Source organism: Lichenostomus cassidix, chromosome 5, assembly GCF_008360975.1.
Source record: "Lichenostomus cassidix isolate B80296 chromosome 5, HeHo_3.0, whole genome shotgun sequence".
NCBI classification, from domain to species: Eukaryota; Metazoa; Chordata; class Aves; order Passeriformes; family Meliphagidae; genus Lichenostomus; species Lichenostomus cassidix.
The window spans coordinates 27,782,650-27,854,738 of record NC_139486.1 but is presented as its reverse complement, the minus strand read 5'-3'; the positions used below and the strand labels follow the sequence as shown (position 1 = coordinate 27,854,738).

The window sequence follows — 72,089 nt, the reverse complement described above, 5'->3', positions numbered from 1 at the left end:
ATTTTGGTGATAATGGTCAACAGACAGAAATTAGACAAAGTTTCTAGAGGCAGGAAATTTCTTGTACTGGGTTAACTATGTCAGCTGGAGAAACAAAATCAAATCAGCTTTTGAGCATGCCAGCTCTTCTCCTGGTCTTCTTAAAACATACTACATTTCAAGCATATTGCTTCAGAATCTCATTAACTGTTGGAGTAAGCAAGCAGCCTCTTTCTTCCAGGGTCTAGAAACTAGTTCTCATGTTTTACATAAATTTCAAAGTGAGAACTGAATATCAAAATTTCTATTTTCCTTTAGTGAACCACCACAGAAAAGTACAAAATCAGATTGGAAAAGAACTTCAGTGATATTTCATCTGCTTTAATTTTGTTCACTCACAACATGTGCTTCACTGCTTCAATAAAGAGTAAGCAGAAGTGCCACTACATGCATGTGCACATGCACATGTATACACCCACAGACATTTTCACCATTTATGGTGAGAATATACATTGCTCTCAGGCTAAATGAAAAGCAGGATGTCCCTTGCCTTCAAAATATAAGGGATATAATGAAAGTGCTTTTAGGATAATGAACTGTCCTGTACCAGAAAATACAGTTCTTTCTTTTAGATGCATTACCTTCCATGCCAGTATCTAATGAAGAAAATTGTTTGAGTGGATGGAAGTCAAATTGTAAGGATAAGAGGTCTTTTATGTGTCTACCTGGGAAAGAAATTCTCCGTTATGGATTTTTAATCACTCTATGATCATATGACTATAATGCATCTCTGGAAGAGTATTCTAGGGATGCATTACGTTTTAAATGTTCCATCCAAAATGTTATGTGAATGGCTTTTTTTTTTTTTCCTCAATATTAAATTCCTCTTTGTCTGATTGGAAATAAATAGACAGCATAGAACTCTCAATAACTGATTTGATTACTAAGCTTTTCATCATGTAAGCGGTAATAAATTGTTCCTTGTGACAGAAAGCGCATCATATATTTCCTGTGAATTTGCTGGAAAATGCAAATTCACCCTTACCTCAGCTATGTCCTCTTTGCAAATCAGACACTGCACCTGATAGTTTGTAACTTTCTTCAGAGTTAGAAGTATGTGACAGTTATATTCAGAGCTGCCTAAAATTTGTGAACTTGAAGTTATAGTTACCAAAAAATATAGACTGGATTTAAAAAATGCAAATTTTTATGAAATTATTTTGTTCAGAGAGAAAACCTACTGTTATAAATTTAAATTTAAAAGGTTCATTCCAATATTTACACAATGAAAAACTTTGATGTTGTTCAGACATGCTTGACAAAGTCTGCATGCAGTATTCAATTTCATTTCAAATATGCAATACGTGAGAAAGATGCAGTCTGCTGCTGTGAATGTAGTCCTTGGTTTGACCTGGAGTTCCCTCTAAAACATCATCATCACTATCACTTATACCAATTTGTCCTTTGTTCATATGAAAGCATACCATTGGAAGTTTCTTTCTGAGATTTTTGGAAGGCTATAGCTATGTGAACTGCCATCTCCCCTGTTGGAAAAGGAGCAGTTTGTTTGGAGTATGATCTCTTTTCCCAATGTCCTAGGTTGCAATATTGATGTAGTTAAGTATTCTATTACCACCAGCTGTGGGCCATTAGCTGCTATCACCCACTCCGGATGACAGGCAATGAGCCATCCGTTAGCTATTATCACTTACTAATGACCCACCCCGCATGACAGGCAATGGGCCATCAGGGACCCACCGTGTGACTCATGGACTTATCTCATCCCATTGTGAGATGCTCTGCCGAGGAGGGAGGAGCCAGGTGTTCCCACCTGGATATAACCTGGCCTTGGAAATGCCTGAGCTAGCCCTGTCTACTGGGTTCCCTGAGAGGACCAGAGCTACCACTGGATCTTCAGCTGGAGACTAGACCTTCACAGGATCACCGCTTCAGCTGGACTACTTCAGTTGGACTGCTACTACCACCCTAACAGGGTGTTAGGTTGTATCTGACTTTGTCAGTGCTTTTCCTTGTATTATTTCACTTATTTTTAATTTCAATCTTGACTTGTGATCTCCCACTGGTTTGTTTTCAAACCAAGACACCCAATTTGCAAGTTGCTGAAATATTCTCAGTGTAAGAATAAAAGACCATTCCTTGAACTTCAGCAATTAAGTTTTGCTGTCATATCTGAGACAGAAATTCCAGCAGAAACATTACTGGGAACATAAATAGCAATAAAATAAATGTATGAAACAAAGTTTCCAGAATAAATATACTTCAAATTAGTTTTGAAACTAAATTATAGCCCTTAATTTATCATTTTCTTCACTCGTAATTTTTTCTGCAAGTGTTCTTGCTTGGCAAATTGTCAGATAATTTACATGTATCCAATGGATCTGAGAAGCAGTATTTTAATGATGTTTGTGTCTGGAGGACCAGACAGTTATTGCTATGAACCAACATTTTTCATTTGGCTATCAACATCTAAAACTAGTTCTATGTGCACATCTCACATCCAGTATTACCTCAAGAAAGCACGGTGATATAGAAGTCTAAAGCTGTGACATCTAAAGGGTGCAAATCAAACATGTTCAAAGTATCTTCAGTAAATAAAAAAATTTTTAAAAGATAGATTAGTGAATAATTACGTTTGCTATTCTACTCCTATTAATATCACTTTTGTTGAGAAAGGAATTTGAGTTTGCATTGCAGGGTATTTTTTCCATCTCCCTTTCCTAAGTGAAAATATCACATTTTTTTGAAAAAAGAATTCACACTTGAAAATTTTCTGTTATAAACTACATGTAATGTCACTGTTGAGCCGCTAGCAGAGAAGAAGACCGGGATTCTCAGCGTGGCAAGAAAAAAAAGAGCTTTATTGTTTTGATTCCAACTTATATAGACTTTTCAGAGGTCACCCAGATTGGTCAGTCAGAAACCTCCCCCTGGGCCTGATTGGCCAGGCCTGAACTGTCCAAATCTTGAGACACTGTTTTTAATAACATCCAAACTTTATCTTTGTTTATAAAACACAGGAGAAAAATTCTCATGGGAAAGACCTGTGCTAGCCACAATGTAAAACAAAAATATATTCTCTTAAAATTTCCAAATAAAAATTAGAACATTTCAAAAAAATTATAACATTTCTGACAAAAAATTTTGTGATAAAATTTAATCACAAACCTATTGCTCTGGCAATATGTTTTCTCAATGGATATAAGTTATAATTTCGCTATTTTTACTTCTAGGAAAGATTTTTTTAGTTCAACTAGGGCAATAGCAAAAATGGCATCTGCTTATAAATCCTGCAAAAAAACCTTATAGTACTTGGCAATACAAACTCCAAATATAAACACACTGAAATGAGCAGTTTGATTGAAGTCTCTCATTTTTCAAAATGCAACTTTTGGAAAGCAGTAGTAGTCTTCTAACCTCTGGCATGACAATTCCATGTTACCTATTAATTTCATAGAATTCTGAAGGTACATAATCCTTCCTATCGCTCATTTTCAAAGTAATTCTGTTAAGTTTCTATCTACTTTTCACTGGATTGTCAGTTTTAAGATGTGGATAACTCAATGCTTGTTTCAAGTAGGTCTTCTCTTGGTTGCTTTAAAGCATCAGTCACTTCTCTTCCATCATTGTTTAAAACATTTTCTCATTCTCTGAATATATCTTTGATATGTCAGCTCAGGGCAGTGACAGATATTTCCACAACTGTCTAATGACAGTAGATACAAGGCTTGTCTACATATGAAAGTGAAAAGATTAAGCTACTTTGAAGTGAGGCAACTTGTTCTCCATGTGTGCCTCCAGACTTCAGTGCAATTTAGTTTTTATGTATTGACTTAACACCTTGACAGTCCCTACGCAGACCTGATCTCAAGGAGGAATAACCATAAAATGTTAAACTATTATTCTGAGAAGAGAGGCACTTTATGAAGCCCTTTTCTGAAGGGATTTGGGTCTCAATGGTGCTCCTGTGTGGATTTTTTGATACCAGATAATAGATTATAAACAGATTAATTAATTAAATACCCATTGCATTCATGTCCTCACAAGAACATTAAAAAGCACCTTTTTCTATTTAGACTCTTATTCTCCCAAAACATGCAGAAAATAACCACCTTTTCAGATATTGATGTAGTTGTTAACAACCTGCTAGATTACTTTCCTAGCAAAGCATCCGAAAATGAAAGGAATGTCTCAGAACTGTATAATGGAGTAACATTAGACTCCTTCCTTTTGGCTGCTGGATTTATTGTACAGCCAGCCTTTTATTTAATTTACATGTCTGTAAAATTGTCAAAATATTTCCTTCATCCAAATCTTGGTATGTCCCAAATATTTAGTAATTAAACTTTTCAGAGCAAGGATTATTCTTCACAACAAAAATCTTAGCTTGGATCCCCACAATTTCAACAACAACAACAATGCAAATAATTAATATATACAAGAAAAGTTTGCATACCACAATCCCCTAAAATAAAAACCTAAAATTTCTACAATAAGAGTATTTAACTAAGAAAAAACAAACAAAAACAAGCAAACAAACAAAAAACCTCAACAATCAAACAAGGAAAATAATACATGGTGTGGTAATAACACAAGCACAGAACTGGATCTGGAACAATTATTTATATTTAAAGCTTCATAAATCACTGACATGTGGGAAAGCATTTGATTATTTTGCCTTCCCAGCCCCAATGGGAAGAAATAATGGAGATTACATGGATTTTAGCTGAAATTAGCTATGCATCTGTTTCTATGCAAAGTAAAACTCTATCACGTCTGGAAAGGATCAGAAACAGGATGCAGCATAAAGACAACTTCTGTTTTTGGGCTGCATAGATTGGGTTTTCAGGCTGCATAGATTGGGTTTCACTAGAGAAAGTTTTCTGCCAGACCATATCTAGGCAAGATCTAAGAACAGAAAATAATCAGTACGAAGAGGAAAAACAGTTAGAAATAGAGGCTTCAATCGCTTATAAATTAAAAGGTGAGTTTACTATTATGTTCCAAATCCTCATCGCTTTCCTGTATGGGGATAGTAGCCATTATCAACATTAGAAGATATACCTCTTGTGAATTAAGCAGAGTAGTAACAAACTATATTAAACTGAGATTCTTAGCTTTTATAGGATGGTTGGAATCAGGTAAATGGAGGGAGTGGGCAGTTATGTTCTTACAGAATTTATTTATGCTTACAGGAGGGGGGCAGTATCCTAGGGAGCTTTTCCCAGCGATGCAGTGTATGTTTTATGTGCTGATTCACAAAGGTGGACTAGGTTTGAGACAGGTTACACATTTTGGTTTCAGCAGTAGTTGAAGATCTGAAACTAAAGCTCTGCTAGAAGCAAAATTTCTGTTGATTGTTTCCAGGCTGGGTAATACAGCATTTTGTAGGAACTGAAATGCTTTCTTTTTTCCATGAGTTCTAAACAGAGGGCAAAAATGCATTATATATGCTGACAACAGAAAAGGCTGCATCTAAATGGCAAGACATTTTCACCCTACCCTGCTCCCTGTATGGCTATCTTCCCCAGCTTAAAATCAGAGGTTTATTGGTATAGACTATGACAATTTAGACATGGTCTCATTTCATCCTATTTTTTCATCAAATTCTTTCAAAGCAACTTCATAATAACACTAATGAAAGTCTTTTAAATACAAATAGTCAAAACGGGGTGGGTTTGCTGGAATATAAGCATTTGAAATTATCTGAAACAATGTGTCTTAACTGTTTTGTTTTCCAGATAGCAAAAATTTAGACATGCTCCAAAAGCTACTATCTGAAAACTACTAATCTGTATATTGTCCCTATGGTTAAGTAAAAATAATTTTGAGGAAAACAGCCTGTATTTTCTATTCTACCCTTTCCATTGGTATGCTACTCTAGTTCAAAAAATATGGTTAATAGTGGGAATTAAATGTTCCGTTACTTATACATTGATAGAGCCTACTTTTGTTGCCCTCTGTGGGCTTTGATCATTAAAGTAATGACCACAATTAATTTTCACCCAGAAGGGAAATATTTTTCTCAGTGCTGTGCTTCAAGTGCAACCTTTAGAGGTTCTGTGGGTACAGCTTGCATATTTGATAAAGTTAGCCATAGAGGGCATGCTCTTAGCTCTATGGTTTCTCCTGTGTCAAGTGTTATTGGCATAATGTCTATCAAAAAATTTTTAAATTCCTTAAGAATTAAATAATGACAGTATAGGAGACTACCTTGAACTCCTTGCCCTCTCCTCACAGTATCTCATGATACTCCATGTCAATCAAGTTCAGAGCTGGGTTAGCGGTGCCATATATTACCAACTCTGGAAAAGAGGTTCAAGGCAAACTGCTGTTTTGATTCTCTCAGCAGGGAGCAACACTTTTAATAGGCGTGTACATCTGCTGCACATAGAATCAAAATCTCCTTGGCTGGTTGCATTCATGCCCATCTGTTGGGATGGCGCGCTGCCTGCTAACAGGTCGGTCACATCATTGCCACATGGCAGAAATGCCAGGAGAGGGACAGCTTATTTGGCCAGCCTGCTTGTCAGTAAAAGTGAGCAGAGCTTCTGCAGGGCATCATTACAAATGCTAGCCATGCCACTTTGATAACTATTCAAACTTGGTGGCTGTTTAATATATTTTCATATTGTAGCACCTAACCCTCAGATATTTCCACAAGTGTCTTTCACACATGTAGCTGTCGGTCCTTTGGTGAAGATTGTCTTAATTGAAGTATACCATGAAACATTTGTACTCTTCTTTTAGCACAAAATGCTTGTAAAAACAGTAAATATTTTTTATAGTAGTTCCATACAATCAACCTCTTCCTAGTGGTGTAGATATTAAGTTGAACCTTCCAATCTGAAGCTTATTTACTGCCTTCTGACTCTGAAGAGTTCCTATCTTGACATTTACCAAATTACAGTTTTCCTTTCTGAGTAGCAGAAACAGCTATTTTGCTATATTTCTCAAAATAGCAACATTCCTCTTTGATCTCTTATTATAGAAAAATGCTGACTTTTTTCTGAGCAAAAACACAGATGATCTTATTTTGTTGACTTCATTTGAACCAAGAGTTAGATGAATAAAAAGACCCTCTACTAATAAATTTGCAAATCCTGTTATGGCATCACGTTCAAACAAAGTAGAAGCAACATCAAATTTCCCATTTGCAGGAAATTATTTATGGAATAGAATTATTTTATTTATATTTTTAATTTTTTTTTAAATTTTAATTTCTGACACTTCCTCAAAAAACTCTAGAGTGTGTGTGCAAGCAATACAGCTCATACTAAAGATGAGGTATGTATTAGTAAAAGTTGAAAATGGCAAAAATAAATTATTTACACAGATAGGAATCTTTTTATAGAGTTTTGGTGTAAAGTAATGTTCATAATAGTTTTAAACTGAAAGGAGGTAGATTTCTGTTGGATATAAGGAAGAATTTTTTTACAATGAGGGTGTTGAGACATTGGGACAAGTTGCCCAGAGAATTTTCTCAAATATTTACCTTTGTAAAGCCACACATTTGCACTGTTTGTATCTGCAGTGATATCTACTTAATTTCTGCTGAATATGAATAGTCATTCGATAAAGTATTTGTACCAAACAAGAATACTATGAGTACTGTAGTAAATGTTCATAAATAATTTAATATCTTAGATCCCCATCTTGATAATGAAATGTTCAGATATACAATCAATAGTGAAGTGCAATACTATGTGAATAAACTACATAATGCAAACCCAAAATCATATTTAGCTTACAATATACAAACTTTCAGTATGCTGAAGTCTTCTCACTGGAATATTTTTATAGAAGTTGTTTCTTGATGGAACATTTGTTTGGGTCTGGATTTTTCTCACAAATAACAGGTTTCTTTCTATTTAAAAATCAATAGAAATAAAAACAAGTAATCCCGTTTCTCAAGAAAGACATTGAACCTTGAATTGCAGTCTAGAACAGTGCTATGTTAACAGTGCTATTATACAGTATTTTAGAGATCTAATCAAACCTAGCTGACTCTTGGGTCAAGATCTGTAATCTGGATTCCCAAAAATGGATAAGTTACATCACAGTGCATCATACAAAAGACAAAGGTAGTTGTGGAGGGGCTACTCCAACAGGGAAGTGGTAGTAGACTGGAACAGACAAAAAAAATTACCATGACACCACAGCAACTTTTCAATATTATTTTTAACAGGAAGGTTTTCTTGATTTCAGACAGCACGATACGACAAAAAGATTGAACTTTTGTATAGAAACTACAGTTGAAATTTAGAATAGGATATTATATACACTTTTCTCACAGGCATACCCTTATTATTTTAATTTCTCTACTGTTAACTTTTTTTTTAATAATGAACTTTTTAAAATAATATTATGGCCTATTTGCAAACAAATTTTCTTCTACCAGAAGACAGATAAGAAGCAATTAGGAGCTCTTCTAATTGCAGAAAATTTCAGTATGGCAAGAAATCCAACTTCTCAGATGACCATGATGAGTTAAATAGAAATTTAATTTAAAACACATACTTAGCATGGTTGTATATTCTTATATTCTATTGTAAGAAGTGTTAACATTTGATTTTAAGGATCTGTTTCATTAATAGCAAATAGGTTTATAAGCTGTCCCATGAAGATACTTTGAAGTTTTTCAGAGCAAATTCTGGAAGATAAAATATAAAACCTTCGCATAATTAAAATCAGCAACAACATCACTGATGCCAATGCATATGAAAACTTAAGAGACTGTTTTCATAGTGCTGAAGGGATAGAAATGTAATGATAACAAAATAATTGAAAAGCTTACTTCTGTGTTGTTCCATTTGTTTAATAGGAAGGACATTTCTTCAGGTTTCTGTCATGAAAGACGTAGTAAAAACAGATTGTAAGCTACATGCACAAAACTAGTGAGTACAGTTGGATACCACAAGTAGGTACCTATAAGGCAGTACTGGAAAAAGAGCTTTCAAACCATGCCAGCTATAGAAAATTAAAACGCACCAACTAAGTGAACTTTATTAAAGTTTTCATTCTTGAGTGTTTTTCACAGTGAAGGTTGTTACTGCAGGCTCCGGGAGGGTGGCACAGGCTGGCTCCCGCCCGGAGTGAAGTCCCTGGTCCGTGTAATCCCACCGGATCTGGAGCAGGCAGCCCCCGGGGTCCCGCGGCTTGGCGGGGGTCTCCCAACCACAGAAATTCTATCAGGAAATGAAGTAAGATGAAGGAACAAACTGGAACTCCATCTCTGTTCTGTCAGGGAGGTTTATTTGGGGTATGGGGAAATGGGGTTCCAGAAGAAGGAGAAGGGGGTAGGTCAGCGGCTGGCCGCCCAGAGATGGATGCCCCTCTCTGACGCAGACACGGGCTTATAAGGGGAAGAGAAGGGGCGGGATTTTTCTCCCCTGAAGCCAGTCCTGGGAGATGGAGAGGGAGAATTGACAGGGGGAACACACCAATAGGTTTTCAGGTACAGCAGAGTGCATATTTTAAAACAAACCAATAGTATACAGAGCAGGGAAACAAAGGGAGCACATGGAATCCTAAAAACCTACATAGCTACAGAAGGTAACAGTAATGCAGGTTTTCAAATTCACCTTTGTAATTTTAATTACAGTAAAAGCTGAGAGAGATTTTGTTGCTAAAGGTTGTAAACCACAATGCCAAGGTTTTGTGCAAGTATAGGTAGTTTAGGGTTTTCCAGTTTTTAGGGGTTTTTTTACCCAAAACCATAAAGCACAGATGCAAATATATCATTATAAGGTAGCCCAAGACCATATAATTTTCATCTCCACATATATTTTATGTAAGGCAGTCAGTATTCACACATAAAGCATGTGACCACTATAAAATACAATAAGAAGCTCACCTGTAAATTATCATAGATAAGGTATTCTGACTTTCCAATTGGTTGTTTTACTCCACAGTTTCACCTGTAATGAAAAAGAGTAAACCAAGGATGTTTTTTCTCTATATGTTATCTATTTCTTACCCAGTAAAGAATAGTCTCCTCAAAGAATCAAAATCTCACATGGTAGTTTCAGAACAGGAAAAAATATGTGTTTAAGTATGGACAAGGAATCAATAAGAAACAAGAGAGTAACACAGCAATTTTAGTATGTTATTGTAGCAAATTGAACTTCCTGAAAGTCAGTGGATGGACATTTCTGTAAGCAAAAAAACAGAACAGAATGATGTCAAAGGACAGGTGTCACTCCCAGACAACTAGCTAAGATGAACAGAAGAAAAATAATTATTTAGCATTGTACCCATTGTCCTTTTATTCTATGATGATACTTTGAAAATATATATTAAAATCAGATAAAAGAAAGTCAGTAAGAAGCAGTTGTTACAATATTGCTGGATTTCACTTTAAAAATTTTCTTCAATTTATTTTGTATAGAATATTTTCATTAAATATTAATTAATTAAAATCCTTGTTACAATTTTAAAAAATTTTCATTCTTCTTACTACAAGATATCCAACAGTTGTCTTATCCAGTGAGTTATTCTATTAATTAATCTTAAAATTCATAATTTCTGGTGAAAAAATTTGAATTACAGGTTGTGCTGATAATTTCAACCAGTTGTCACATAAGGTCCAGAGCAGAAATAGAATATTACACAAGAAGTAAAAACCCAAGGCTAGCTCAAGTCATGAGGTCTTTCCAAATGGGATAACTAGTACTAATTAGTACAACTAAAAGTAGTGGGATTTAGTCAAAGTCCGAATTAAAAACTAATGGCATTTTGTCTAATTGTGCTGGAAGAGTCCTTACTTGAGGACCCTAGATAATGCAAATGCCACACTGACCTGTGGGAATATCCATCTGCCTGTACACATTCACTACTCACCATCAGGGAGATTTCATTTCCTTCACCAGACACCATTCCAATCCGAGCTACCATTCTCACCCCCATTCCAGACAACTTTCTCCTCCTTGCTGTATCAGGTGTACTTCTCTTATCAGCACAGCAGCCTACAGTGATTTCACTGAGTCATGCTCACTTACATCTATGCCAAATTACCTCTGAACGCCCTTTTTATAACATAGACTGAAAACAAAATAAGACTGAGCTGAGATGCATGAGTTAGCCCTTCCAGTGAAATTAAAAATTAAAACAAATTTCATTGGGAAGAAAACAGTAGTGATAAAAGGAGGTTTTAAGTGTAAACAGGAAAACAAAGTCAGCTACAGAATGAAACACCAGATTGAAAATGATCAGTGAAAATTGCCTATGGACATCAGAATTTACAGGCAGCAAGGTTTTATTCCAGCCTGGATTAGAACTTCAGTCTAACATCAGCAGTGTGACAGCATTACTGCCATGCACAAATTAGCTCAGGAAAGGTAAATCAAATACTGTTGTTAGGTAATGGAAGAAACTGACTCCTGAGATAAGAATAAAAGAGGTGTATTACTATAATTTTGCTAAGTGATTACTTACATATTGTAGGTGGATACAGGCACAGAGGATGGAAAGGAATTATTTCAAGTAGCACAACAGACCATAACTGTCTAAAGAAGTAAGAGCTTACACTGAGAAAAGGATAATTTTAGATGTATATTAGAAAATACTTTCTGATCCATTAGATTCTAACATAATCTTCTGAGGGAGGTACTGAAATCCTGGTTATTTAAGAAATTTAGCAATTAGGCTGAAAGAAGTAAGAGGCATACGCTAAGACGAACAGTACAGAACCTGCAAGAAATTGTAAAAAGTTCTATCAGGTCATCTAATTCACCTTAATTTCTATGAAAATTAATGTTTGCTCTTTTCCCTTGGTTTAAATTTTGCTCATCCAGTCATGAAACCTTTTAAATCTCTGGGCTCTAAAAATGTCTTTCATTCAGGCAGCAGTGCCTCAAAGCTATTCACGCTAATTAGCCAAGGTCATTTAAATACATTTTTCATGAAGCACCTTAAACTCAGCGTGCCATTTTATATATTTATCAAATTGCTAATCAATATGCTATACCACAGTTACCACTGGGCCTCGAGTTACACACAGAATGCCGCACGAATTTAAATTGTGCAAGCTGCTGTCTGCATAAATGAAATTAAAGTGTATGCATTGATCATTATTCACAATAGAAGTGGCCTAAATACATTCACATCAGAAATCTGTATTTTAAGTAAATCTTAACTGTATTGTTGGTTTCTTTTTTTATATGTTTTTTAACAACCCTTGTATTAAACTAGCTTCGATTTCACTTTCTTTCTCCAGCATATTACCTCCACTGTATTGGTAAAGTAATTTATTCCATCCTCTGTGGAGAGCCTGGATCTCATTTGCCAGCATATTTATCTTTCCTGCCACTGCACTGTCATTCATCTGCAATCTCCACAGAATACCAGACCTGTGCAGAATTTCAATTAGGATTGATTCAACTAAATCCAGGCCACAGAATTGAGGCTGACAGGGTGACCCCCTGAGAATTTAATATGTTGAATCTTAAAAAAAAAACCAGTAAAACAGCCAAACAGAAAACAGCTCAAGTTTAACACCCTAATTCATTAACTCCTCTATACACTCAGTTTAATCTGCCTCACAAGAGGTTTTTTCAGACTCTTTGTATTGTTTACAGTAGTTTCGACAACCACAGGAAAGACATTAACATAAAAATCTGGGCTCTTCCTCTGAGGTCTAATCAACTTAAACTCAGACAGCTTGTAATGAACAGAAAAATTATTTCCACAGAGGCTAAGCTACCTTAAGCTTTCTATTCTGTACATATATTTTCAAAAATCAGTATAGTATATGTGTACAGGTAAAATAGCTTTTATTGGATTCTTGATTTCACAGACTTCCAGTGTTTTTCAGTGAAATCATTGACAGACTTCATCTGCTTGTCAGATAAATGTTCTAAAATAATTTCTTAAATAATATGTGGTTACTAGAACAGTCCTGTAGGTTTAAAGGCAACTAAACTATAGAAGAACAAGAATCTGAGAGGTCTTTTTTCTTATAGTATGCAAGTATCCACTATTCGAGTTTTAATTTTATCTCTACTTGTATATAGCTTGAGACTTGCTTTGATTATAAACTAGAAGCAGGTGCTAGTACCTACTCAGTTTTATACAAAGTAGTGCAGTAGAATGGGGAAATTATAACAATTCCACATTTAATTATACTTTTTGGTGTTACATAAGAATTACCTTGAATACATTTTCCCTAAAGATCAAATTTAACCACTGAAAAACATAAACTTCTATCTCATTTAATGTGAATGGTAAGATAAGAACGTACATTTTAAACACTTACCAAACAAAAGAGTAAAAGAATAGAAATGGAGTTGGGAAATATTGACACACATGTGTATTAATGTTAAATAGAACATGAGCCAGCTGGAACTCTATGAAATAATTAAAAGAGGCATTGATTTGTTCATGCATACAGATACCCCATCAATGAGTCCAGCATAAGCAAAGAAACTAATTGATATTTGGGAGGTGATGTCATATTATTTTAACTTGAGTAAACCAGAAAATATTTAATGTATGACAAATACTATGTAATTCTTTATCTGTCACAGTAAGAAATTTCTCACTGTATTAGGATTATTCTGAGGCACAATTATCATCAATTAAAAATTAGTATCTATACAATTCCCAGAATTAACTCCCTATGAGGTAGCTCTCTTTCTGAAATTTTGTCACAAGATCTATGTGTGACTGCAGTAAAGAGGAAACTTCATCAATACATAGTTTATTGCATTAGTATAATAGATCTGTGCCTTTGGTCAGTAAGAGTAGTGTAGGGGTACACAAGAAATCCTGCTTCCAATATATCCTTCAATCATTAATCCTTTCCACAGCTGTTCTGAGGTACCATTTTATCACTGAAATCAATTAGAATTTTTCTCCTGTACTACATATGTATAGAAATGTTACAATAAGCACATTCCAAAGCATAAAAATTTTTCTTTCTCCTTTCTTTGGGGAGTGGGTGAAGTAACACAGATATGTTGCTACACTATTTACAGCTGTCATTCAGATACAAGTGAGAATTTTACAGTATGAGAACATAGTAACGAGATTCAAATTAAATTGAAGGGGATACAGGGGGAATTTTGCCATCTTTCTTCATTTTTCTAGATTTGATCTATTTCTTCACTGATCATAAACCAGATTTTTCATATACTGGGTACTAATCTGACTAGTAGTTTTTTATTCCCCAGTTCATAACCTGAAACTAAGATACCATTGTTCTTTTCAGAGGTTTGTTTCAGTTCTAAGGAGGGTTTCTATGTGTTATAGTTAAAAAGAATTATAAACCAAAATATTAAAAGAAACTACTGCTGGTGGAAATTTTGTCAGCTCATTTACTGAATAATATTTTTTGCCTTATGACATAACTCCAGATATGAGAAGATCCAGTCTTTATTTTCCCTTGTGATCAACTTAGTGTTAACCTGACTCAAAGTCTCATTACTGAAAGTCACTCTCGGTAGTGTCTCATAAACTATCTAATCATTTGGCTTGCCTACATTTCATTTCACTTCACCCACTATTCTTCTATTATACTTCCTACAACCTTCGAAAGTACTATTTTAAGAATCAGTCCCCATGGATTTTTCAACAAATAATGTAGAAAAAAACTCCATGCATCCATCTTTGTTCTTTCAATTTATTTATACAGTCTTTCTTATTACTTTTTATTGCTTGAAACTATTTCTTGTGACTTATCCCATCTGATTGGTCTATTATTCTTGTTCTATTACCTTAAATTCAGATCCTTTCCATTCTTGTGTAATTTCTTCTTATTTTTCCAAGTTCCAAAAGTGATCTGATAAAGTAACATAGATCTTCCGCTGTATTTTCTATCCATGTTTCTCACCAGTAAATTTCACTGTTCTGCTTTTAATAAGGTTGTTTATTTTGACTGACACCTCAACTGCACTATTTTACCCCTAGACCATATTCCCAAGAGACCTTTTGTTCATTTTCAGTGATTTTATTGAGATTTTTGTTTGGCTTTTGTCAGTTTAGTGACATCACTGTATTAAAAATACTCAGAAATTGCACTCCTACCTTAACAAATTAAAGTAAATAGCAAAAGAGAGGAAAAGTGACCTTTTAATTTTCATCTATGTAGACATACCTAATTCTGAAAAAGTCTCGTTATATATTACTCTTACTATCTCAATCTGTTTCTGATCATATATTTTATTCACAATAAATGTAATTACTATAACTTATTTTTAAAGGTTTTTGCAGTTACAGTTTGTTCAGAATGAAATTATCAAAGATACATTGACATTGTTTACTTTTCCAGTTGAAACTCACTTTATTGCTGAATGCGTTCTTTTTTTTTTTTACATTAAATATAATTTTTCAACATAAGGGAAATCCTTCCCCTATTAAAGTCCATAGCAATTTTATATTGGCCTCAGTGGCCCTGGATTGGGTATCACCCACAGGGAGGTTATGAACAGGTCATTATGAATTTAGGATAATGACCGAGGCTGTAAAGTTTCTAAGTATTTTGTTTACTAGCAGCTCTGCTCAATCCTCACTGCTCTACTCTTCCTTTAACTTTTAAATAGGTAGAACAGTGATTTCACCAAAAGTGCTAGAACACTTTCAGAATACACTGAATAATACAGCATGTTCCTGAAATGTGTGTAGAGGACAAATACATTTCCTATTTGAAGGCAGCTTGATAGATACACGACATAATTTTTGTCTCATTACTTTTTTATAACTGTGTAGCTTGATTTCATTCTAGAGCTTTACTCATCTATGAAAACACTAAAAAAAAAAAGTAGGCACATTATTCTAGGCTGTTCCCATTGCCACAGCAAGAGTAGTGGCAGGAGAGAGAGGAGCCAGAAATACTGCAATGATGGACAATTCAGGACATTGGACATCTGTTGATTGGAAATAGGATCATTATTTCTGCCATTTACTGAATGGATTGGTGGGATTGTTTTCCTTTGGAGATATTTTCAGAAAAGAATGATACAATTACAGAAATAGCTGTATGATGGCATGGCCTCACCTGTTACTTGTTCCCTATCCAATACTTAAAGCATCAGAGTTTCATCATTCTACGATTTAGTAAGACTTTACTCCTCACAGACTGTGCTCCAAAGTACAGACTATTTATTTCATCTGAGCTCTGGAAACAAGTTTTGCATATTATCATTTAGCAACGCTTTGTCAATGCAGCTGGCAATGTGAAAACTCAAAAATGTCCAAGATGTCAATTAGACAAGATTATCGAGACATATCAGTTATCAGAACTCCACTGCACTTGTCAATGTACTCACACATGAAGAGAATATGTCCTCCAAACTCAAATCCTTATAATCTTAATAGACAGGAAGAGATGCTGCCTGAATTATAAAACTATAAACAGTCAAAGTTCTTCATTAAATCCACAATAATTTCATGGTAATTCATATATCTATAAATCCATAAAACACCCAGATTAAGAGGCATATATTTAAACACTGCATACTTCAGTAACATATTATCTTTTTTAATTGGAGACTACCTGATAGTAAATATTGTGAGTTTATATAATAAATTAATAAGGAAAAAATCATTTAATTCCATAGTCACCTTTCTATTCCAATCATGCCTAACTTGACAGTTAAACTAAAATGTATGCCTAATGAAAACCAGCTGTTTAGATGCAGCTAAAGGAACAAGGAAGAATATACATGTTTTAAGTTTAAAACCTCTGTGAAAAAATCCTATTTACGTACAAGATTTTTTCCTTAGTCCCATTAGTGTAAATTAAGATCCTATGTGAATTTACAGTACTCTAATGACACTGCAGTGATTTCCCATGGGGATATTAGAAATGAATATTAACAGTATAATAAAAACAAATTGAACTGAATCCTTTCTCTGGTAAAACAAAATTTAGTAGAAGTCATCTTAGCTAAGGGAAAAACCACAGAAAAAAAGGGGGAAAATCTAGATTAATCTATTTCCGTAAAATTATTTGAGCTTCTAAAATGTCAATTGAATAATATGTGTTCATTAATAATGCATTTGATAATTCACTGGGAAGAAATTATCTCATATATTATTCACAAATATTATTCAAATATGTCTAAAACACATCCTACACAAAAAATATGACTTCAAATCACCAGTGTGGTGTGCAGTACCATATTCATAGCTCAATGAATCCTTACTGCTGCTGCTCCAGTAGGTTTTTAGGAGCTGACACTTGAGAGTCAGATGGGCTCTAATTAGTAAGGCTCCATTATAATATTAAATTCTGTTAAAAAAAACTCAGGGTTTAGCCCTCTATCTTTCAATGTTTTACACTCAGAAAAGTGTTATGCTTAAAGATTTCAACAGTTCAAATATCTTCCATCTGGTTGCTCCAAGAACATAATTTTTTTTGCATTGCAACAATACCAAAGCAGAAAAAACTCATTCAAAAACTAATAGCAGTGCTCCCTTACTACTAAAAAACCCCTTGGTTTCAAATACTTTACACTTTAGATAGAGCACAATCAAATAATAGAAATTGTGGACAAATATTTTCATGCTTATCATTCCCATCTCATTGGAAGTGAGCGTAAATCACACTTTTAAACAAGCTGGAATCCTTTTAATCATTATCTCCCAGCAAAAGTAGCTAGAACTTACGCTGTGTCAAGCATAATCCTCCTAAGCATAGATTTTCATGGCTTGTGTTAGTTTCAGCTCATGAAAGTCTCTGTTCTAGACATGTACACACAGGCAGATTCTCACTCTGAGGATGGCAGAGACTATTCTTCATGGTATTCTGACTTCAGGATCCCAGGGAAATCTTTGAGATTGCAGCAAAGTGAGATTATCCATAAATTGTCCCACACACATACTCAGGTAAATACAGTCTTTCACAGGTTTAAGTTACACATTCAAAATAGGTGAAGTTAGCTCCTAGCTAAAAATTATAATTATTAGAAACTTTTTATGTCAATCTTTGTCAAACACAAATCAAGTGTCATTTATATATGTGTATATATGCTAGAGAGAAGGGTAAACTCTGCATATAGGACCACAAGGTCTCTATTCAAAGGGATTTTCTAACCTTGGTCCTAAAAAGGAACCATATGCATTCCAGTCTTCCCAAGCAGAAATAATGCTATTCTATTTCTTGGGATTACTGACATTAACTCATTTTTAGGAATATATTTTAGAAGCTAGGCAAATCATGAGCAGGCAGCAGACATAAAGTTTATTCACAAAAATGTGAATAAACTAGCACTAGTATTCAGCACAGATCTGACCTGCCTCTTTTGGACCCCCTTGGAGGTTGGTGTCAGCTGAACTAAATCCCTCTCCTTCTGAATGCCCGTGTGGTGAATAATGGTTTAATTTTTCTTCTCATTCTAAGAAACTGTCATGGTAAAGTGCTAAGGAGGAAAAATAACATGACGATGAAGAAGATGATTAAAATTAATTTTTGAATGCTTGCTTGATCAGAGAGAAGAAAAGATATAACCAGCATAATTAATAGTCTTATCTTTAAAAACTTTTAATTGAAGTTGTGTATGTTCTTTCGGAATACAGGAAATAAATATTAACGAAGTGCATAATATTCAGTAATGCTATATATGGGTGCAATACCACAAATTTCTCAAAACATACTCATTCACATCATGTCTGAATTTGTCCCCAGCAATGTAAAATGGTTTTGATGTTCCAAATATTTGTGGAAGGAAATACCTAATGAATGGTTTTGAGAATCCAAAGATGACAAAAAGCATGTTGTAGAAGACTCAAACTTTGATAGAAAATGTTGGGAGTTTTTTTGCTTTGACTGACTGGATAACTTCCACATGGGTGAAACACATGCTAAATTATTTACAGATAATTACATCTCTGTGCCATTGCTAAAATATTAAGACACCATTGTCCCACAGGAGAAGCTGTGACTGACATTGGCACATCAGCTAATGAATAGCTGTGGGGTAATGGAAAAAAAAGAGCTACCACAAGACCTTAGTATTAGGAAACAGAATGTCTGTAAGTAATCCACACTCAGAGAAAAATGACACTTTCCTTTTGCCCCTCCCTCCTACAAATTACATATTGAACAAATATTCAACATTTGGAAAAAGTTGCTTGAAGGTGATTTTTTTTTTTAAATAGTCTCAAGGCCTCCTCCACTCCCTTTTCATTATAGGAAACTATAATCTAAAAATATGGAACAATTACCTTCAACCAAAGATGTTTCCAAATACTCACAAAAGTCTGGGCAGTGGTTTTGGAGAAAAAAATTTATCACTACTGACATAGGAATACAGCTGTCATGCAGTTTTTGGAGTTGTGGAGGTTGTTATTTCACATCACAGAGTGAAAAAATGAGAGGAATATTCTCAGGACATACAGAGAGTATAAAAGCACCACAGAACTGCACAAAAAGTCTGTATTTTAGACAAATATTTGAAGATTAAAACAAGCTACCAACTGCCAAATTTCACTCTTTATTTAGGTCAATTGAAAGTATAGTACCTGGAATGTTTAAACTGAAAAACTACATGGAAATTATTGAAAAATAAATATTTGCAAGATCTTTTTTCTCAAACATTATTGTCTTCTTAAGAAAAAAAAATTCCTTCACCCTAGAATTTTGGGACTGAATGCAATCCAAAGATACCCTTTAAAATAGGTGCCTACTTTCACAGGACATACTGCAGTACTTGGAAGGGAGAAAGGCACAATGCTGATAATAAATAATCCTCATGAATTTTGCCTAATTCTGCAGAACTGTGCTAACCCCAAGGATTTATGTGGTTTCAACTTGCCAGAAGTTTGGGAATCCATCTTTAAGACATCATATTGTGTCATTTACCTAGCTTAATCATCACCTGTACAATTAGAGTATTAGTACAAAAACAGTTCATAAAGATGTCATCTGTTCAGCAGACTGATTAAGCAGAGCCTCTACCAACAGTAAAGCAAATGAAATGTAAACACATCCTTGAAGTTTATGCTTATGTTCTTTCCTGGATAGAACTTGAAGGCTTAAAAAGTTTAAATTTCTGATTCAGGAATATAACTAATATTTTCTTAAAAACCCAGAAGAACATACCGAAGTACAAATGTGCAATGAGGCCTATAATTCCCCCTGGCAATAAGAGTAAACTAGTCACCCAGCATCCAACTATTCCTTTGAATATATGCCTCTAGCAAAGCACATTTTTGTGGTGTTGAGCTATTCTAATGTGAAAGGTGTCACCTACTGCTCTGAGTCCAGCTTCATAAGTTTGGACTACACTATGTGACATTACAAAGTTTGAATTATAGAATCAGAATATCCTGAGTAAGAAATTACCTACAAGGACAGAAGAAAATCTAGAGACAGTGGAGATTTTTACCCCCATTCAAAGCCAAACAGTGTCTCCTTACATTATTTGCTCTACATGACATGCTGCTTTGGACTAGGTTTTATGATGTTGTACTTTGTCTCATGTATGTCATGATAAAATGTGACATGACTGTCAGTTTTGTTAAATCAACAGGAATGAACAAATATTCATATGGTTTGACTCTTTTTCTAACCAGGTAAATATTAGCCTATTGGCATATCCATCCTTGACTAACACAAAAGTACAGTTTATGCTTCACTGGGCAGTAAGAAAAATATTTGGAAAAAAGTCCTGCTCAAATTCACAACTTAAACATTTTTGTCCCTTGTCCAAGTTTGAATGAATGATAACCATAATTTTTTCCGCATCTAGAAGTTGTGATGCATCTTAGCGGTTTATGACTTCAGCTGAACATAAAGTAAAAAGAAAAGATTTGTTCTGAACAAAAAGAGACTGTCGCCTGTAAATATTTTTGTAAAAGAAGGATAAAGCTATACAGATTGAATATTTTCCCCTTTTCTTGCAGATTCACTGCAAGAAAGAGTTTGCCCACCAGCTGAAACGTAACTTCCTTACAGTTTTTGCCATAGGATTCTTACAACTGGCTACAAAATTAATGAACCTCTACTTAAGTAAAACCTCCAAGAAAGGACAGAAGTTCAAAAGTATCTCTTTCAAATAGATACTTTTCATGCTTTGTCTCTGCTGTCAAAAAAAAAAAAAAGGTGAGATTATACTGTAATACATGCATTAGCTATCTTGCTGAAAGTCCTCAGGGAGGCCAGGCACTGCAGTTTTAAATGAGATAAACCAGTGGTGAGAAGAAGTGTTGACACCCGCTATATCACAGAGAAGACTGCAGACGTGTGACCTTCACTGTGATTTCACAGCAAGCTGGCAATGGACAGTTACCTTGTCACATTTCTACCATTTCCACCCCTGTGGAAAAAGGGACTCAGCTTCGGTCAGTCTGAGACAGGACAGATTTTCAGTGAGGCAGTCTGTGCCCTGGCAGACAGATCCCTGTAAGGCTCGTGAGAGTGGCAGAAGTCAGACTGCAGTTAGTACCAAAGCAATTATCCGATATGTGAAGACAGCTATGCCCAGGCCTTACTTGCCTTACCCCTCTTCTGAGCCTTTCATTAACTCCCTGAAATACAGTTGCTCCCACTGGTTGAAGGTAGTACAGTCCAGGCTTTATTTCACTTTTATGAGTGAGAGAGAAAGACACTTTGATAGTTTTGTTCCTGCAGTTTTTTTGCAGACTTTTAGCGATCTCAAGCAATATTTTAAAAGGAACACTTCTGAGATACACTGAGAAGTGGAAACATATCCTGCCTGAAAGTCAATTTTTGCCTTTGAAGAATCTCTCGCCTAAAGTTAGGAGTCAGGGCAGCTGATTCATTTATAGCCTCATGTATGTATCCCTTTCACTGTTCTGAAAACATGACTTAGTATGTACATGCTCTACATCTTTTCTTCTAACATGTCAGCATTCTAAAATGGATAAAGTACAAAGTCAGCCTGTAAATGTCATTACCACAAATACAGAGGAATAGCCAAAAGTACTCAGATTTAATAAGTGTGAAACAGGGAAGAGGATAGACATGTAAAAATACAATCAAGACAGTTTTTGAGTGGGTATTAAAGTCTAGACTGAGATTTACTTGTCGGTGTCACTGATAAAAAGGATAATTATTGACTTCTGAATTTCAGAGATAAAGAATGCTGTAGGATTTTATTAATTTTCTTGGAATAATGTACAATAATATATTAGCCTAGCCTGAAATTTCTGCTGCTGTGAAATTCTTCCCAGCTATTGCCCTGCATAAAAATACCTAAAATCTACAAGCAAAATTCATAGTGTGCAATTTGGCATAGGTGTCAGGCAGTAATCTTTCTTGTGCATTCTCAATGATTTATCATAAACATACTACTTGACATGTTCATCCACAGTATTTGATTATTCTTCGTCTATGTCAAAGTGATGGTGCAGAATCAGGTGCAAAATTTTCTCATAACTTTTAAGGTTCAGTAGAAGGGAGGCTGTAGGTGTGGTCTCTGTGGGAGGATGTCAAGGTCTGCCCTGTGTAGCTCACAGTCACCTTCAAATGAGGGAAGTGAGTGTGTGGGTGGGAATTTACCTGTTACCCAAAGCCAACTCACCACGTTTAGGAATAAGTCCATTGATGTTGTTTAAAATACAGACACAAAAGTAGTAATGGAAAGTAATGAGATCAAAGGGGATTCAAATGAACTTCATGTCCAATGCAAAGTATATTTGCATCATGCAGGGACATGGGCCCAGGTGTGCCTGTGGAAGGGAGCTTTTTGGGGAACAGAGGGCAGGAGCACTCATCCATCCAGGCAAGCCAGAGAGACACACTTACCCAGCAGGGTGGGGATGCTGGTCGCTCACTCTGCCAATGATGGAGCGAAGCAGGGGTTGCTTAAAATATTTTGGTGTTAGCTTTCAGGGTTGCTAAGAACTTGGTAATGTTTTTTAATAGCCTGCAAGTACCTTGTATTTTTATTTGTCTGCTGTATTGCTGATCCAGAGACTGGATAAATAGTTCACTCTTTGCTGGTTAATTACATGTCATTGATGAATCAATAAACCACTTTGATCATGATTTGCTTCAAGCTGCATGAACTCAGCAGCATTTTTCTGCAACAGCTGGTGTCTTCCTGTCTGTTCTGAACAAGAAAGAAAATATGGAAGGTAACCCTTATTAAGCAGAGTACTGATATTTAAAATTTGAGAAGGCCTTCCATTCATTATGAAGATCTCATTAATTATATTCTTAAAAGAACACTGAAAAACTAAAAAGTGTATCTTTTACAACTTTTCTAATGCAGACAAATATAAGGAACTAATTACATAATTAATTTTATCATAAATTGTGAAATTTATTAATCCCATCAACTCCTAATCAGTGAATGAACCTCAAAACCAGTAATTTAAAATAAATCTACACATCAGTGAGACATATTGCAAGTCAAACATGTTTTTTCTTTGAGTTTTTTTTTGACCAGCCAGTGTTCAAACCAACACTCTCAACACTCATAGTCTGTTATGGAAACTTCATTAGCCTTCCTTCTGAATGATGAAGTGGCCAATTACTATTGTCTTCCTTACACAAGCAGCCATGGATGACGTGGACTGTGCATGCTGGATGTAGTTTGAAATCTTACTGTCCATAGAAATGATTTATTTTTAAATTTAACAGCCAGGTAAGAAGCAATTAATTAATGTTTTAGGTAGATTAGAAACTTCTTTATCATTTTCCAATATGAAACGTTTACTTGGTTTCAATGTTAAATGTAAATAAATAATAGGTTCATAAAATCTGAGACGAAAAGCATTATCTCAATTTTCTTAATTTAGGATGTACTCAAAATCACATATGTTATGTTTGAGACCTGAATTAAAATCACTTCTCTGTCTAATTTACAAAAAGTGATTCTGCCAAGAGTATTTTACTGAGATATTCTCCATATAAAGTTGTTCCATGTAGCTGCTTAGAGATTCACTGGACAAGACAGAACAGTATGATTCAGACACTGCAGTATGGATTATTAGCAAGCTCACCTCCGAGGTAGGACCCCAAAATTGAAGCACACGTTAGTCATGGTTCTTCATTGCTTATACCCAGATGACTAGTCAACAAATGTTCATTCATGGATATTACCTACACTGATGTACCGAAAGTTTAGCTGCAAGATATTGCCTCCATACAGTTTAAAGAGCCTCCATTGTGATGTTTGTATACAATATTCTTCTACCACCTGGTAGGTACCCATGACTAACTGACATGTCATTTGAAAATATTGATGCAATAATATTGTACTATGTAGCTATTATTTTTATGTTATAAACAGACATATTAAGGGGTTCTTTGAAAATTGCAATGATAGGCCAGTCATCATGCTTCAGTCTGCCACAATCTTTTAAATTTTAACAGAACTGAAAACTATGTAATTCAAGAAGCTTTATTACAAAGGCAATGGGTTCAGGATTATAATCTCAGTCCCTGAACTCTGCTGCATTATTATATTGTTCCTGTACAAGAAAAGTAAAATTAATGAAAGCTCTTAAGTTCATGGGATATTGACCTCTCTTTATAAATCCACCGTAAGCAGAAAAGATCAACAAAATGAAGATATTGGAATGTTAAAGAAATTTTTCTTCCATGCATCCTTAGTTATACACCTGTTTAGCCAAATCTGCCACCATGTAAAGTCAGCAGAGTGCAAGCATATTAAAGGAATGACTCATAATGTGAAAAAAATTTAGCCTAGCTGCACATTTTAGAAGATCAGGATACAGAGAGTCAGAGAAAATGAACCAATATACGAGAGGTCTAAAATTATGCTGGTCCAGCCATATGTGCAGTAAAATGAGATTTTGAGTATGACCAAGTCCAAAACTATTCTGCAAAACATTATAAAGTATAGAAGAACAATAAATAGTGAGCTATTCAAGGTCACAAAGGACATTTCCCCTGCCTGATATTTCCTAATGGCCAGATATTGCACTGATACAATCCCAGAATAAGACATTAATTAATATACTTTAAGACACCAAAAAAAAAATTTCATAAATTAAGTGCAACTGAAAATTGAAGGCTGAAATAGAAAACTATTCAGATTTATGGTAGATGTAATTCTACACTAAAGTCTATGTCAAGGTCAAAAGCCTTCTTAAGCAGTACTGAAGTTATACATTTACAGGTAGGAGTGGAGGGACTCTATCTTGATGAAGTAATTCCAGGATCTGGAGTTTTGTGGTGAATAACTAAGTCTGACCTTAAATTGTAACATTGCAACCAAGTTCTTATCACAAGTCACCAGTTAATAAATAAGAAACTAGTTAGTAGCCAAACAGATGAGACTTTAATCCCTTATATAAAGCCAGTGAGATAGACATTGGAATATTTTATCTTGTCATTATTTTTTAAATATTGAAAAGTGGGGGAAAATTCAGAAGAAATCGAAAAGCATATGCAAGAACTTCACAAAGTTTACAGCAAAAGACAGTGTGTTCTCCTATCAAACAAGAAGTTTTTTGTGTCATATACATTCACATAAATGTTTCATCTCAGAAAGACAAGCTCATATCAACTCAAGCTAGAAGTGAGCAGTAGTATTTCAATTGCAAACATGGTTCACCACTAGCATAACCAACAGCAGAAGATTTTCCATTTTTCATGAGAGAAAAATAGTTTTTTTCCTAAATTTCCTAAATGAAAATTTTGATTTTTTTATTTAAAAACACTTTTTTAGTTCATTTTCAAATGAAACATCTTTCCTTGTTTCACTGTTCAATCTTTTCTAAATGTGTCAATTAATAAATAAAAACATTATAAAAAATTGATTTATTAAAAACTAAAACTATATCTTAATTTTCCCAGATATTTGTCCATTTCCAATGCAGATCTCTATCTATCACTTACATAATTTCATAGAAATGTGTTTTTTGCAACTAGGCTTAGTGCTGGAGCAATTAATGTGTATATATGGGTTCACTTTATCTATGACACAGAAATTTTAATACGGAATAGATAGGCCATAGATTTCTGCAAATGTGAAATGCAGGTGATCTCCATACTCAGCATTCACATATCACATCCAACATCCACTCCAGATTACATCATCTCATTAATACCTTCTATTTGTTGCCTTCAAAATAATGACATGTAATAAATTTAAGATCTTGACAGCTTGATAACCACACCCCCAAACTCCCAATTTTGTATTTCTGGACATATTTACTCAGATGTAAGCAAACTACATTTTTGCAGTTTGTTTATCCATGCTAGGGACCTTATGATTGACTTATGCTAGTTTTATTCTGGCTTTATTGATTGCTCTTCGGAAGAAGCAGGGACATAAATAAGAGACCGATGGCTGTTGCAACAGGAAGAGATAATCTGTTATTAGTCTCAAAAGTTGGCAGGATAACAGAGAAAACTCCTAAAGAAAAACCAGTTTAGCAAGACTTCTCTACATTTACTCACCACAGCACTTACTCCAAAAGCCAAAGAATTTCAATACACCTATAAACAGTGCAATAATTAAATTTTAAAAATCAAGTTTGTAAGTACAAGTTGAGGAAACTAAGCAGAAAGGAGCTTAATACGGTGCTGCCAGTATACAGTCATCATGCCTCCCCAGAAAAAAAGATTGAATTATTGATTTTGTTGGGACCAAACTTATGGTAAGAGTATTTTGCATTAGCATTTTGTGTCTCTCTATATGCAAAATAATTCAACTTTCTGAAGTCTCATTAAACTCAAGAACCTGTTACAGATAAATGTCAAGCAAAGAATTTGCCTTTAACATAATTTTAAAAATTCTTAAAGCACGACCAAAATGCCAAAAACCACTACTATTAGTCCAGTTACAGAGATAAGAACACACTTGAAATAAGAAGAAAGGAGTTGCTTAATGATACTACAGTTAAAAGTTGTCATCCAGCAAAATTTCCGGTTATGTATCTTTTTTGTGTGTGTTATCTCCACCCTTCCAATGCTCCTTGGTCTTAAGGTCAGCAGGTATGGTCAAGAGGGAAAATGTCTGGAAATACGGTAGAACCCTGAAGTCTTCAGCAGGAGGAGTGTGATGAGAGCGACAGAGGCACAGGATGTTGCTGTTGACAGTCTCCCCTTTCTCCTCACTCCTGTGTCCACCTGGGCACACTCTTCTCAGCGGTTTTAACACATTCTAGACCTTGATCTTTTTTAACTGGCCCATAACTTCTTGTAACAAACAATTTTCCTTTATATGGTGCATTGTATATGTTAGACTATCATTATTCACCATTACCCAAAAATTACCTTTGTTTGACTTCTAAGTTTGTATTTCTTTTAGTGACTGCCCACTGGTGGGTATTCATGGAGCCTGTCTGTCAGCCTGTGTTCACACCTACAATGTCTCTGCTGTCAACCCAAAGTTGCAAGTCCTTTACACTGACCGCATCATCACTATACTGCAGAAATAATTCACTCTTACAGAGCACAACTGTGGCTAGCACAGTTTTTCCCATGAGAAGTTTTCTTGTGTTTTGTAAATAAAGATAAAGTTTGGATGTTTTTGGAACAGTGTCCCAGAACTTGGGCAGTGCAGGCCTGGCCAGTCAGGCCTGGGGGAAGGCTTCTGACTGACCAATCTGGGTGACTTTTGAAAACTCTATATATATGATGAAATCAAAACAATAAAGGTCATTCCTTCTTGCCACTGAGAACCGATGCATTCATTACTCTGCTAGCTGCTCAACAGCGACACACAACTACTTGTTATGTTTGCTAGCACCAAAAGTATTAATGATAATTATTCCATTCAGTTATACAAAGGTAAATAGAACTGAATAGATAACAGCCGCCTGGTCATTAAACAATTATTGTTACAAGTAAGCTAAACCTAAACTCCAAGAGAAAACACACCAGACAAAACAAATCTGACAGCCACAAGCATGCTGATGCCTATGTTTTCACTGACTACAGAGTTATTGCTCTGATAGAAGGGATGTTGGTTCTTCCACACATAAACACACGCATAACACTCTCACATTTGTATTCATAACAAAGCTTATCTTAAGAAAAAAATTACACACAGCTATTCTTCATTAAAAGATATTTTATATATATAATGTTAAAGGTATTCTAGCAATTTATCTAAAGCCATGATTTGGGGTTATTAAAAAGCAGCATAGAAGGTAAACATTTTTGTGCTCAAAACCCCTTATTTGATTTAAGGATCATACCAACATTTTAATTAAACAGCTCTGAAGCTGCTAATAATATCTCATCAAAATGATGCCAAAGAATTTAAATATACCTATTAAAGAGTGCACTGACATTAATTAAATTTGAAGATCCAGTTGGTAAGCACAAGTTTAAGAAACTAAGCAGAAAGAAACTGAACAGCATGGTGCTGGTACATAGTCATAACATCTCCTCTGCAAAAGGATAAAATATTTTTTTTTTTTGGACTACAGGGACTCTTTTAATATTTTTCCTGTAGGAAGTAGATTTACAACAAAATTTTAATTTGTTACAAAGTGTAAGAGCATTTCATGCATCCTGCATATGTGAATGTCAATAAAACCCCAATTAATGCAAATATTTCCAGTTATAAACTAGGTCTTCACCATGGTTCAAGCTCTTCCATCAACTCTCATAACTGAGAGCTAATATTTGATCTCTGTAAACAACTGGGAACCATCATATTCACTGTTTAAGGTAATATTGCCCATGTGTTGCAAAAAACCTCTCTGATAGATTGTTCAGAGGTCTATTTACTGGCAAATGCTAAATAAGAGGCAAAACACATGACTAGTCCTTGGCTAATTTTGCTTCTCCATGGAAAATCTAATTTATATCTGGGTTCTTAAAACACTGGCAACTGCTTCTCACAACATGGGCTTCCACCTGCACAACATCCCTATATGTTTCCTGCAGTCTTGAGGCTAAAATGTAGAAGAGAATTTTAGCTATTTCTGCTTCCCTGAGGAAACAGCAGATTTTCTACTCTGTAGATGATAAGGCAGGGATCTGGGATTTTGACTTTCAGCTTAAATTTAGACAGGTTAAACCCTCTGTTCTGGTACAGACACAATATACAATGTGAAAAACCTTCAGAATAAGCCAGAAAAAAAAAAACCCTCTGAAAATGCTTTACCATCTCCTGGGAGCTAGTATAATCTCACTACTCTAAAAATTTATGAAGTGAGTTTGCAAGAATATTTGGGATGTGCATGCAATCAATTGAGTCTTGCTTAAAATGGGGGTAGAATGTCCTGCAATTAACACAGCTTTTCCATTACTAAAAATTTTTTCAAGTGATGACAAGAGAAACTTGCAGAATCAGAATTTCAATAACCTCTTCCATATGTCTGAACAGAAAAGAACTAGAACCAGAAGGAAATTAAAATTCATAGTGTTTCCTGTCTTTACTTCAATATTTGCAACCAGAAAAAGGCATTTCAAAACAGGATACAAAACTTTTCCTACATGCTGTTCTTGACATTTACAAAGTTTACATGAATCTGCGCAGGATGAGCCAAAAGACTGCAGATCGGAAAGTTCAAGGCAGATGCTAACTCAAGTATGGCAGCCACGTATTGCCATACTGAGCCTTTTTGCAGAGGTCTCTGCAGGAACAGGCTTGTTAAGGGCAAATGATGGAATGAATATGGGTCTGTATGAAACTGTACTAAGAAAGCAGTAGTGAAGGCTGGGACTATAAGCCAGGATGGTATACATTCTGTTAGACAGGCTAGGTACTAATCAATTAAAGAATAATTTATTTCTTGATAGCAAAAAGACTTTTCAATACAGGGTCAAAGAAAGAACTGATTTTAGGTGGTCAAGACAGGGACTTTTCACTTTTCTTTAAAATTTAGACTAACAAGTGGAACAACTAGTCTACTTTTAGTAATTAATGACAGAATTATGCACAACCATCCTTATCTTTTTTTTGAGCCAGTCTGGGCATGTTCAGCATAGCTGCCTGGTTTTTAAGACATCAGTAATATCCTATCACATATATTCCTAACCTTGAATCATATTTTAAAAATACGTTGAGAATTATACACAGTTAAATACACTCTACATGCTTATTTAAAAGGTTGGATTTTAGAAATTAGCCTCTGATTCAACTGTCATACATATTCATAACAAAGCTGTATCTTCAGGAAAAAAAATACATGCAGCTCTTTATCATAAAAAGATACCTTACGTATACAATATTAAAAGCATCCTAACACTTTATCCAAAGCCATGACTTAAGGTTGCTTATTTTAAAAAAATAGAAAATAAATACCATTGCTGTGTGCAAAAACCTGTATTTGATTTAAGGATCATGCCAGCATCTAATTAAATGGTACTGAAGCAACTAATAATATCGCATTAAAACAATGTTATAAAAGTTGAGTCTGCCAGGGACATAAGTGCATTTGGATTATTTAAAATCACATCTCTCTGTCTGTTTTCCAATGCTTTAGAAAAGATTTTGTAGTGTTCATGAACCAGGAAAACACATCAAGTTTTTGCACTTGACGTTAAACATATGTCATTGTAACAAGCACAAAAAGTTCGAGGTGAATCTTTCACAGTGATCACTTCCCTGATAGCATGGTTAAAAAAAACCTTGTCATCTCAAGAAAAATTGGTAACATTTTCAAATCACTCAGAATTATCAGAATCCTTGTTTTTTTCTCAGCTGTCTTGAAAGCAATCTATTCTCTCAAGTCCTTCAACTGACATGTTTGGAAGATCACTACCAAGTGTAAATTCAAATTAAACAAGATTATTTCCTTTTAATAAATACAAGAAAAGAAGACACAAGCATCCCCAGAGATTATTCATTTGGTTTCCATCTCATTCTGCCCGTTTTCTGAAATTTTGGGGTCTAGATCCAGAACACTGTGCTCAGTTGTGTGGAGATAAATATGGAATGTGGGGATTTTTTCTTTTATTATGAAGTCAACAAAACTATATTGATCTGGATACACTTAGGACACACTTCATAGTAATACACAAAGACTCAATTGATGAAAAATATTGAAAAATAGTAACTATTCATTATAAATTCTGTGCATTCTTAAAAATACTGTAATTTTGATATGTGCTTTTATTCTAAGGCTAATTAAAAAAAAGCAGATCTTTCCAAGAGAATCACATGTAACAGAGTACAAATTTTAACCTAACACATTCTTCTTTTTGTTTTGCTTTGAGTTTGGGGGTTTTTGTAGTAATTGTTTAATGGGGCAATAGGTATTAAAGTTCTTTCATACATCAGTTAATTCGCAGGTGAATTAAAGAGAGCACAGCTCTATTACACAAGGTGAAGAAAGCATTTGATGGCTGCCAATTTTGATATAAGCCATCAGAAATGCCCTTCAAAAATCAGTATATTCTCAGGCTGGCAACTGGCTGAAACTGTTCTTAAAATCAGAAAGAAATGTTCTATTTCACAGTAGAGAAGACATCCGTCCTAGTGGCTTGAACTTTTAATACTTCCTTTTAGTAACCTCCTTCACTACTCTCCAGCTGGTTTCTAAATGAATTGAGCAAAATAATGCCAGCCTCAGCCCTTAAATAAGAACTGTGGTTTAAGAATTGTTTTTCTTTAACCCTGAAATACAGTCTACCTAATTATGATCATCACCATGCTTTTTCCTTTAAAAGAAAATATGGACCTTTCTTGTAGCTGACACTGGAAGAGCTCAGGTGCCTGTAGTGGCAGCTCTGGGGCACATCGCATTCAAAGGACTGCAGATTAGAATTCACTGAGAGAGGAAAAAAAAGAGCAAAATTAAACATGAAAAGCAGAGATCTGCCTGAAGTCTCGACAGTGCTGCATTCACACTGTGATGTGGGAGACCCAGCCACAGGTGATAGAAGCTAACCTTGGTCCCCGACAATAGCTGGTTTATAATAGGGGTGATGCCCCCAATCTCAGAGGAAGGGATTTGTGTAGCATCACTCACAAGCACTCTCTGGGAGCAAGTGTGCTGTACTACTCTGATCTTTCAGAAAAGTAAAAACTCCTGCAAAGGTAAGACTAGCTTGAACAATCTAGTTAAGTGTATGTAAGGCTAGGAAGCAGAATTAAATGAGAGGAGAGCAGTCCAAAATGCAATGGTCAGAAAATGAATGGTGCTCAGAAGATCAGTGAAATGCTCCATGCTTTGAAAAGAAACTTGCCCAAAAATCCCTTCCAAACTCTCTATTACCAGAAATACCACTGTTAAAAAAAAAAAAAATAGGCAGACAGCAATAGTTTCAAAGGAGCTTCTCCATTTCATTGCTTTTAATGTTATCTATACCCTGCTGGAGGATTTTTCTAAATCAAGTTCACAAAGGAGAAAAACACAGAGATATTCATTTAACTAAAGATGCAATCCTTGCATCTTCTTCCTTCCAAAAATGAAAATTTTTAGGCATCTCTTTAGAGGAAAATATCAGTCAGTGCCTGTAGTACACAAATTTTTTAAGTGTTTGTGTTTTACTCTGTGGAGGTCTCTTAGACAGTGCAGTATCTGCAATAAATAAATTCAAAATTTTAACATCAGCTCAGTTATGTTGTTCACATCCTGACCAACAAATACCCATGCAGTGAAAGTCATAACATTCCACACTAGGGGAGTGGTAATGAGCAGCTGGATACAGAGGAACACAATGGTCAAAGCCAGGTTGGATGGGGCTTTGAACATCCTGGTGTAGTGAAAGTTGTCCCTGCCCATGGCAGGGGGGCTGAAACTAGATGGTGTTTAAGGTCCCTTCCAACCCAATCCATTCTATGATTGTATGTTTGTCATAAGCTATTAATACTGCCGGGTTTGTGTGATGAAATCTACAAACTAGTAATAAAACCTAGGAGAAAATTTACAACACACATCAGCTTCTTCATCTGCTATAAACCACTCTAGCCACAGAGTAACTAAAGGTTTCAATCAATTTTGCACCAGATTTTAAGTTGATAATGCTTATTCTGATATTTAAAGTAACGGCTTGTTTTGAGAGCTTACTCTGATAGGCCTGAATTCTGAGAGCAGGTAGAAAATACCACTGAACTGAGAGCTTGCTTGGTAAGCTCTGATTTGGTAAAGTTACTGTGCATGGGCAAAGACAAAACATATAAAAATAACTTGAAGTTGTAACTTTCTAAAATAAGTCCTTCAACTCCTAATATTTTTAGAGGACTTGCATGTAGAAAAACTATACATCCTTTTTAGCTATTTTGATTATGATGATGATATAAACCAAGTGTCTCCATTTTTAATTACAGCACAAACCCTAGGTAAAAAGAAGGCAAAGAGTTTCCCCCTTTACTCCACATCTGTTCCTGGTTTTCTGTTTAGCCCTAGAATTTAAAGTGTTTTAATGCTTTTATGATTAAGAAAACATTTTCTTTAAAAAAAATAATAACAAGATAACCAACTCTTATATTCAGCTTTTCAATCTCAGAACCTCTAATTCATTTTTGCTATCTTCACCTGTTATTCTTGCTTTACTTCAGGATAGGGTTTAATTAAATACCCACAATATTTGTTGTAAAAATATTCCATAATTTCTGTGATGGCTAAAATAAGATTATAGTCATCCAACCCGTATTTCAGTGAAATGTTTAATTATCTCTGTACAAAACAGGTGAAATCATAAAACATACATTCTAAAGGAGATAAAAAGCTTTAATTCAGGATATTTACAACCAAAGGGAATCATATTAAGTGCAGATGTTAATTTACCATAACAAGACAGGTCTGCTGCTAACTACTCCTTCTTTTAAAAAGAAAAACATTTGAAATAATTATTTTAACTGCAGGTGTTGGTAATGGCTCAGCAGGAACAAAAGTATTTAAAACCCATCCTATTTTTCAGCTGTGTTTGCAGCCATAGCTTTATTCATTCCAACAATAGATAAAACATTACTAAAAGCAGCCTGTTTACATATTCGTCAACAGCAGAAAGGCATAATTTGGGGCCAATGGGCCTGAAGTATGCTTATTGTTCTGACTCAAAAACCTTTCAAATATTCTGATTGAAATTACCATAGCCAAAAACCTATAGACAGAGAAAAAAATTATTTTTGTTTGTTTTCTAGTTCTTTATATTATCCACTCATTTACATTGTGTTCTGAAACCCTAAAAGTTATCAATTCTAATTCATTGATTTTTATGCTGGATTTGGCTTAAATTTCATTCTGATTAACATGAAAAGGAATTTGTTAGTCTCATGCTTCTCCTACCTGAGCTAGCTCAGAAATGCACAGAACCATTTGGTCCACATCAGCACAACTGAAAGATTTCTCTAAAGAGAGAACAAAGAACTTGTAAAAAGAAAACTTTTAAAATTTTTTCCCAAAAAACCATGAAAACTTAATAACATTCTCTAAATTATTCACTATAAAAGATTTACCATTGGTAATAGAAAGATTAATTCTGATATGAAATACAATTTTTAACCTGGAAAGTGTTATCTAATTTGTATTTCTGCACAATTTCAGATTGTCATGCCAATCAAAGCAGCAATCTACTTAACCATTATATACAATGATGAAAGGATGGTTATAAATCTAAATTTAAATGTTCAGGAAGGTTAGGTTCAAGATTCAAGAACCATGCAATAATTACAGAAAAGTTTGAGATTAAAAGCAAGTTTTTTAACCAGACAACCCTTGATTATTACAGGCTTCAGTAAATGGGGCTGTTAATTGCTCATATATGCGTATCCCTCCTTAGAAGTCATGAGGTTTAGCCAAGTATGCTATAAAACATGCTAAAAAAAGTGGTCCCAATGGAGTAAACTAAAATCAGCAATTTTAATGCAAGAATTATCAATTATTTTCCTGACCTCAATTTACCATGACCTCAATTTACCATGAATTCCAACTGATTAATCCACTTTGATGCTGAGAATTGTAAAAGTTAAAGACTGGCTCTGGTAACTTTTCATCAGCTATCAAAATAATAAAATACAAAAAGTATAATCTCATGGTAAATAAGAAATTTAAAACTTACCAAATGATTCCACTGAAAAGATCCATATAGAAAACATCTTGTAATTTCTAGCTCTGGTTAAAAAAACATGAACTCAGAAGATTTCTCTTGCATACGTTTTTATTTTGCGTACTTCCACATCCTGGTCCAACCTCTTTATATGCTTCTTTTACTCCCAAACTAAAAATTAAATAGATTTGAATGGAACAACTGCAGTAACTATTAGAACACAGAGATTTACCTGAATTTCTGATCCTTCAATACCAGGTCTGACATAGTCACACAGCATTTCTAAGTACTTTTCTTATAATGTATAAAATAAGCTTGTGATACCTGTAAGTATTCAAATTTCACATATCAGTTAGTTTGGACTTTTTCAGATGAGTAACAAAAATCATAGACAGCAATCTTAATAAGAAAATTTTTACATAGTAAGAACAATGGAATTAACAATAATTTCTTGGCACTTGTATTCTTTCTCATTCATACCTACCTATATCACTGAGCCAGCATTTGAAAATTAACTGATGTGTTTTCTGCTTCACATCTCATCATCAACAATGACACCAAATTAGAAATTCATTTAAAACTGCAGAAGTTGAACAAATGTATAGTTTTTCTGAAAAATAATAGATTTACAGACAATGACAGTATCAAAGGTATAAAGTAATCAGAAGTACTCAGAAGATATGAGCTGGCAAAACAGAAGGCATAAGAAGATTTTTTTTTTGCAACAATGGCAAAAATGTTATTTCCTCAAGAAAATACAAACCTACCACTATACCTGTCTTATTCTCTTTGCATTTTGCTGCCTGAATTCTGGTTTTAATCTGTATCTCTTTTATCATATGCTTCTGATCTTTATTAAGGAATATAAGGAAGCAGAATTAATTTCCAGTCCTGGCTGAACAAAATTTCTATTAAAATAAACTTGATATTCTGTGCATTGAGTATGCTTTGAGATGATTATTCTCACAGTTTATTGCAGTGACTCAAAAAAAAATTACTTACTAACATTGCTATAGTAGTTGAATAAATAATTTTGCTTGCTTTTCAGTATGTCAAATTTAAACAGAATAAATAAATTGTTGGAGTCCACTCTATTCTGCAGCCCCTGTAGAACCTCCTGTTCTCTTTCTCTTTCATTGTTATTGAAAAACAGGTATAATTTCTGCACTGTTTTCACATGGTTTATGATATTCATTCTCTTTTCAGAGGTCCTGGGTGTACTATTCTGTTTGCCTAATTCAAGTCATTGATCGCTTTGGGGAAAAGTGGAATGCTACAGTAATCAGAATCTGTCACCTCCTGCTAACCTGGATGCATTCCTAAATAGCTGCCACTATGGGCTTCAATCACATCTTGCATACCCAAATCTGATAGCCTAATCTCTTAACAGGTGGACACATCTGTTCTACTCTGCCAAATTCAACTTATGGTGATTGTGCTTTGAAATATTTGCACAGTTTTTTTCCTAAAACTCTGCACATCTGTTATGGTTCAGTTAAATAAAAAGAGACATTTTTAAATTTTTCAGTGGTTGTACATTTGTACAGATTTTAAAATACCCTTCAAATATTTTTTTAAATCTTTACATTTCATGACCTTTGGTTTTGTTTTAGCCACTGAGTGGGTTATCTTCTTTATTTTAAGAAACTAATAAGTACAGATAGAAATAATAAATGAGAAATATTCCTCTGCTAACAGAGAACTCATCCATCATTTGAGAAGATTCATACTATAAACAGAATAGCTAGTATGCTTGAATATTGAGATTGTTAGAAAAAGTATTTTTTTAAAAGTTATACCTAATAAGGTGAATAAGCAATTGTCCCATATATTCTAAATTTTCCTGAAATCACAAAAAGTGCATGATGGGTAAAGAAACATGGCTAGGTAAAAAAACAAGGGATGGACAGGAGTAGAACAGAAACAGTAGAGGATATGAAGAGTGACTTTGAGGGTTTCCATCACGTACTTCAATGAGAACAGACATTTTTATCCACAAATATTTTGAGAGATATAGCTGCATTTATTGTTTTGGGGTTTTTAGTGATAATAACTGGAGAGGACTCAATACTAGATCAGTCACTTGGCAATTCCATACTTCTTCCTATTGAAAGATGTCAAAGCCAGTTTCTGAAAGGAGTGTGAAGAGGCTGTAAAAACTGTGGCCTGTGGGCTTTATCAGGCTGCAGTTTGAAGTTTATTAAGGGCATGAGTATCGTTCACCAAGACAGCTCTTACAGGTCAATTAATACTTTGGACACCAGATAGAATTAAATCCACAGAACAATTTAGTTGTTTGTTACATCAAAGTCACTTTTAAGTACACAAATAAAGAACTGCAAACCTAAAAGGCAAGAGGTTTGTTGTTGCTCTACTCTGTAGGCACGTAAAACTTCTATGCCCTTAGGTCTTCACGAATAAAATTCATATTTGTCCAAGATTGCCTTTATTTTGACAAGGTTAGAGATCTGCTATTAAAATTCTATTTGACATTGCAAATTAAATTTTTCTTCATTTATCTTATTAGGAGGGCCTCATCTAAAGTAAGTCTAGCAGATTGTGTCTGGCAAAAAAAAGCATGTTTTAGGAAGCTTTCTAATCCAAAATTTTGAAGGTTTATCCACAATTATCTCCCAGGCACTTGAGGGACAAAGATGATTTCTCTTGTTGAGACAACACATTAAATAAAGACAATAACATACCTGTAATAATACTGTAGAACTACCATGAATGTAATAAATTTATAGAGTTATAATATTAGTTAATATGGTTAAATAAATGTCACCCTGAATGAAAAACAAGCAGGAATCAGGAGTACTCTTTATGAGAGGTGCAAGGGCTCTTACCTGGAAAGAACTACTGACAGTACTTGGCACTGACTTGTGCTTCAGTGGACATGTGTACATTATTCTCTGCATAGCAGGAAATGTGCTGTTTTTTTCTACAAGTTGAGCAGTCTTAATGTTACAAATTCATGCTGGTGCTTCCTCCTGCACTTTCTAATTATTGTATGGTGGGAGAAACTGCTCCAACAGAGCAGTCTTGAAAGGTACTCTTGGGAAAAGTGAACCAAACATTTAAACTTTAATCTCATCACTAATAGAGACTTTATGTTACACTTCTTACCTTTTAAGTTTCATATTTAGGCACTGCTTAGGAGGCAGGCATGCAGAATTACTAATGGACTGAGGAGTCTGGTAAAATTCTTCCTGAAAATAAAGAACTCTCATATCCACATTCAAGAGCCAGAGCTCAGATTGATGGATTTCAGAACAAAGGAGAAAACTTGAAATCTTTTTACATCTAGAGATGTAAAAGGGAGGAAGATAAGGGAGGTAAGATGTGCAAGACTGCTCACACTACACCCATTTCCTAACAACTGCACTCAGCAGGTTTGCCTTTCTCTTAGGCAAATCATTGAGCCATAACTTTTATATCTCATTTGGGTAGACCTCTCTTAGTAGTAAGGGGCTAGGAAAGTTCAGAAATAGCAACAAGATCTTGCAGTCCTGTTGGCCAGAGCCATTTTTATCTTTGAATGTCAGAATCTATACATTAAATCACATATAGGTCTAGATTTAAAGAACCATCCCCTTATTAAATCTCTGTGTTAGAAAAAACAAAATTTTAACAGGATCAAAGTCTTCTGATGTAGCTGAGGATACACATCTTTTCATTCCTCAGTGCCACATCAATTCATATGGCAGAAAATTCTAAAGCTACTCCTAACCTAGCCTGGAAACCAAACCACCTGGAAACCAATATGCCAGGCAAAAAAAAGGCAGACGAGGCAAGACATTCTTTGTTTTGATTTACAGCAAAATCACAGTCTTGGAAAATCTATTTTTCATAATTTATGAGAACTGACTTCTCTCAAGGTCAATGGATTTCATTTACAGTGTAATAAAGCAAGGGTCAGTGGTCTCTCAAATTCTGAAGAAAGATATAAATTAGAATTCCAGATAATTTTTCAACATTTATTTTAAGGTAAATAGAAATCTTGGGAGGGTGAGGGAAGAAAAAGGGGACATTTATAGCAGTATTTCCTGTTTACTAGATTTGAGAATCCTTGATTCTTTGAAACGATTTGAGAGTCTTTTGCCAAAATCATTGTTTCCTCAAAAACTTTTGATATTTGAAGTACTTCAGACCTCAGAATCTGAAGCCTTTTCAAAAGGTGCTGTATAACTTCAACAGTTTCCTGTAGATCTCCAGAAGCTGACTAATGACTGTCTCACACAGGTAGTTAGACAACTAACTTCAAACCATCAAGAGCACTCTCTTCAAGCCACCTGGACTTTTGCCTGCTACTTCAGTTAAATTAATCCACTGCATTATCTATTCTAAAGACCTACATGCCAGAGCTATAATTTTATAATGAAAAACTAGAACAAAATAGATACCCACATACATAAATGGAATCATGGACAGGCTGCTGTATTAGCACACAAGACCCTCGAAAGTTGTATGGCTGAAGCAATTGGCTCCAGGTAGATGCAAAAGTGTGCCTGACTTCTTCACAATCAAATGGTTTCATGTACCAGCTCAAAGATCATGATCCTGCATCGAGGCAGTAGTTTCCTCATATGTTGTATTTTTGGCTGCTTGAAACAACTCCTCAGCTCTAAAGTGATAATTCCTTCGGTTTATATATATATAATGTAAAGCAATTACAATAAACTGTTACTATATATTTCATTATACAGTACATGGAGAAAACACACCCTTTAAAAAGCAAAGATTTTGATAAATTAAATTGCATAAAACCAACATTCTGAAGAATGTTCTAATATTCTGAAGAATTCTAATAAAAAATAAAATAAAAAAATTAGCCTAGGAACAAAGCGCTTTTCATTCTACTTCCAAATTCTGTATGTGACCTGTGCTCCACTACACATGAAAAAGAAATCTAACAGAAGAATTGTCTCCTAAAGTCCCAGTCTCATTTGCCCCACAAGCCTTTTCACTTAGAGAGGCAGAAAAATACATATTAATAATTATGACTGGAGAGAGTTACAGGCGTATTCATATAGTCTAGATTTGTCCTGAATGTCTGTCAGTATGTCATATGATATGAATGAATCTCTACAAAGATCCCTTGAGAAAGTACTTGAGGAATATGACATAAAAGAAAATTTAGCAAATATTTAATTTTATTTTTTAGTGCAGAGCGTATGTATTATATATGTATACATAGCTATATATATTAACATACAATACAGTGAATATTATACTTACAATACCTGATTTCTTTGACTAGATGGAAACATATATTTACCATGTAATAACATTTTTAAAGGTCTCAAAATCCCAGGGTCTCAATATTACATTGCAAGGCGAAGAAAGAAATTGGGTTTCAGCAAGGATTTTATCTTCCATGAACAGTATTTCCAATTACTGTTTCAAGACATCACTTAAAATTAGAGCTGTGAAAATCCAGTACATATTCACTCTCACAGACCATTATTTGACAGTGAGATATATCACTCCTATCTAATTCATATATTTAATTTTCTGGAAATCTAATAACTCTCAAACCATTCCTTCATTGTGATAGCATAATTTGTTGGTATATAAAAGAAACAAAGAAAAATATTTCTAGTTTCAGAAACTGATAAGGACCGTTCTCTCCACATTGTCCATCTGTATACAGGGATTTTTCAATGTAAATTAAATTTGTTCACTCTTCCTGCTGGAACCACTTCACAGATTAGAGGGTATATTTCCATATCTAAGATATAAAAGAAAAAATGCAGTTAAAATTAGACTAACATCCACTTTATAGAAAAACAAAATCTTTTCTTGAACATATACTCTCTCACACACATATCTGTCATCACAAGAACTAAACACATTCAGTAAAGGTTACGTGACTCCCTTCTCTTTTAAAAAAAGTCTTTCCATTTTTATGGAGAAAGAAACTGCTGAAACCAACCCACACTGTTGTATTAACTCAAGATTCCCATTGTACTTTAACACTCTAGCTTAGTATCAGAAATGCTGAATTCCCAATGACATCTCTGGTAGAGTATGTGACATGTTTCATGTCACCAATGGCTGTGCAGGTTAGAAGTCCTTGACTACCCTGTAGGCTCTCCAAAAACCATCACAAGCCTCCAATTTATCCACTGTCTTTTGTCTAGCCTGCCAAGGTCAAAGTTCCACCATGTCCTAAATACCCAAGTAATGTCTACAGCTGTGCACAAAGCCTGTATCTCAGCAGCTCTGGAAGTAAAACATTCTTTTTCCAGCTGTGATCCCTTTTAACAGCTTACTTTTTTATGGAACCTGCTGCCTGAAATACGTTGGAGAAAAGTAGGTAGCCTACCTCTGCAAAGAGTTTTCTACAAGAATTTTAGATGACAGTAAAAATGATTAAAGGAAATTTAGCTTCTGATGCAAATGTACTTACAAGTCTAATTCTGTTTTCCAGGCTTAGAATTTTATAATTCCATTGAATTCTTTAGAATGATGATGAAATAAAATTGGACTAATAATACACTGGGGGTGTTTGATCCAATGGGATCCCTCTATAGCAGTGAAGAGAAACAGTCAATTATTGTCTAGCTGCTTGGAAGAACAAGGAAAGCAGAGATAGAATAAATTAATAATGCTGGAACTAAACTGCAAAAAAAAACTTAAATTCAGGCTTAACTTATGGGAAAATACTATGAGAACTGCAGCATGCTCTAACAAGGGAAATTAAAATTTGTCTTGCAAGATTCTCTGGCCAAAATCGCTACTGACTTTTTGTGTCCATTGACAAAGATCAGCAAAGATGTTCAGTAGCACATTTTGAGAAACTGGAATGCTAATGCTTAATGATTCAAACACACCTATCACCAGAGGTTACAGCTGGATGTTGAACAAGACAAGGGAAGAGGCTGAGAACAGGCAAATCCTGTGAGGTGGGATGGCTTTTTATCATGCCAAAGTCCTTAAACCAGTGACTCAGCAGTGAAAATTTGTCCCTGGAGAAGCACCAGTACATCCACACTGTAGGCCTGAAGGTATTCATCGCTTCTGATGAGCCACAATTGGGTCAACTTCGCTTACATAAAGGCAGCTGTAATGTCTTAGAAGGTGTCATAAACTGTTAAAGACTCCCAAAGTGTCCTGTAATACACAGCGTTACATCATTCAATGGGAAACTCCCCGACCCAGGAGAGGCACCGAGGCATTCCCACCAAGCCTGAGCGTAATATTAACACACTGGACTTTGTAGGCTTCCCCTACCAGGACAGGACAAGATCATGACCATCACTTTGGAAAGACTGCTACCATCACTTCGACCACCAGACATCGAAATTGCAACAACCAAGCCTCATTGCTGGACACACGGGTGGTAACTACCTACCTTTGTACTTTCTTTTCCTTAATTTATGTCCTTAAGTGTTATCTTTATGCTTTTATATGACAATAGATAAAAACCCAAACAGCTGTATACCTTCATTCCTTTGCAACCAAGTTGTTCTAAAATAAACATGTATATATTTATAAAATAAATAAATGTTTCTTATATATAAATATACATATTTATATACATATATATTTATAAACATCCATCATTCCACGTACATTCTCTCTAAGCCACCCCAAGCAATCTATTAACAAAAACCTGGCTTACTCCCGCCCTCAGGTTCAGGTCGTAACACACATTTCTTGGACTGGATTGGAAAATCTGATTATCTCTCTTGCACTAAAGTTGGTCTTGAATGACTTTTGATAATGAATGACGAATGAGGTTCTAAGTGAAGATGAGCTCTTTCATCTGCAGGTACTCCTTTAAACTCAAACTTGAAGATTAGTCAATATTAAGATGGCTTTTTCTTTTCAGAACCAGAATACTATTTTCCATTTCAGAATCCCTAGATGTTTGTCTCCTATCTAGCTGGGAACTAGACAACAAGTGAGCAGAACAGAAAGGGTCACCTGGCCACTGCTTACTCAAACATACCTTCAGACCTTAGATCTCAAACACAGCAGGGAATAACCTCAGATCAGCAGAAACTGAAACTGGCTCATTGTGCTGTATCTTTTCTATCTTTATTGTCTCAGAATCTTGGTAACTGTTTGCTAATTTAATTTGTTGTGACTAATACATTGTTCCAGTGTCTCCTGCTGTTATAGTCTGCAGGAGAATTTAGTTATAATGATGGCTAAACTCAACAGCAAATTTTAACAACAGGAATTATAGCACCATTATGCAGAAATGTCTAGCAAATTATGCAATTGTATCTACCACAATATAAATCTCAAATATATTAAACCTCTCTTTGTTTCTTTGAAACTGTTAGCCTGGGTGTCAGCCAAAATGTAGAATTCACAAAGGTTTTTTTTTTTATTTTTTAAATCCTATGGGCATTTCAGAACACTCTTAGCTGAAACTCTAGATCGATCTATTAGCTCTGTTGATAGAAAAATTTTATTTGTTTACACAAAATGGATGCCTATCACAGGTAATAAATAACATTCCAAATATGATTCAAATGTCTTAGAAAACATTCCTAATAAGCATATATTCCAAAGTGATTTATATACACATAAAAATATCAGATTAGCAAATATGAGGACATTTACAAAAGGAGCAAAAGAAGTAGCAAATGCTCGTCAGACACTGAAAGGCACAAAATAGCTCTACCCAGCTAAAAATGCACATGAATGCAAAAATAAAGAAAATGAAGGAATGTGGGACTGTAATTTGATAACACTGCAAACATTTTATAGTGTGCTAAATAATTTTCCAAACAAGTGACGCATGTTGCAAATAGCAAGAGACAAACTTCAAAAGCTTTTCCAGCCCTCTGTGTACAAAGCATCCAAGTCTTTAATCAACTCCCTTCTCCCCACTTTCCCTAATTTCCTTATCCTAAACTATTTCACACTTTACTAATCCCTACAGCTTGAATTCCCAGGGCTTTTTCAACCCCAAATTCCTTCCACTGCCCTGTTCCCCTTCCAGCTCCACCACTCCTTTCATCTTTTCAAATATTCTTACTCTAGGTCCTCAACTGAGTCTGCAATGACATTTCATAGGCTGCAAGAGGCAGGTGTTGCAAAGTTAAACTCTATGGAGTTCTCTAAGGATGGATACTGCCATCCTCAAAATGCACTACATGTCCCACAACACAGTGAGAGAACGGGTCTGGAGGCAAATAGAATGGCTGCATTCTTTCAGTCAGATCCAGTGTCAACTTTTTCCCTTTTCTTCGTGTTTTATCACCATCTGGTGGCAGAACCTCAAAAGACTGTGCTGAGACATGAGGGATCCTACAGAGCTCCCAGTGCCATGAATTGATTGGGAAATCACCAACTGCTTATCATCCCTGACCTACTTGTGCTTCTGCATACATTGGCATACATTGCAGAGACAAGTAACGTCACTTTCCAGAACTATCAACATCTAATTCTATATTTTATTTACTCTATCATACTCCAGTGAGGAACAGTTCTGTTTTTCTCAAAATAAGCAGAATTAAATGAATACAACCATATATTAAACACCACAACCTTTACTATGCTCTTCCAAGTTTTCCAGATTTACAGCGCACCCTTGATCCCCAGCTGAATATGACTTGACCATTGTCTCTTCTTCCAATGGAATATTTTTAATTACTAGCAGTATGAAAAGAGGTGTGTGCCAAGAGACAAAAATAAGAAAACCAAAAGGAGCTATGTTGTTTGAAGGATGGGACGCCTGCGATAGAAATAAAATGTATGTTGCTAAAAGGAGATACATAAAGAAGAGATAAATTGTAAAAGTAAGGACAATTCAGTCTTGTTTTTATGGGTTTGTACCAGACGTGTAAACAAGTAGCTACTCAAATAACATATTTCCACAAAATAGTCTGTGCTTTAACACTGTGTGCCTTTGACTTCAATCACATACCAGGTGGCTTTCCAGCATGGGGATCAAGGTATGTTGTTAATTTTAAGTCACTTCCATGGTATTTAGATACTATTTTTGTGCTTGCATTGGCTAGAAAATAGCAAATGCAGCAGTTATCTGGGTAGTTGAAATTTAAACCTGTGAAACTATTTCTTCACAAATCTATGCATTCAACTTTTTTGAAAAAACCCAGCTGATTTTAATAATTTCTTCACTAAGTTACATATTAGTACTATCTCCAAGGACTCATTATGGGCTCTTGTCTGCACTCAAAATAAAAACAAACACATTTTTTTACAGAAATACCACACTTCACCATCTCCTGCAGAGATAATTATAAACTACCATAATGATTTATTGTAACAACTGTAATTTCTAATTTAGATTAGAACTACTGTATTTTTTTAAATACTATAACAATTATAAATATAATTCAAAGTTCTGCATTGAGGCAAAGATTATGTTGCCTGAATTTATGAAAATCAGTCATTATTTATTTATTATTTATTAAGATCAGTCATTAGGAACAAGTCTTAGAGATATGGGGCTTTATCCATGTCTGTGTATTTGCCTTTTCAATATCTTTAACTCTCTGGAAATAACTACAGCTTGGAAACAACTGTAAAAACCATAATAGTCTCATTTCAAGAAACTTTATTTAAATCCATATACATAGTGAGCTAGACACTGTAATATAGCCTATCTATAGGCTCTATCTATAAAGATTTGTCTCATGTCAAGTTTCTGCTTTCCCTTGGAATCTAGATGAATTGAATGAGAAGAGAGAACACAAAATAAAGAAAACTGAGTCTTACAGGGTAGCAACTGTATAGTTAACAATATGAATATAGAATAACATTTATCATAAATTTAAAATATGTATTTTGAAAAGAAATACATGACTCAACCTGAAAATAAGTCCTTGTAGGCTAGTCTGTATGGTGAATTAAAATTGAAACATGTAAGGTCTTGATTAGATGAGAGACTTATTAAAATTGTCATCCTCTGCTTTTTCTTGATGGTTGCTAGATTATTGGGGTTTTTTTCCAGGGAGGAGGTCATGTAATTATTGTACATGGCTTTTCATTGCCCCTTTCAGATTATGTGGATATGAATAACTTATTATTATTTAAAATTTCACATCATTGACACATAACTGCTGAGAAATTATATCCGTTTCTCATTCATTTTGAATTCTGTCATGTCCTTTTATAAATTACAAAGAATCAGCTTTTATACAACATTATTATTTATCTATTTTTATGTTTCAACCAGAGGAAGTTAAGTATATTTCCTAAAGAAAGAAAAGTCTCATTATTTATTATAGTCTCATTTATTGTTATTTATAGACAAATCTAGCACTTTCTGAAGACTTCTCACAGACAACACAAAGATAGGAAAATAAAATAGTATGAAAGACACAACAAGACCACATAATTTTATGTAGTGTTGAAAAGCAAATGCCTTCAAGCAGGGAAGGGCAAGATCTCAATCCATAAATACTTTCTTCAAAAATAATGAAGGAAAGGAGTTAACTTATATAAATGTAAAGAATAATTCCCCTCATTGAAGGAGTCACTGGATGAAACTCTACAGTCTGTATTACTCATGAGATCGGACTAAAAGTTTATCATAATGCATTTCTGGTCTTAAGCCTGTAAATCATGCTATCTAAGGATGAAAATTCAAACACACATTTATACCTAGGGAGAAAAGACTTTAACTGAGATTAAAAAAAAAAAAAGTTCTTTATAGTAAAATTCTGGATATCCATGTTTTTTACAATGCCTATCCTCCGTCCTTACTAACACTCAAGTTGAAAGTAATTGCATGTCCCACCTTTAGCAACTAAGAATTACAAACGATCAAAAAAAGGTTAGATTTAGAGGTTAGTGAGTATGTTGTATGAGTAACATTGCAGAATGCAAAGGTCAGACTATGTGACCCAATGGACTTCTTTCTCTTCTTCTAACATCTGTGATTCACTGACCTGGCATTCTTCCAAAGACACTTCAACAATTCTTACTTCTTTTTTTCTGTACCTGTGACCCAAAGGGAAGACAGTGATGTGAGAGACCAAATTATAGAAAGAAGAAAATTCAGAAATATTTTATATGTCAAAAGTGACAATACATATTTAAGTTGTAAATCAGGGGACAGCAAAGTGAAAATATGTTGCTGAGATTAATGGAAATGACTAAATGGACACTATTGAAAATCTGCACCTTAATGTCTATAAATATTCCTGTAAATCCACGACTAGAAATTTTTTTCCCTGTATAAAGAACTGAGCCTCTCTTGATGGTTTTAAGGTAAAATAAAATGAAATTCAAATGGATGAGCAGGTACATGCAACACTTTTGATTTGAGGAAATAGCAATATAGTGGGTTTATATAAATAATAGCTGTGCTTGAAGTATTATTTTCAGTTCATGGATGTAATAGTGACAGTTAAGAAAGCAAATAAAATGTTGCTCTTAGGCACATATCACTCTTCACAACAGCCACAGAAACACAGCCTAACTGATCCTAACACTTAGCAAAAGAGAGAGGAGTCAATTTAAGAGCTATGGAAAAGAGCTCCAACACTCAATGTAGTTGTGCAATGTAACTCACAAATATACTTCCTTCATGCTGAGAAGTACTGCTGTAGTGTAAAACACAACTGTCCAGTCTTCAACTGTTGCACACCTTTGTCACATTGTTGTCTTAGTCTTATGATCTCATCTGAAGTACACAGCAGTCATCTTTTTGTCTTTGGTTGAGCACTTCATATGCAAAGCAGAGGAAATAGAGACATCTCAACATTCTCTCATTTCCAGCAGGATAATCTCATATTTCTCAAGATGCTTTTTAACAGCTAGTTTTCAGGGCTCCTAAAAACAGTTCTCTACAATTCATGGTTTCTTCTTAGGTTGATGTTATGTCTGCATTTGCCTTTGCCCTTTCCCACACTGCCTGCACCAACAGCTACAACTCTTTCCTCTCAACAAAAGACCTTAGTAGATGATTTTTTGCCCAAGGAACTTGCATGTGCTTCCCTTTGGGTAACCCGCAATTCAGTGGGACACACTGCAGCCTGTATTTCTTCTGCTAGAACAGATTTTATTACAGCAATTCTTTCCCTTTCTTCATGCAACTCTATCTATACCAGGGAATAAAAGTGGCTAGGAAGCATCTAGTCTGACATTTTACTTTTGCTTGTAATGTCTGTCTAATTTTGTATTTCATGTTGACAACATTCTTTAAGATCAGGAGGTGCTTTGCATAGTGGGATACAATACTTTACTATGTAAACTCAGTTTACTTTGAGACTGAAGTCTTTTGAAAACTGCTCAATTTTTGCAAAACATGTTGAGTTTTTAGCTAGGAACAAAATTGCCATAATTTGACCAGCAGATGTAAGTCCACTTACAAATCAGGTCTTAACTAGGTCTTTCATCTAAATTCTCTAAAAGGTTTCATCTTGTACATGTTCCAAGAGCTTTCCTAAAAATACTAACTCCAGATCAAAATTACAAGTTTATTTGGGATTTTTTTTAAAACATATCTGGAAATTATATCAACCTGTACAAAGTAATAAAATTGTAGGGAACTTGTTTAGAAAGGGGGAAAATTACTCCACTGCTTCCTTGAGCCCTGGGGAAAATATTTTACAGCCACAGTTTTCAATTTCCATGGAAAGGCTGTCTCTATGTTATAGAGTTCACCTTTGCAAAAATACTGACCATCCCCTTACCCTTCTTGACTGAGACTGTGCCAAAAAACATGTAAAGATTGCTTGTGTCATGGTGATGGATAGAAACAAGAGGAAGAGAATATGCGTTTATGTAGTGTAATGTTTAGCCTAGTGGTCAGTGGTGGAATAATAAAAACTAAGGTCTCAGGGTACATATCCTTCGTAAAAAAACATCTATGCTAGAAGCAAGTATCAGAATAAAGGTATCTCTGCTACAGCATAAACAAAATCTTAGGTTATAGAGCTCTGACTGTCCCTTCTTTATTTTCCACATCAATTTTTTTTCCCCAAAGTGCAAAGCTGACATATTACCTTGTTATCTTTCTCCACAAGTCTTGAGCTGAAAGCAAGTAAGCTGGTCATGTGGATCAGATTTTGACACACATATTAAAAATCAAAATGTTCATAAATCAATATAAGTGCTTCTTTTGTGTCAATACCTGTAAATATCCAGAACAAGTTAAATTGCAGAGTGTAGTAGTCACTCTCGCAAAGCTGTCCGCTCGAGGTACACCACCAGGGGGCTGAGGCACCTGAAGACTCTTGGGAGCTGGATGAGCTTTAACTTGTGGTGACTCTGTGAGTTGCTCCCAAGTTCCTCTGGGATGGTGCTCATGAATATGCGCCAGAGTTGTACCTGGTTGGCTCCTCACAACACCTCCCCTTCCTCCCCTATATGGTTGTCTTCTAGAGTGTTCTTCTTTGTTCTGCCATTAAGTTGCTCCCTATTGGTTCAGTTTAATGTCCCTCCCTCCTGTAAGTTAAGTTTATTGGTTATGAGTTCTGTTCATCTTCCCATACTGTGTTCCTATTGGCCTGCGCGCCAAACTCCTCCCAATCATGTGCCCCTTATAACCCCCTGCGCAGCCTTGCTCCAGGCTCTCCTATCGATGCCTCCAGCTTGCTACCTCCCTCCTGTCACCTTCCTTCCTTCCCTGCAATAAATCCACTGGAATCCTCACCCAAGAGCCTGCATCTCTGTGTTACTCGCGCACACGCCTCTCTCTGCCACGCTTCTCCGAGAAGCTCTGCACTGCCTGCCGCCAGCACACTGCCTGATAGGCAAAGGCAAGGTCTGCGAACTCAGGGACTGTTCGCCACAGCAGAGAATTACTGGTCACCGCACCTGAACTTTATTTCTCCTAAGTGGAAGCTTTGAGCTTTCATTTTAATATTTACCCTTGTGACTGTGTGTCAGAGACTGAAATAGTTCATGCCTCAAACATTGATATAAAGTTGTGATCATTATAACAAAAAGTGTACAAAGAAGCTACAACCAAAGAAGCCTCCCTGAAGATACCTGACTGGGACTTTGGACTGAGTCAAACTGCTGAGATTAGATAAAGGGAAACCCTATCGTTCAGTCATCTCAGGCTGACAGAAAGGAATGCATCCACAAAGGCCAAAGCCACTAGCTGCACTAAGGATCATCCCTGGCTGAGTTTGGGGTGGGGGCAGAGCACAGCCCACAGAAGCCAGGTTTACACAAACTGGCCCAGCTGTGGAACCCCCAACCCCACAGGCCACACCCACGGACTTTCACGTGAGAGGCAGCTGAGGGGGAGTCACAATCCATCACAGACCCCCCAGAGTGCTAGGCCTGGCACCACAGGACTGCAGGTGATGCAAGCAGAGTCTGCTGCTAGAGACTGCCCCTCCCCTGGAGGGGACATGCCTGGACATTGCCCCTGACCTGAGTGTATATTAACCCATGGCATCCTGTGCTTTTGGGGGGACCATCACCACCAAGAAGACCGGCTGGAGAGGATCAACGCAACATCATTGGGATCCACAGATGGTGATATTTTCTCTTTCCCACTTTCTGTCCCCCTCACCTCTTTTCCTACTCCTCTTTTTCTCTCTTTTCTTTCCTCTCTCATATTTTCTATCAAATCAAACCCATACTATTGAGTGGCATATGGTCTCGTTTGTACCTTAATTCGGGCAGAGGTATTTCCAAAGAACCTTAATAATTAGATCATAACACTGTGTGACCATAGATTACTTCAACACCTGCTGTGGAGAATGCTTCCCCACCACTGAACAGGAAAACGCCACCCAGTTTTCACACCAAGTGAGAACACTCTCTGTGAAGACATCCTTTATCATTGTCTTTCTGCCACAACATTTTTTCCTGTATTATTTAAGTTCAGAGCATATCAGGTCATCAGCTCTGTAGTCGTTTGTCAGAAAGCTGGCTTAAACCAATCAAATACAAAAGATTACAGCCTCAATGTTAGGGAATATCAGTGCAGGAAATCTGCTCAGTGCCACCTGTTCTCCTACAGTCATGTAGCCCTGTAATACACTATTGCTAGTTGCAAGCCATAAGCTTTGTGCTGAATTTGCAGTCCCTCAGGATGGAAGTTTGCTTGGCTTGCTCTGTCCAAGCTTTTCTGACCTGCCTGCAGGTTTTGTTTTGCTCACTGTCCTGGTTTCAGTGGGGGTAGAGCTAATTTTCCTAGCATCTAATACAATGCTGTGGATTGGATTCAGTAGGAGGATAATGCTGATAACACACTGATGTTTTAGTTGTTAAGTAATGCTTACCCAAAGTCAAGGACTTTTCAGTTTCCCAAGCTCTATCAGTTGAGGAGATGCACAAGAAGCTGGGAGGGAGCATGGCCAGGACAGCTGACCCAAACTGGCTAAAAGGATATTCCATACCAGAGATTATGCCCACTATATAAATTGTCGAGAGTTGGCCAGGAAATGCTGATCACTGCTTTGGGACAGGCTCAACACTGGTCAGTGGATGGTGAGCAATTGTGCATTACTTGTTCTTGCATTTCACTCCTCTCTCTCCCTCCCATTATTATTATTATTATTATTATTATTATTATTATTATATTTTACTTTATTTCAAATATTGATTAACATTTATTTCAATTATTAAACTATTCTTATCTCAGCCCATGGCTTTTATGTGAAGTAGCAGAGAAGGAGCAATGAGCAAGCAGCTGCAAGGTATTTAGTTGACATCTGGGGTTACACAAAGACACCTGCTTTAGCAGTAACAGCAGTATTTTCAATTGTATCGTCTCTGTGGATAATTTGTTTATTTTTGTATGGTATCACCATAGCTTTCCAAACCTAGCATAATAATGTAACATGGAAAATACAAGCCTGACATGTAGAGGACTTAGGAGGTGAAAAAAGAGAATGTGGTGTGGAGGAAAGCAAGAACGGGAAGAAAAAAGAAGGGGCATAGACTGGCTCTGGAGGCTGCACAGCTGTAAACAACTCCCCAGTAGTCCATTAAAGAAATGCAGACCCAGAGATAGCCAAAAATGAGCTTTGTGGTAGCTAAGAATACAAAGAAATACTATCTAAAATACATAAAAAGTACCAAGTGTAGTAAATTGTGATTAACACGGACCTGCAGACCAACAAAGAACCAAGATGTACAAGCATGTCAGCTAAAATATAAAAGATAGAAGTGAATCCTGGAATGAAGAAGAAACCATCATCATGAACATCCCTCAGTGATGGACTCCAGGTGCTGACAGGTCATTGTTAACCTCCTCACCAGAACAAAAACATTAACATTAGGATCAGAGGAGCAGTGAGAAGGTGAGTATCACATCAGGAACAGGATAGAAACTAATTGCATGTATAACAATTTTAACTATCTGTCTTGGTTTGAAAGACAGGTGTCTCCCAAAAGAGGTTGAACCCTCCCTTAGAACAGAGAATGTGATTTTTCTTTTTTCCCTCCCTCCGAATTATTTAATTTTGTAAATCAAGGGCTTTCAGGCAAAAGTATGGGAAAAAAGGAATATCAGTTCTTTACTAGTATCTATAAACAAACAATAACAATAATAGCAACCACAACTAGAACCAGAAAACCAATAGCAGATGACTTGTGAGCTGCTGAGCCTTTTCCCGTGTGGTGTAATCACGGTTGCAAGCAGCAGGGGCGCTGTTGAGCTCCCGGCCGGGCAGGGCAGGTGCAATGACTCCTGAGCGGCTGCAGGTGGCGCTGTGGCACAGGGTCAGGTCAGCCTCACGCAGCTGGATGATGGCGGACAGGCTGAAGAGCAGGCAGCCAGGCAGCTCGGAGCGGCAGAAAGCAGGGGGGCAGGATCAGGCACTGGCTCCCTCCCGGCTAGCAGCGAGGTAGCAAGGATTTCTGCAGTCACAGCAGACGCCGCGGTCTCGTGCGGCAGAGGGCGGGGGCAGGCAGCAGAGGCAGCCGGACTCTCCCGGCGGCAGCCGCGAGGGAACGCAGACCGGGGAAACGCGCCCTTCCCAGTGGGAAGAAGAGTTGAATCAAAGCTCACCCAGCCAGGAGAGAAGAGAAACAGGGCACAGTTGGATTCGCTCTGGTAGCAGCTGGAAAGCAAAAAGAGAGCAGCCTCTCTCCTCAGCATCCGAACCACGAGAGAGCGTTCCCGGGGCTGGCTCTTCCCTTACGATGCCCTGCCCAAAGCCCAGCATTTGTCTTTTACAAAAGACTTGATCGCTCTAAACATCTAACTATTTGTTGCTTAGTAACAGGAATGGGAAGAAATTCTCCACCCCCGACACTATCTTACTATCCCTGCTTTTGTTGTAATAGCTATATCTGAACTATTACTCAATTCTAAAATTTCAGTTATCTAGCAATACCTTTTTGGCTTTTTATGTATCTATGCATATGCATACCTTAGGTGCACTTTCTTTTTGCCCAGGAAAAAGAATTTTGAACATAATATATCATGGTTTCTGAGAGTTCGGTTTTCAGTGGGAGCACTGCCATGGATTATACTAAAACTCTGCTGCTAAGGGTCTGGAAAGGAATTCAAGTAAAACCAAGAAAACAAAACAAAAGTCAAAATTATTTCCCACTGCAAAAACAAAAAGTACAAATGAGCATTAAAGTTCAGGCACAATAGTCCAACACTGTTGAATTTGCACAGTAAATATTTTATTTCCTACATTTTATATAAATCCTTTCATTCTCTTTTCAGTGGATATTCAGGTTTAAAAAATTCTTCAGTAAAACAATGCCACCTAGCAAATTTAGTTTATTTTGCTGCACAAGAATATCTCTACCTGAAGGGCAGTCCCATAAAACTGGGGGTTCAATCCAAAACCAAGAGGGATTGAAGTTCTGAGAATTCTTCTGGAAATGTTAGTGACAATATAGCTGGAAACACTTTATTCTGGACCTAATGTTCTAGAAATTAATTCCCACCAAAAGCCCTCTGGTAACATTTATGTCACAACATGTGTGGCAGAACTGATGGAATGAAACAATCTTTAGACTAGCTTAATCCTATTGGGCAAACTTTCATCACTGTGCTGCAATCCAAAAGCAATTAGGGTACCAGAAAGACATGCAGTACCATCCCAAGTTCTTTGTCAGAAAAGAGAACCTTCATTTTAAGCAGCATTCCAGAAATTTTGGACTAAGGTTGATGAGAACCCATGTAGCAGTTAAGTCCAGCATCAGCCCTGAAGCCAGTATGGTAGCCTCAGATTTCTCGGTCCCTGCTTACCAAAGGAGAAAAAAAAGAACACAAATCACAGCTTTAAGAGAATTCACAGTTGTAGAGGAAAATAAACTAACTTTATTTTCTTTTTAGACTTTGTATCTTCTGTAGTCATTTACATGAATGTAGCATGGTGTAAAATCACCCCAAAGGCTGAGAAAAAAGAGAATTTTGAATTGTAGCCTTGCTTACTGATTTTGAATAAAATAAAAGTACATGAATGTCTCTGGAGAAGCGGTCAAATGCTTCAAAAACACGCATATATATTCAGATACATAGTGAGGTGTTACCTATAACTTTAAGACTCTAGGGTAGGCTTCAAAAGAGTGCAGGTTCTCCATATAAACAGTAGGGATATAAATAAGAACCCTGGTTCTTCTAAAGAGTGATTGAAAACATTTAAATTAAGCCTAGCTGCTGTTTCTTTGTGCACTTTTAATCACCTTTAAAAAGATGCATCCCTGTCTTCCACAGAGGACACGTGTTACTGAGGTATCAAATGTAGGTGCCTTGACAAACTTTGACTGTAGGTACTGAAAATAATTCTCTTGTTCTGCCACGGTAGTGTAAACAAACATTGAGTCCACTCTGGATGAGAAGAAATTGTAAGTAGCACTTGCATTTTTTTTGTCCTTTAAGCACACAAGCTGGAAATGGAAAATGTTTATACATTGCCATCTTATATTACATAATGAACATTTAGCTGTTTCAAGCAGTGGAAGTGTATTATTCCCTTTGGAAGGTGGTTTACAACATAAAGGTTTTTACAGAAAAGGAGATTTTAATTTCTGTTTTCCTATTTAACATAATCGCAAGAGATGTTCCTTTTTATCATGAAAAGTAATTCCAACAATATTTGTTGTGCTCATGAGCCTATATTTTCAGAAATATATTTGCATGTACTCAACCACTTGTATCACTTATTTAGAAAATTCCATATTTTATAATTTTTCCTCATAAATCAATTCCTTCTCCCCTCTGAACAAGACAATTTCTTTTCTTTTCATCCATCTTTACATAAGACAGGCTTTTTTGTCTGTTACGGCATGTCCATCACTCTACCGTTTGCTCAAAGCACAGTCTTGTTATGAGCATTTTCAATTCCTCCCCATATAAAGAAAAGTTGACTGCCTGTAAAAGGCAGGAGGACCTGTAAGCTGGAGTGAACTATACATGGTGGAATGTCTGGTTATAGTCCGTGTTTCTCACAACATTTTACAGATCATATGGTATCTACATAATCAGATGAAAATTCTTTCAATAAAGTAACACAAAGTGCAAGAGTCAGCCTTGGCTACAATACTCACTTTAAATCAGCTCCCCTTACCTCAGCTATCTTGACATGCATGATCACAATTCTTTCAGGTCTCTTGCTCCACAGTAAGAGCACTGGTTTTCTTCCAGTTCTTGCATAGTTAGCATAGTACTTCCCCCTCCATCTTGTCCTACAGAACCAGGCATTGGTACAGGCTACATTCAATTTTGCTCTCTAATGAACATTATTCATAAAGAGATTCCCATGCCACTCAGCTAAGTACTAATATGCAGCATGTATGGTACATCAGGACTGCAATCTACTGTAGAGGGTACTAGATGAACAGCATATCAAGAATTACATTTAAGCACAGTACAGAAAATCCTACATTCCCAGACATACTTTCTCATATCGTTACAAGTATCCAAATATCCAGAATATTAATTTAGTCTTCTTATTCATCATTCTATCATTATGTTTGCAGTATGATACTTGATGAAATAATGCAGACTAATTTAAAGCAATATGGGGAGATGGCTGACAAAATTCTTTCCAACACAGAATAGGAATATTCCTTTTTCTGCTACTAATACATGCTTTAAAAAAAATGTCATTCCCTTATCAGCTCAGAGTTTCACGTAACTGAAATTAACAGCATTAATCTCTTCTGCAATAAAAAAGTGAATAAAAATTACACAGCAATACCTGTAATACCATCCATTCTCTCATTCAAATGCTAAACTAGACTCTCACACTGCTGCTCGGACACATTACCCTAGCATGGCAAATTTGTCACTATAGGAAGAAAAATGTTTTTCTTTTGTTCCTTGATCCCTTTTTAAGTCAGCTGAAGATCACATTATTTCTTCCCTTTTTAAACACTGAGGGGGAAAAGGAAATGTAGGGTACAGGGAAATCAACAATTTTCTTTTTTTCTAAAGGGTGCATTAAAAGATTAGCAGCACACAGCAGGAATAGCATGATGCTGTAAAATAGCCCGGTGTCCTGTATTCAAAAATGAAAAAGATTAATACAAATTCATTCTATTAGGTTAGCTTGCTTTTTCTTTCTCAGATACCAGCAGCTAGAATTTGCATAAAGTAAAAATTCACTTTTTCTTTGCCATATTACGACATTCTGTGCCTAACAAAGGCTGCCTACATTTTCCAGGTCTTTTTGCCCTTCAAGTAAACTGCAATAAGCAACGGGAAGATGCATACAAGGGCCCCGCATTAAAACACTGCTCTTCCTGCGACAGGAGGAGATTGCCATCTGCTGGTCTCTGGCCTCTACATGAAATCGGCCAAAGGGTATTGAGTTAGGATCTCTGCAGCGACTGTTTTAAAGCAGATAATATTTTTCTTCTCCCTGTTCTTCATAAGCATATATTTGCATAAATAGGCATGTATTTGAAAAGAAAGCCAGGCAATGTGGTCACCTGCTCCAATACAGCTGTGAAGGATGCTGATGTGATTGATAGACGGCATGTAGCATCCATTTGATGTAAATTTCTGCCATTTCAAAGATTAGGCTAAATGGCAGAGGTATAATTGTACAGAGATTATAGATATAGAGATTCTGATACATGTATGGACCACATCATATGACTCTGCCAAAATGTGATGCTTCTGAATGGCAAAAGAGTGCTGTTTTGTCAGTTGTTTTAGCAGAATATATTCAGCCCTGACACCACAGCTGCCAGGTAACCTCCTGTTCTTGTGCAGTGATGCATTAAAACACCCATGACATCATGCTGCTGCATAACATATTCCTGCTCGAGCTCACCTTTCTTTTGGGCATCACATCTTTCTTGCACGTCAGGAAGGCATGGATGCCCAGTCCCTGTCTAGTTAAATTGCCCATGCAAATTAGGATGATGCTAAAATACTGCACTGCGAACTGGAGTAGCTGACACAGACATGCTCCATCTCACCAACCACTGACCTCTCATGGGGTAGGCAGACAGTACAGCAGCACTTAAACTGGCATGACAATGGGCCATTGTCCTGGGAGAGAAGTGCCCAGCAGTACTGTGGTCCTGCCTTGTTCCTGGCAGGGTTGCTCACATGCTGCACAAAAACAAGCAGACACACACACGCTGTCCCATGCTAATGCAGCACACTTCAGTTTTCTAGTACAATGGAAAAAAGCCTTGAGACAGCACAAAAGGCTTTTAAACAAGAATATTGGAGAAGTATAGGTATAGATGTTATAGAAACATGGGGAAAAATTTTTGCATTAGGAGAATCTAAGGAAGCAGGGCTGTATCTGGACACAGCACCTGACCACATTCTGCAGCACTATCAATAAAAGTATGAGTCTGGAAACAGCTAACAGGACTAACACATCACTGCAACCTGCCCAAGAGCTTTACCCGGCACCCCCTGCAATCCAGCATGATTTCCTGGTTACCTGCGATCTCGGTAAAGAAGCTGCTGGGCAGAAAAGCACGCTGAGAGAACTGAAATCCTGAAATGATTTCTTGACCATTCTGGTAGTTCAGATGTAAGGCTGTTAATCACTAAATGCTGTACTCTCTGCATTGCATTTCAGTTTAATAGGAGCATAAGCCTAAAACACCACCGATACTCCTACATGTGCGAATGATGTGTGCATCTGTATAGCTGGAATTTCTGGTTTGGCTTCTTTCTTCTATCTAGAGCAGTACCTTTTGAGAGAGAGTAGACTCTGAAGAAACAGACATTTCCATGCAAATGTTACAGGAAACATTTCACTAATATGAAAATTTGTTTTGGGCAATCATTTTCCTTATTTTTCTACCACTGAGGAAAAAATACAGGAAACTGAAATCCTGTTTTGAATGAAATTTCAATCCAGCTTCTATGATATGTATGCTGTTTTCCCTAATATATTGATCAAAATTCTTAATGCTACAATGCACAGGAATTCGTGTTTGCAGTCATTTTTCTATAACTATTTCATCTCTTTCCTAATCAGTATGCTGGATGACTGCATATTTAGTACAGATCCCTTACACTGATTTCTTCTTCCCAGATGAATTGTTTAACATTTTTCTACATTAAACTGTATTTTCTACCTGATAGTTCACTTAAATCATTCAAAATCTTCTGTGTTTCAGTTTGTTTTTTACCACCTGTTATATTTCTTCCAGAAAATAAAGAAAAAATAGACAAAAAATATAGGAAAAATATAAATAAATCTAATAACTGCAACAATATATATTACAAAATTCAGCTGTTTCAAACAGCTTCTGTTTGTTGTCCATCCTTCTCCCTAGAATAAGGTCAGAGTGTTGGTTTTCATCAGAAACTGAAATGAATACTTTGAATTAAATGTGTCTGTAATAACGTCAAAGACAATTCTAAAATAATATAGTCAGACATAAATTAAGTGAATGAATGTATATCTCTTGGGTTTGTAAACACGCATTTACAATCTAAAATAAAAAAGTAAGATCATCAAGGACCCCTATTTATATAAATAATTTATAATTTTAGAAGTTGTTTATAAGAGCAAAGTGGCATTATTTTAATATGTACATCTGACTGGTATTTGCATATTATATTAATATTATAATATAGCAGCACCTTTACGATTAATCTCATACAGACACAATAATAAGTCCTGCCCTCTCCTGATCCCATATGAGGTACATTTAAAACACACTTTCATGGTTTATTCTAGAGGAAAGCAATTTATATTGTGGTGTCTATTTGATTAGGCTGAGATTTTATTAACCCATCTAATGCACTGTTCCTCTATCTGATTTTCAGTTGCAGCAGTGCAAGTCTTGTTTCCACTACCCTCTCAATTTGTAAAAACAAGGAAGCCTTCTTTTACTTAGAATTCATTAAAGGGCAGAAACAGAAAATTCTGTCTACAAGTCACACAGCAAATTAAGTAGTAAATTGCTTTATGGAAGATGTATAGCTCCACCAACCAGACCAAGACCTCTGCAGCCCTATTTTCAAACGGCCTTCCAAATTTTTGTTCACCCAATTGTGTTACAACTTTTTTCAATGTAGGTGACATTCACTTCTTGCACCAAAGGGCTTTTTGGCTTTCCTAAGATTTAATACAAACATTACATGAGTGCTACCGTGGCCTTCTCCATTCTCCAAAAATGCCTGTAGCATGTTTTAATGACCCAATCTCCTCCATGCCTTTACAAAGGTGTCTGGTTCTCTTTGAATCTTGCTGGTTTGATTTCTTATCACAAAGCCTTCCCTACGGACGTGTCATCACTGGCAAGTGCTGCAGGACGGAACAAGTTGTAATTTCTCATAATTATGCTCCCTGCTTTAGCCAGAAGGGCATTGAACCCCTCCTGCTAGACTTTATCCTGCCTTTCCAGAGTTAGATCTATAGGCTGAATCAGGCTGAACACATGTCCTGAACATTCACTTTCCCCCTGCACAGCCTTGTAGAAATTTCATGGTATGAATCCCTGCTGTCTCTGTGCTCACTGTAACCAGAGGAGACCCCACTGTGCTCAGAAGTCCACGCACACGACCCCTCCTTCACTGAGCAGTTCAGTAGCCTAGCAGTTTGCAGTCTGCTGCATTTTTCAGTTTGTGCTACTTCACAGAGGCATTACTGGATGTGCCTCTCTGACCATCGTGAGGCTTTTTTGAGATGTTACCCACTGATCTATACTGCAGCCTCGGTTACTGCAGCATCTCAACCTTTACTGACTTTATCCCCGCGCTTCTCTGAGACTGGAAAATAAAACAGGAAGAGTGTAGGCACACAGTGAAATAATTGTGCTGTCACAGAGAGGTCTCAGTCAGAACAAGGCACAGTTTCAGATGTCCAGCATTTTAAACCACTATTCACATCACCTCATCCTATTTCTCAGCACTGTTTTCAGCACAAATCACAGAGTTCTACAAAGGACACATGAGGATTAGAAAAACAGAGGGAAATATATACCTCTGTGTGAATGTCATGGAGATTAGGTGCTGACTTGCATCTGAAGGACAGAATTTCAGCTAGTATAAACTCACCTGATATTATTGACATCAGTGAAGCTGCATTATTTACACCAGCTTAGGCTCTAGCTCAGAAGATTCAACTACAGAACATATCCAGCCAAATAAAAAGGGGGCTGCCAGGAGACTAGTTTATGGCTTAAAAATAGTGAACAGGATACCACAAGGATCTAGGTAGTGATTTGTTAAGTTATGAGGGCAAGACTTAGAGGGAAATCTGGGCTGAAAACTATTTGCATCTAAAGACTGCTGTCACACCAAATGAGCTACCTAGCAACACAAACAGACTCTCCAGTGCTAATGAATTTAAACATAGCATGGATGCATTACCACCTATGGCTCCTTCCCTCCAAATCACCCAGATGAGCTGCAACTCAAAGTCAGCAAACATTTCTGAATCTGAAGCTGCATCCAGTGTTCAGCTTTTAATTATTTTTACCCCAAAGTTCATTGCAAACTGTGCCTACTGACACACAATTCCTTTCTCTCAGAACAGGATCCTCCTGTCAGTCTTTTCACCTCACGCCTGCTCTGCACTGCAAAACCAGCTTTGACATGCAGCAGCATGTTTATGGAAAGAGAGAAAAAGAAGGACACCTAACAAGAAATCATTTCCCTTTTGACCTGAGATTGTAAGTCTTAGGAAGCATTCTGGCACTGTGTAAGGTTAGCACTACAGCAAGTAGCATATCACAGCAGCAAATATAAAGCACTCTTTTTGTCTGTCTGTGCACTGAGTGGGCTGAGAGCTTTTACTTCATATTTCATTTACACCTTGCTAAGTGATGCCATAGAAATGGCAGAAGTTTCATCTCCTCCCACTTCTGCAGCAGCACAATATGTGTAAGAGCAGCAGCTCCCACACTCTGCACTGGAAGCTTGAGCCGGATGCCGATCACAGGTTCATTTCTATTTTTCCTACATGACATTCTCAGATGCTAGAAAATGTGTCTTATTTTTTTATTAAGCTTGTTGTAGAAATAACATCTGAGTGAAAAACTACCTGAGAACTTCAATCATGTAAACTAAAAACATTGAGGTTTTCCACAAAAGTTCTTCATAAGGAAAAATGGAAGACCAAATCAAAATAAAATCTGTTTAGGGAAATGAAATTAAGAGGACAAGCCCTTGTATATAAGACAGAAAGTCTTGAGCAAGCAGAAAAGGGTAATGTGCATATCCTTTGTTTATCAGTATTCGTTCACTGAAAATGTAGCAAACACTACATCTGAAAATCTAGAAACTTTCCAGAGGACTAATTCATGCTGAACAAGGTCAGCCAATACCATTCAGAAAAAGACAACATAGAGGACTTAAGTCCTGAGCAAGCCCAAGAGTGCTGCAAGATGCTCAAGGCCATCACTTTGGTTATAGTTTCAAAGACAGATGATAAATCAAAGTTATTGAAAGGTCAGTGCTCTTAAGCCAAGCTGTATTTCAGTCTGAAATTTTCAGACAGCAAGCAAAATGGCCCATGAGTTCAGTAATGAGCTCAGAACTTTTTTTATTCAAGATAATCGGTTTGAAATTTGTTAATATTGGAAGTTACTGAGTAGAGCTACTTCTACCACATCCAAGGTGTTCCAGATTTGCCCCCAGTCTGGTTTGTCCATCAGTATATAGGCATTTCTCAAAAGTTGACAGAGAAAACTTCATTAAGTAACCCTCCACTAGCAGTTTCACTGAAGTGACCAAGAGGTGAAGCTACATGTTATTTGAATAATTTACTCCCATATCATGTCCATGTGAAGTATTTTTCAGCAAAACCTTCACACTACCACTGTACTGTAGCAGAGGACCCCCATTTCAAACATAAGTGTCTGTGTTCATTGTGAGCAGGAGGGCTGACATACCTGTCTGTGACTTACAGTGAAATGGTATGTGTAGAGATGAGTAGAAGAGATAGAAGCTCTATGAACATTTGGGGTATTCAAAAAATGTCACTATTTCAAATAAAATGACAATGAAAACCTCAGTGTCTACATGAGCGGATTATCTACACACATAAAAAGAATTATCTAGGCAAAATTGTTACACTTTAGTTAGATATATTTTCTCTCTTTTAAACTTTTGTTTAGTCTAAATTAACTAAAGAAGTTTTTTTAATTAAACACCCTTAAATTTCCTTAATTATAAAATTGCAGGTATTTTGGTTGTTAAAAATTTTGGTTTTTCACAACTCCTTAGCTCCTTAGGTTGGGAAGTTTATCAAAACTGAATCTGGGCATTAAGATCTGGTTTCAATAAATAGTAATTTGAGGGAAAAAAAATCAGCTGTTTGTCAGAATAATACCAGCTCAGTTTAGATATTACCTACACAAGCAAATTTTGTTACTCTTCCAAATTACGGTTTAAGTATGTTGCCAAATTATTACAAAGTACTTTAATAAATAACAGAATGAAGAAGGTTCAGAGGTTTAGTTCCCAGTTTAAAATGCTGCAGATTTAGGAGTCCCTCATAGTACAGAAGCCCTAAGTTTAGTTTTCAGAACATGGTGTTCTAAAGATTAATGACTCCATTACATTGGTATCACAATCTTTTTCAGAACATAACCACAGAGTTTGTCAGTAACATTCTGTCTTGCAGAGTTTCAGGGCCTTAACATGCACAGTGATACTCCACTCTCAGCATGCTGCAGGGGTAGCCACATTTGTTTCATATCTGCAGTGAGAGGTATCTTACAGATCTCATAGCTGTGTTCCAAAAAAAGCCCAAGAGCTACTTTGATAGACAGACCTTGAGTCTCGCCTGTAAAAGAGCACTGCTGCACTTCAAGACACATGCATGGCAATACCCTGAAACTTGACTTGCCTAAATCAAAGCCAGACTGCTGACAAATCTGGCTCAGAACCAACAGAAGTACATTGCATATTAGTGGAACTTTGAGAGACTGATATGTCTTGTGTCTAGATGTAATATAATTCTAAAGCCTAAAAAGAGTCATCAGAATTCCCAGTGCTAAGATCAGAGAAATTCTATTGCTACATTCCCCATGGGTTTGAAAGCAGAAGTTGCTACTCAGGTAACATGGACTTCACCTCCAGGAAAGTTAAGGATTGCACACCACTCACACATTGTCCCACCAAATCCCACCTCACTTGAGCACACAGAATATCTGGCAATTAAAGAAGCAACTACCCCGTAAGAGTAATCGGCAGCTGGCCATGTTCCCATGACTGGGAAAGGAATTGCAAGTGACAGGAATGTGGGAACTAGATGATCTTTAATGTCCCTTCCAATACAAACCATTCTATGATTCTATGAAGAACTCAAGGATGTCTCAGATGAGGAGGCCAGCAAGCACAGTAAACTTAAGTCACTAAGTCAACCAAACCAGAAGAATGCATGTAAAGTGGCAACTGGAAAAATATCTATGGAAAACACCATCAAACATTTAAATGGTTAACCAATGCAGAAAATCATGGTTATACTCCTATAATTACTTAGACTTTATGGAAATACTGATCACAGCAAGCCTTTTAGAGTTTGATATTTTTAGGCAGAAAGAGTTGACAAAACCTTTGGAAAATAGCAGCTTAAGGACCCTGAATTAGATGCACTGAATGCAAATTCCTTTAACTCTGTCAGATACTTAAGGCCACGGTCAAAAGCTGAGTTAAGTGGTCAGAGGTTTTAGGCTATTGAATTTACACAAAAATTGAAAGTGAACATACCAAAATTGCTTCTGACTTTCAAATCCTCCAATCTGGACGCTACTACACTACAACAAAAGCACTTGGAAGGGCATTCGTTGATACTCCTGATGTTCCAAGATCTAAGATCTTTCAGAATTCTTCTCATTTCAACATGAAAAAATGGGAGCTTAGAGCATAGATTTAACTTAGAACACACATTAATGTAAACAGCCACCAAGTTAATTTGTTAATCAAGGTGGCAGGGAAGGATGTTGCCAAGTCACTGAAGGGCCAATACAATTCGAGAAATGAAAAGCAAATACCTCAAGTGAGAGAGATCAGTTGAAAAAAAGATAATCACAACATGTGAGGTTTGACACCAGTTCCAGTGTTTAGATATCTGATTTATTCCACTTATAAGCCCTTTTGGTCTTCTTATGTGTTTGCAGCTTCTACAACATAAATGATCCTTATCCAATTCAAAATCAAACTAAAAAGCAGAAGTAGCAAAACTCTGCTTAACTCCATTTCATTTTGGGAGCTTAAGAAATACCCAATTTTCATGTGTTCTTTCCTAAAATAACCTCAGTGACTAAGGAAAGGAATACATTGTAAATGGGCTGAAATGTAATGATCCTTTTAGTAGCAGAATGGAGAATGATACCAGTGTGCTTCCTGTGGACTCAAAATCCATTGAAAATGTCATAGAAAAATAAATAATTGCATTAAAAGACTGAAATGGAACCATAGTATCTAAGAATATAGATGGTCTGTGCTCTCAAAGAATGTTGCTGTTTACAAATTCTTCCAAGCAATGTCTGCTGTCTTGCACTTGTAACTTTCTCATATCCTTAATGTGTATAAGCATGAAAACAAAAGAAATATATAGCTCTGGAAATATCAATTATATGACTGCATGCACAAATGACTTAAAAGAAAAAAATAAAACCTTGACAGAGACAGGCAATTTCCCATTAAAATCTTTAGTTTATTCGAAAGCCATTTTTATCATCAATAAAAACAAAATTTCAAGATGTTGTGAACAGCTAGTTTTGCTTTAGCTAATCATCACCTCTTCCCACACCCAGGAACAGCCAGCAACGGATGGCAATGAGATCTGAAGTTATGATGTTACCATCTGTGCCAGAAAAAATTGTTTAGGAATGTATAAACCAAAAATGAGATGGTTGTAAATTACTTGCAGGCTATAATTTCTGTGTAATATTTCACAATTTTGAAATTAAAACTCTGTAGTTAAAAAAAACCATGAATATACTGTCTGAATGGCACATACACAGACACATGTAGATAGCTCTTGTTTCTCCAGTGTTATTTATCCTGTTAATACATCTGAAGTCAGAAAATACACAAAGAGTAACAATACTATAAAAATAAGCATTAAGGCCTGTATTGTATTTACAAAAAAATACCATGTCCACAGTTCTTCCAAATCAATTATTTTTCATGTAAAGAAAAGTGTATTTTTCCTATATAATGCATTATTTTGTCTTAAAATAGATACTCATTATTTCCATGGCATAAATGACTGGAAAACACAATTAGATCTCTGTACTACAATTTTAAGGTCACTGGCATAAAATGTTTCTTCCATATTCCTAGCAGTAATTTTCTGAAAGCTGTTACTAAAATGAGAACAATTATATACAGTTTTATAGCATGTGGATGCAAGAGAATTGCTTATCAGTGTCTAGACACTGCCTTCCATAAAATTCATGGGTCTATATGTTGCCTCCAAATGCTGCATTTAGCCTTGGGATCTTTGATTTAACTGACAGATGTGCATAATCTCAACCATTGGTTAGCTCCCTCGTAGCTAAGCAGTTCTTCAGATATATGTGCCAAAACTATTCCAGCTGAGGGAGCAAATCCAGTTCATTACATTTCCTCAAGACCTGAAAGTGGCAACTTAGTAAGGATAGAAACTCTTCCTCTAGCCCAGCTTTATCCCTCTTGCTTGATCTAGAATCCATTTCTGTTTTGCTTCAGAGGCCACTGATGTAACAAATGTTTGAGTAAAGGCTTACAATTCTGAGGGCTATGTTTATAATAATCTAAAATGGAGTTTAGCCCATAATATTTACCTTTTCTTCTTGGAATAAATGTTAGGCTGGATAAATAACACTTTGTAGTAATATACTCAACCGAGTATAACAAAGTAAATGATGCAAAGCTAGAGTCATATGGAAGAGCCATGTAGTGAGAAATGACAAGGTACTTTGTTCTATGACAATAGTATTACAATAATTCTTGAAGCTGTAAAGGTTTGTTTTCTTCCTTGCTTAGGTTCATATTTCAAAAACATAAACTCACATAGGAGAATGTGCATGAAAGCAAATTTTTACATGGTTATGTTTACATCAAAAAATAATTAACATCAAACACTCCTTCCTCAGATATTGAAGTGCTGCTTAAGACTAGTACTTAAGTAGAAACCCAGAAAAGTCTTCATTACTGAAACAGTGATTTTTACTTTAAATATAAGAAAACTATTGATTGAGTAAATAGAATTTCAGTTGTAACACAAAGGCTTGATCTTCACTGTTGAAGCCTGAAATTATATTAACAGCAGATTAAATTTCTCACTAGGTGACTAGGCTGACGGTTAAACTTCTTTTGGTTTTGGTTAAGACTTCCACTGCTGGCATGCAACAGTCATGCTGCAACAGTGGTACAGATGCATGAAATGAAATGCTTCCAGTTCATCTGCTCCTTTGTCCCAGAGAGGGGAGACCCTTCCTAGCAGTAGGTGCAACCTTACACCATTTGCTTCCAGGGCAGCAGTCCCTGCAGACATTTTAGTTGGCACCAGTTGGGTGGGTGGCCTGGCCCCACTCCACTCTCTCCCCTTGCAGACATAGCCTGGTGTTAAGAATGAGCCAGGTGGCACACAGGGGAGTGATTTGATAGGGGGCAGGATAGCTCATTATCTGCTGTTTCAAAGAAGGCTGAAGGCTGCTTGTGATGAAAGCAGCTGGAAACTGGTTCTGATCCTACCACAGCATCAAAAGAGATGCAGGGAGAGGCCATCCAGCTGAAGCTCCTGCTCCTGCTGCAGGGTCTGAGGCAAGAAGAGTGACTACTCTGGTGCACACACCTCAGATTAGGAGTCCTGTTCCCTCCATTGCTCCAGGGCACTGAAAAGAGTCTAAAGGAGAATGAAGAGAGAATGAGAATCTGAACAGCAATGCCCAAGACTGAGCACATATGGGATCTGAACAGAAAGCTCTTCATACAAATATTCTAACAACAACTCAACAGATGGGTACCCCTTCTTCACAAGCTTGATGGGGATCCGATTATTGTTGATAACCCCATCTCTGGGGCATCAGAAAGCAGCTGCTTGACACCCCTGCAAATTACCACTTGTCGACTTACTCCTCAGGGAATCATTTTGTCTCCATCCCACAAGCCAGGGCACAGCTCGAGTCTCTAGAATTTGTGACTGCTGAATTCAGGAAATCTTGTTCCAGCAATTACAAATATTATTGTAATAATTGTTAAAAAAATACTTTTTCCTGCTGTGGCATGGTTTTGATTAAGGTTTTCATTTCAAAATCTTTCCCTACTTCCATATGTTTTCTATAATGCACATGCACTCATAAAAAAAAAAAAAGCACATTCATTAAAATTTTATAAATTAAAATTTTATAAATGTTTGGAATAAATCCAGCTCAACCAAGTCTTCTGTACTCTGTTGCTAGCTCAACAACTAACAGTCAGTCTCCTTATCAGTGGTGGACCCAAGGTAGTACAGACCTCCCACTACATGCAGAGCCATGAAATAAATATTTATCATGCAAAGAGAGAAAATAAATTACTTTAAAATGTTTTTCACCAGTCAGGCTCAGTGTGCTATCAAACTCTTATAAAAATAGATGTTTCTACACAATTACTTGTACTCTGAACTCAACCACTTCATGTAATAATTGATGCCTCCTACTCACACACATTTGCTTAAGTTCTTTAGCCTCTTCTACTAGGAAGATTGTAAAAACTACGTGTGGATATGTAGGAGTAGACATACACATATACATTCAGGACAAGAATGCTTATACCAAATAAATTATTTGGCCCTAAAGGAAATTAATTAGGATGGATAATTCACAATTCAAATACCTCTAGAACCCCTGAGGAAACCAATATAAGAGATAATACATGTTAGTGAAATGCCTTTTTTCAAGCATTGTTTCTCAAAACTCATACAGACTACTTAGGCAAAAAAGAACAAAGTGTCTCATCCATATTTCAATTAATTCTTTTCACTGAAAAGGCTCATATAATAAAAACCAATGTTTTTATTTTCAAAGCAGTTCCTCAGACAACTACCTAATCTCTTAATTTTGGAAAGTCACATCTTCTAAAAAAATCCAAGATCTGGAAATATGAGGGAACAGAAGGGGGTTTCAGAATAACAGCTAGGTTTCTCTACATTCATCCTTGACACTACTTTCATTTACACCAGTACAATGACACTCACTGAGACATTTCTCCCTCTGAATTCAGGTACTGAAACATCATACAAGCACTCATCCCATTTCCAGAGGATGGGGTGAACAGGTCAGTTGTAGACACAGTTCTTCTAAAAAAGCGCTGAAATTACCAAATAAAATTACTAAATATGAGTTCCATAAGCTTATCATTCAAGGAACACAAGTAGTCAACAGCCACCATTAAGGTAAACCCATAAACCTAATTATTTAAATTGCGTTTTGCCCATTGGTCTTATCTATATTGTTGAATATTTGAATAATGCGAAAGCAGCAAGTGTGCCGGGTGTTGTGTAAATACTGTGCAGACATGCTAGTTTTATTGGCAGCCGCTGAACTAACTGCCCTGAGCGGTGTCTGTGCGCTGCGACACACGGCAGACAAAAGGCACAATCAACGCAAGAGCGCCAGGTGAGAGAAGTGGTGCTTGAAGGTTATATTTCCCCACACAGCAATGCTTCTTTAGGCGCTGAACTCGGCACCCTCGTCCCTACTGATGGCTACCAAGCTGTTTTCACCGGGGATTTATCTCCGTGGGCTGGCAGAGCGCTCACGGACAGGCAAAGACAAGCTGGGTGCAGCGCGGGGTGAGCCCCCGGGCCCGGGCAGGCTGCTGAGAGACTCAGCACTGCCGCATCACCGCCTGACGCCGCCGCCGGCACTGACACGTCGGCACGCTAACAGTGGTACCTGTGGAGCGAAAGGTGTCAGGGCTAGCCGTTTTCCCCACAGCCGCCACAAGGCGTAGGAAGCCAGGCCGGCTGCACTCTGGAGGAGCGCTTTCCTTCTGGAGCTCCAGCACGGGAGCTGCGCTGCTGCCGCTGCCCGTCGCGCCGGGCGGTCCCGGGGCCAGAGCGGCGGGGTATGCCCCGCGCCTCCAGCGAGTGCCCAGCCACGGCCCGTATCGCGGCTCAGCTCAGCAGCTGAGGGCCAAATTCTCCCCCTCCGAAAGGAAACTCCGTGCGGTTTTAGCCGTGTTTCCGCTGCTCGGTGCCTGGTTTTCGCAGCGGCGCTGGCCGGGCCGTGGCGGGGCTGCCGGCGGCGGGACGAGGCTGAGGCGCCGTGCGAGGGCGCGCAGCGCCATCTCGTGGCCGCCAGTGAGACTGCGGGGAGCGCTGAGAGCCGAGCTTCCAGCTGGGGCACTTCGAACCCTTCTTCCCCAAAGAAACCTCTGTTCAAACTTTAAATGCTGAGACTACACTTACAGAGCTCTCCGTTCCTCTGTTTCTCTTGAAACCTATTCCTTTTCCTGGGATTTTTAATTTATTTTTGCCTATGTTGTAATTTTATGTATATATTTTCCTCTTCCAGTCTAAAGAAATGCAAGGTTTTTAGTTTCATGTAAGTTAAGCCAACAGTTTTAAGTTATAAAATACAGACATATGAAAAACACCAGTTTCCATTGTCTCTGATGGTGAGGTGTTCATATTCAACATTGCCTGCCTTTCCTCAGGAGCAGAACTTTTTCTGAATTAGAAAAGCTGATTGTAACTTTGATCAAGCAATGTCTGTCTGAATTTTCAAACTAAATTCTGTTTAATACCAATAAAAATATATGCTTAGGAAAAAAAAAAAATTTATTTTGAAACACAAAAATAAGTATCTAAGATTAGAATTCAATATTAGCAACAATAATCACTATGTGGCTGTGATTTTGCTAATGGATTAGCAAGGCCTGGAACATGGACAAGAGTCACAGCTTGAATTTTAGGCAGTTGCTTTGGAATAACTGTAACACAGTAATGCCAATTCCATTGTCGAAGCATGTTTTGATGCACCACATGCTATAACTTCAAGGTGCAGTCTTTGCTGATTCTCACACCTCAGGTTTCTTTGTGAGTTCAGAAGATGTGGGTTCCTGCCAGTGGACATAACCGAGTCAGGGCAAAGCAAAGGCATATAGTAATTACACTGCTCCCCCTTACAGCCCTTCTGCTACAGAGAGCTGCCCAAGCCCAGGTTTAATTCAGGGAATATAGTTCTTGATAGAGGAGGAGGTGCAAGACCAATTTTGCTAAACACCAATGATGCAGACAAAGGTGAGTTAGGTGAGGGCACATGATTCCAAGTTTATCCTCAGCATTAAAAGCCACACTGCTTTCTGGTGGAAAAGAAATTCAAACAAGCATCTTGCAATACTGCTTTTAGTGTTATCAAAGCTTTGGTTTCTTCAAGAAACATTGTTAAACCTCCACCTGACAGAAAGTAGGAGAAATCATGGTAGCTGTTTATCTGAACTGACAGTGCCATTGGTAAGCTGATGAGTTTTCCATCTCCTCAGGAGGTACCAGCCTACTATTGACCTGCATAAAGACCCACTCAGTGACTGGCCAGAGCACTTTTTCTACCCAATAGCTGTGTACATTCAAGACCAGTCAGTAGAAAAAAAGCATTGTCTATCTTTGAAAAAATTCTAAAATGCAAGGGTCTGGATGTTTTGATAACGCATTGAAGGGTTCACCTGTAGGAAAAAAAAAAATTACTCAGAACTTCCCAGTACATTTTCTAGGCAATGCACCCTGGCACATTTCAAATTACTAACCGCTGAGCACCAGGAGCACCTACTATCTTAGAAACAGTTTTGTTAAATTCTCCAGACATCTAGTATTGTGGTGTACATACATCATGATGTAGGAAGATGGACAAATGGGACTCAGCATGGGAAGGCAGACAGCCTGGAGTGTACCAGCTGTAAAATCACAGGACTGCAGAAATGAAAACATTGTCTGTAAAGTACGTAATGCATCAGCTGGCATTAAGGCATTATTGAGGTAAAAAATCATTTAGTCCCTCTTCACCAGGAAACACTGCTTACCCCAACCAAAAATTAAGAGTTATCAGATTAATTAGCTAAAAAAAAAAAAAAAAGAATGATTTCTCAAGCAAATTTCTACCTTCAAAATTCCAGTTTTCACTGAAAAATTTTGAACACACAGACAGACACACCATGCATGATACCATTAGTATTTATTGGATTCATTGAAGGAAAAAACTATTAAACTGGTAACATGAAAACATTTACATGAGTAAATCTACATATGTATCTATCTATAAGTATATAGATGCACAGCAGACAGACATGCCTATATGTAATTCATTTATATTTATGTAGCTCAGATATTGTAGTTATGTAAGTCTATCACTGGCATTCTTGATTCACATTGACAGTAAAGACTGCAAGAGCAGTACAGTATGGTTAGTGAGCTCATCGAGCCGCAAGCAGTCTCAAGTTCCCAATCTTTCTCCATATGTGTTGCTGTATACTAAGGGGTGTGAAATATATGATATTGTATGAAATTTAATGTCACACTCTCAGTCAGATGCAGAATAAAAACTCTTACCATTCTAAGAGTTTTGCACAGTGTCCTCAGTGCTAAATAATTTCAAGAGTTGAGAGCATAAACTGCTACAGGCTGAGCTAAAGAACTAGCCTTGCTAGTTTAAAGTCTAGAACTGGCTCTCATCCTCAGTGGATCAATAAAGAGGTGATCATTTAAGTAACCCTGTCAAGTGAGTTCCACAGACAAGTTATTTGTAGATGATTTTCAAAGATAAATTTGAGGATATAGCAATCTACTCCCTGGCAGTTCAGGAATGAAAGACACAAAACTAGCAAGCTAAATTTGTTAACTATGCTATTTGTGGGTCTCATTATCCGCATGGTAATGCCATTCAGTTACAGAGATGTAATATATATGTGTGTGTATATGTGTGTGAGAGAGTGTGTGTGCAAATTATATATATATATGTTCATTTATGTTCTCGCTCATACTTTTGTATC

The 72,089-nt window shown here is 36.5% G+C and overlaps 2 long non-coding RNA genes across 2 annotated transcripts in view; both read right to left on the bottom strand.

Annotated features, from left to right (window-relative positions):
• The window catches only part of LOC146436228 (uncharacterized), a 14,432-nt gene extending 13,315 nt beyond the window's left edge, over positions 1 to 1,117 (bottom strand). Inside the window, exon 1 of the long non-coding RNA XR_014852585.1 lies at positions 68 to 1,117. This is a non-coding gene — a long non-coding RNA (uncharacterized LOC146436228). The remainder of the gene's footprint in view (positions 1 to 67) is intronic.
• A 39,039-nt stretch (positions 1,118 to 40,156) lies between these two features.
• On the bottom strand, positions 40,157 to 69,350 carry LOC146436227 (uncharacterized). The gene is made up of 3 exons (XR_014852583.1): positions 68,999 to 69,350; positions 46,711 to 46,762; positions 40,157 to 40,562 (listed from the first exon to the last, which is right to left on the bottom strand). It is a non-coding gene; the product is annotated as an uncharacterized LOC146436227 (long non-coding RNA).
• Between the last annotated feature and the right edge of the window lie 2,739 nt (positions 69,351 to 72,089).